The 72,089-nt window shown below is 36.4% G+C and overlaps 3 protein-coding genes and 2 long non-coding RNA genes across 8 annotated transcripts in view; 3 read left to right on the forward strand and 2 right to left on the reverse strand.

Moving 5' to 3' along the window:
* The first annotated feature begins 13,518 nt into the window (after positions 1–13,518).
* On the forward strand, positions 13,519–15,359 carry LOC110878806. The gene is made up of 2 exons (XR_002558230.2): positions 13,519–13,759; positions 14,686–15,359. It is a non-coding gene; the product is annotated as an uncharacterized LOC110878806 (long non-coding RNA).
* A 1,514-nt stretch (positions 15,360–16,873) lies between these two features.
* Positions 16,874–23,375, forward strand: LOC110878804 (nucleolin). Of its 4 annotated transcripts, none has more exons than XM_022127171.2 (11): positions 16,874–17,370; positions 18,531–19,672; positions 19,760–19,849; positions 19,931–20,389; positions 20,909–20,996; positions 21,098–21,256; positions 21,346–21,581; positions 21,667–21,760; positions 21,841–21,884; positions 21,972–22,213; positions 22,304–23,375. In XM_022127171.2, the coding sequence occupies exons 1-10, from the start codon at positions 17,157–17,159 to the stop codon at positions 22,197–22,199; spliced, it is 2,754 nt and encodes a 917-aa protein (XP_021982863.1). In that variant the 5' UTR covers positions 16,874–17,156; the 3' UTR covers positions 22,200–22,213; positions 22,304–23,375. The 4 variants fall into 4 exon arrangements, with proteins under 4 accessions (XP_021982863.1, XP_021982861.1, XP_035833504.1 ...); XM_022127169.2 differs by having other exon boundaries at positions 16,969–17,370; positions 20,909–21,023; XM_035977611.1 differs by having other exon boundaries at positions 16,969–17,370; positions 20,909–21,023; positions 22,314–23,375.
* Positions 23,376–27,857: 4,482 nt separating this feature from the next.
* LOC110874713 lies at positions 27,858–31,492 on the forward strand. Its single transcript, XR_002556157.2, has 2 exons — positions 27,858–29,746; positions 29,820–31,492. It is a non-coding gene; the product is annotated as an uncharacterized LOC110874713 (long non-coding RNA).
* A 13,529-nt stretch (positions 31,493–45,021) lies between these two features.
* LOC110878803 (probable LRR receptor-like serine/threonine-protein kinase At4g36180) lies at positions 45,022–48,928 on the reverse strand. Its single transcript, XM_022127168.2, has one exon. The coding sequence runs from the start codon at positions 48,749–48,751 to the stop codon at positions 45,329–45,331; it is 3,423 nt and encodes a 1,140-aa protein (XP_021982860.1). The 5' UTR covers positions 48,752–48,928; the 3' UTR covers positions 45,022–45,328.
* Positions 48,929–70,360: 21,432 nt separating this feature from the next.
* LOC110876421 overlaps positions 70,361–72,089 on the reverse strand; it is a 5,447-nt gene continuing 3,718 nt past the window's right edge. The window contains exon 4 of the mRNA XM_022124596.1: positions 70,361–70,437. Within this exon, the coding sequence (XP_021980288.1) occupies positions 70,361–70,437 (77 nt within the window). The remainder of the gene's footprint in view (positions 70,438–72,089) is intronic.

Genomic DNA, 72,089 nt, shown 5'->3' on the forward strand with positions numbered 1-72,089 from the left:
TGGATTTATCTTGTGTAGTCGGAAGCATCGTTTCTTTTTTTTTTCAAGATCTCTTTTCAACAATTCAAGATCCTCAAAAATCAAAGCCCCATATTTGAGTCCATCACTTCACAATACAAAAACCTGTCAAAAACCCATATTGATATTGATATTAAGAGAATGCCATCAAATTGAGTCCATCACTCTATTTATGTTTAAATGGTGGTACCACCATTTAAGCGTAAAAACAGCCCTCAGGGGGGTCATTATGAAAATCTTCCATATAAAATTCCAAAATTTTGGAGAAAGTAATTTTTAGTGTAACAACTCTCACTAAAATCAATACCTATTATGTCAATTATCCCATAAGGAAACCCTAATTGAGAAACCCAAGTAATTCTGCATAAACCCTAAAATTTTCAGAACAATCAGAATCAGGATCAGGGCCCCTAAAACTCAGGGGGGGAAACCCTAGTTACGATTATCTAAATAAAACGCTGGCAAATTCGAATTTTACGAAGTTTTCAACTCAGCTAGGCTAGTCCCAGACCTGGCTACCCTATAGTGGTCAGGTGTCTTTTACGGACCGTAAGGAAAACAAGTCTTACGGTCCGTAAGCATGTCCAAATTTGTGTATAAATAGCAGACATTGGGACTTGATTTTGGGCACTGAAACGACGTAAAAACTCCAAATACACGCTGAGATATCACAGAATTACTATAAAAAACACACACGGATCACTAATTGTTGCCGCAAACAGGGTATTAACTCGATCGCTATTACGATTCAACGTCCGATCGATTGTAACTATCCAACGATTGTTTGAGTGCTGCTCAAATTGAGTTTTTACTTTGTTATTCGTCGTGATTTCGACTTGAATGTTTAAGTATTACACTTTCTCAATCGTTGTGACGGTTTAATCTCGTGAATTGTCGTGACTGCTGTATTAGTTACTGAATCAGTAGGCTTATACACTGCTCGTTAAATCTGCAATGTGAGTTATTCTCTTTTTATCAACTGTTTTACAATACTCCAAATTATTTTCAAAGGTTATAATTACAGGGATTAAGTCGTGGTTATCTTGATCAATGGCTAGTGGGGTATTGTGCACATTACTAATTTTCTCACAGGGTTAGGCTAATAAGCCCTAACATAGGTTAGGCATATAAGCCCTAACAGTGATAATCATCACTAATTGGGTGACAGGACCCAATAGTGGTATGACCACCGTCACCAGGAGGTGACACGGTGCCATATAACAATAAGATAGAAACCATTGTAATCGCTCTTATGCTGTAATTTATAACTAAGTGTCATTTTATCAAAATGAATGATTCACTCAGTATTTCCCCGCTGACAAAACCTTTTTCAAACATGTTTCAGGTGATCTGTTGTGAGCAAAGAAAAGTGCCGTGAAGCACTACAAGCTTAGAGAAGTGGCTCAATATAAATAAATAAGAAAAACATGTTTTAAGAAATAAAGATTTCCCAGTGAAATCATGTTAATGTAAATTACGGGTTTTATCCCTAACTTATGTAACGGATATTTTTTAATATTAAAAGATCATGTATTAAATACTTCCGATGTCGCCTAAATTAAATACCGCGGGATTTCCTGCCCCGCGGCTCTAGACCGGGTCAAACCGGGGCCAAGGGCCGTGACAGGAAAAGGTGGTATCAGAGCCACTGTTTTAAGCTTATCACCGATTTAAGCCTATTAAGTATTTAGAAAATACTTAAATTTTTCTAACTGTCATTCTGTGATTATGTGTTTTATTATCTGACTAATTGTGTACAGTATGGGCAGATCTTTATATGCTAGCCAATGTAGCAATTAATGCAAATCCTTAAAAGTTTTGACCCAAGTTTTAGCACCTTTATTATCTACAGTCTAGAAACCTTATTCAGTAAATAAATAAATTTACAAATAAAACCTAGTGTGTTTTAATTTTCAGTTGTTTTGTAGTTACGCAGCCTGGAATAATATTTAAAGATTTTATATAAAAATTTTGTTATAATTAGTAATGGTGTGTATTTTGCATAACAGCATGAGTGACTTGTCTGACGCCCTTCAGAATTTAAATCTCTATCCGGTAAGAATAGAGGTTTCCAGAGATTTCAATAGGTATATACCAGACATAGAAGAACCTATAGAATTCAACGCTTTACCTCTCGAGAAACCCAAGCCTAAGAAAATGGAAATTGGGGAAAGCTCTAGGCAAATTGAAGGGTTACCATCTCAGGAAGAGTTAGATTTTATATTGGCAAGCTATAATACTATTAAGCCTGTTAATGAAAATGTTTTTATTCACTCTCTTGAAACACAACTACCAATGAACTTAGAACCAACTATTCCAAACCCTTCAATCCACTCGCAACCTTTAGGAATAGACGAATGGTTGACTAATGAAATACAGTTCCAAAACAATCCCTATAATCTTTTTCCTCAGTTCGATCCAGAACCTCCACCAAATCCACCAACGAGTAACGAGAATATGGCTGAACTCCGCCACTTTGGCGAAGAACTAATGGATGCTGGGAATAGGATCCAAAAGATTGGGGGACAGATCTCCTGGAAATACGATGAGAGGGAACGCCGTTACTAGAATATCATCTGACAAAGGATAGGGGATTTATGGAACTGTGGTTGTGTAATAGTAATAGTAAAAATCAGTATGTAAAATAACTACAAATAAAACTTTGTAAGATAATAGTGTGTATTGATGCATACTATAAAATATAAAAAATGGGAATCAAGAAATCAATAGTTTTGGCTATATATGTATTGTGAAATTTGTATGATGATTTTGTGTATAATTGTTATTTATCAGATACTAACAAAATATATATATAATAATTATCAGATGGAAAACACTAATAATGAACCAGTTAATGAAGTAAACCAATCTGAGCAAAACCAGGAAAATCAGTATATGACTAGGCAAGATATCGAGAACATTGTTGCTCAAGGGATAGCCAATGCTATTCCAGCAATCCTGGCTGCTGCTCAGAAACCTGCTGAACCCCAACAAATTAGGGATGGCAATGGGTCGGGTTCGGGTCGGGTATTGGTAATCCCATACCCGTACCCAGTTATAAAATCACGTCCCATACCCGACCCAATACCCGTCGGGTATTTGTTGGGTAATTACCCATCGGGTATATCCGCGGGTATCGGGTTTACCCATTAGTTTGTTAAAAGATATACGTTGGGATTTCTAAATACAATTTTTACTATTGTAATTATTATATTATTTTATTTATACAACAACTATTATAAATTAAAAATATACATTACATACATATAAGTTTTATCATAAATTAATAATAACTTTATAATACTTATACACTCACATGCATATACTTCACAAAATACAAATACTATTATCAAATGCATATACTAAAAGAAAATTTGTTTTTTCACATTATGAACATACTAAAATAAGTCACTAATAGACAAGGGTTAATGGAAAATAAAAGTATAACTTAAAAAACGGGTATATAGTTCGGGTAAACGGGCATGTGGTTTCGGGTAATCGGGTCGGGTATCACCTAATCCCAAACCCGACCCATACCCGCGAAAATTTTTAAAACTAATCCCATACCCGGCCCAATACCCGTCGGGTATCGGGTATACCCGTCCCATTTGTGTTGGGTTTCGGGTATACCCGTCGGGCTCGGGTATTTTTGCCATCCCTACAACAAATCATTCCTAGTAAACGTACTCCAGAAGATAACGACAACAACAGCATAAATGGAGGTGGCAATCATGACAATAATAATCCACGACAGGCCCCACTTCCTAAGAAAATGAAAGCTGCAACTCTTGGTTGCACTTACAAAGAATTCCTTGCCTGTAAACCAGCAGAATTTGCAGGCAATGAAGGGGCAACTGCAACACTGCGTTGGTTAGAGAAAACCGAAGAAGTAATTGCAATAAGTAAATGTGTCGAAGAAGATCAAGTTATGTATGCGTCAAATTTGTTCAAAGAAGGGGCGCTAGAATGGTGGAACACAGTATTACAAGCAAAAGGAAGAAGGATGGCCTATGCCATGAACTGGGAATGATTTAAGAGTCTTGTATAAAGAAAATTATGTCCCGAATATGAAAAAGATCAAATGTCAAATAAATTCCTAAACCATCGTATGACGGGTGTAGATTGTCGCGGTTATACCTCGACATTCTTTGAATATGCGAGAGTGGTACCAATCCTGGCTTCGCCAGAATCGGTACTCATTTCCCGTTATATTTGGGGTTTAATTGGCGAAATCCGTAACATCGTTAAGGCTGCAAGACCTCGTACGATTGACGATGCTGTGGAATTAGCTAATACTTTAACCGATGAACTGGTACGCACAAGAGAGGAAGATCGGAAGAAAGAAGTAGCTCAAAAGATTACCCAAGGATTCCGTGTGGGTAACCGTAACAACTTTAAAAGAAAGGGGACTGGACAATCCTCCACTGGACCATTTTGCAATTCTTGCAAAAAGAAGCATTTTGGAAAATGCAAGGGATATTGCAATTTTTGCAAAATTCCGGGACATCAGGAGGAAGACTGCATGAGAAAGAAATTCATAGTTTGCTTTAACTGTGGAGAAGCAGGGCATTTCAAAACAGAATGTCCTAAATTGATTAAACCAACAGACAACAAAGGCAAACCAGCCGACGGAGCTACCAAGAAGAATGCAAGAGCCTTTCAATTGACTACTCAGGAAGCCGAACTAATTCCTGACGTCATAGCTGGTACGTTCTTAGTTCACAACGTGTTTGCAAAAGTATTATTTGACTCTGGTGCAAACCAAAGTTTTATCAATACTTCATTCTGCCAAGCTCTTAAATTACCCTTAACCACCCTTAGGCAGATTTTTTACAGTCGAAACGGCAGATGGGAATTCTGTTAACATAGATAAGGTTTTGCAAGAAGGAAAGATAGAACTTTTAGGTCATAAGTTCTCTGCAAACCTGTTACCTATGAAATTAGCTGGATTCGATGTAGTGTTAGGAATGGATTGGTTAGTAGCCAACCATGCTCGAATCCTTTGTGATAAGAATTCAGTAGAAATTCGTACCCCTACAGGAGAAGTAATTTTAATTATAGGTGATAAACCTTGAAAGCCACTGAAATTTATTTCAGTAACGAAGTTGGTCAGTTATTCAAGAAAACAAGAAATGGTGTATATGTTTCTATAATCATTAACACTAAGAATAAGGAACTTCAGGACATCCCGGTAGTCTCAGAAGACCCAGATATCTTTCCGGAAGAATTACCTGATTACCACCCGATAGAGAAGTAGAGTTTAGAATTCATCTAATTCCGGGTACTACACCAATAGCCAAGGCACCTTATCGATTAGCACCCACTGAAATGTTAGAACTGAAAAAGCAATTAGATGAATTACTAAGAAAAGGATTTATACAACCTAGTTCATCCCCTTGGGGAGCACCAGTGTTGTTTGTTAAGAAGAAGGACGGATCCATGAGAATGTGTATCGATTATAGGGAATTAAACAAGATTACAATTAAGAATCGATACCCATTACCTAGGATTGATGATCTTTTTGATCAACTCCAAGGCGCTAGGTATTTTTCTAAGATAGACCTAAGATCCGGATATCATCAGCTGAAAGTACAAGAAGAAGACATACCTAAAACTGCTTTCAGAACTAGGTATGGCCATTATGAGTTTACAGTCATGCCCTTTGGACTAACAAATGCTCCAGCAGCATTTATGGACATGATGAATCGGATCTGTAAACCATACTTGGATAAATTTGTAATCGTTTTCATCGACGATATACTTATTTATTCCAAAAGTCAGGAAGAACATTGTGAGCACCTACATGCACTCTTAACTTTGTTAAGAAAGGAAAAGCTTTACGCCAAATTTTCGAAGTGTGAATTCTGGCTCCAAGAAGTACAACTTTTAGGAAACATGGTGAATCACGAAGGAATTCACGTAGATCCTGCTAAAATAGAAGCAATCACCAAATGGAAGGTCCCACAAACAGCTATGGAAATTAGAAGTTTTCTAGGCTTAGCTGGATATATAGACGATTTATTAACAGTGGCGAAGCTTGACCATGAAAACGGGGGGGTCGAAAACGTATATACCCAAAAATTTCTATAGAACCGGGGGGTCGAAAACGTATATACCCAAAAATTTCTATACGAAAAATACATATATAACACTACTGAGCGAAAAGTTCGGGGGGTCGGGCGCCCCTCCCGGCCCCTCTTAAGCTACGCCCTTGTTTATTAAGGATTTTTCTAAAATAGTTGTACCCTTAACTAAGCTAACCTGTAAAGTAGTTAAGTTTGAATGGGGACCTAGACAAGAAGAAGCTTTTAAAATCTTAAAGCAAAGATTGACAAATGCTCCAATTTTAGCCTTGCCAGAAGAAACAGAAGATTTTGAAGTATATTGTGATGCTTCAAAATTAGGATTCGGATGTGTACTGATGCAACGCAAGAAAGTAATTGCGTATGCCTCCAGGCAATTGAAGAAACACGAGGGAAAATTATACGACTCATGACTTGGAGTTAGGAGCTATAATTTTTGCTCTTAAAATTTGGAGACATTATCTGTATGGAAGTAAATTTATTGTTTATACAGATCATAAAAGTCTAAAGTACATATTTGGGCAAAAAGAGTTAAATATGAGGCAAAGAAGATGGATGGAAATCCTAAGCGATTACGACTGTGATATTCAATATCACGAGGGAAAGGCAAACGTAGTTGCAGACGCCTTAAGTCGTAAGTATCATGAGAAACAACGACGAGTTCGTATGCTTAGATTAAATCTACAATTAGATTTAATGGAACATTTGAAGAAAGTTCAGGAAACAGCAATCAAGGACGATGCTGAAGGAATGAAAGGTTATATAAAAGAACTAGAGCAAAGAAATGATGGAATTTGGAGATTCCACCATAAACGAATTTGGGTACCTAAGCAGGGAGAATTAAGAAATAAGATTTTAGAAGAAGCTCATAAATCTAGGTATACCGTACATCCAGGAAACAATAAGATGTACCAAGATTTAAGAAACAATTTCTGGTGGATAGGAATGAAAAATGATATAGCTGAATACGTATCTAAATGTCTTACTTGTTCACAAGTTAAGGCCGAACACCAGAAACCTTCAGGACTACTACAACAGTTGGAAATGCCTGTATGGAAATGGGAACTCATAACAATGGATTTTGTTACTAAGTTACCCAAAACCAGAAAAAGTAATGATGCAATTTGGGTAATTGTGGATCGATTAACCAAATCAACTCATTTTCTACCAATGAAAGAAACCTTTAGCATGGAAAGGCTAGCCAAGTTGTACGTAGATGAAGTAGTATCTTTACATGGAGTTCCACTCTCCATTGTATCGGATAGGGATAGTCGTTTCACTTCCCATTTCTGGACTAGTTTCCAAGAAGCAATGGGAACCCGACTAAATTTAAGTACTGCATATCATCCTCAAACAGACGGACAAAGTGAAAGGACGATACAAACCTTGGAAGACATGCTCCGAGCATGTGTAATTGATTTCGGTGGGATAACCACTTACCCTTAATTGAATTCTCCTATAACAATAGTTATCACTCAAGCATCGAAGTTGCCCCATTCGAAGCACTGTTTGGATGCAAGTGCAAGACTCCAGTTTGTTGGGCAGAAATAGGAGAAAGTCAATTATCAGGTCCAGAAATTGTGCAAGAAACTACTAGCAAAATAACTCAAATCAAGGAAAGACTGAAGACGGCTCGAGATCGCCAGAAAAGCTATGCAGACAATCGCCGCAAGCCACTAGAGTTTCAAGTGGGAGACAAAGTACTTTTGAAAGTCTATCCTTGGAAAGGAGTAGTACGATTCGATAAGAAAGGAAAGTTGAGTCCCAGATACGTAGGACCATTTCTAATAAAGCAACGAATCGGACCAGTTGCTTATCGTTTACAACTACCAGAAGAATTAGCTGGAGTACATGATGTATTTCATGTATCCAATCTCAAGAAATGTTTATCAGACGAATCCCTGGTAGTACCTCTTCAAGATGTAGAGATAAATGAAAAGCTGAAATTCGTAGAGAAACCACTACAAATAGAAGACAGGAAAGTTAAATTTCTCAAGCACAAACGTCTAGTACTAGTCAAAGTCAAATGGAATTCAAAAAGAGGACCAGAATACACTTGGGAGCTGGAATCAGAAATGAAGCGGAAATATCCTCATTTATTCCAGTAAATCTCGAGGACGAGATTTTTCTTAAGGTGGGGAGGATGTAACAACTCTCACTAAAATCAATACCTATTATGTTAATTATCCCATAAGGAAACCCTAATTGAGAAACCCAAGTAATTCTGCATAAACCCTAAAATTTTCAGAACAATCAGAATCAGGATCAGGGCCCCTAAAACTCAGGGGGGGGGGGGGAAACCCTAGTTACGATTATCTAAATAAAACGCTGGCAAATTCGAATTTTACGAAGTTGTCAACTCAGCTAGGCTAGTCCCAGACCTAGCTACCCTATAGTGGTCAGGTGTCCTTTACGGACCGTAAGGAAAAAAGTCTTACGGTCCGTAAGCATGTCCAAATTTGTGTATAAATAGCAGACATTGGGACTTGATTTTGGGCACTGAAACGACGTAAAAACTCCAAATACACGCTGAGATATCATAGAATTACTATCAAAAACACACACGGATCACTAATTGCTGCCGCAGACAGGGTATTAACTCGATCGCTATTACGATTCAACGTCCAATCGATTGTAACTATCCAACGATTGTTTGAATGCTGCTCATGAGTTTATACTTTGTCATTCGTCGTGATTTCGACTTGAATGTTTGAGTGCTGTCCAAATTCGGGCTATACTCTGTCATTCGTTGTGAATCCGCTGGATGTTTAAGTATTACACTTTGTCAATCGTTGTGAGGGTTTAATCTCGTGAATTGTCGTAACTGCTGTATTAGTTACTGAACCAGTTTGTGTGCATTGTTATTTAAATTAGGTTAAACAAGGCTAATCAGTAGGCTTATACACTGCTCGTTAAATCTGCAATGTGAGTTATTCTCTTTTTATCAACTGTTTTACAATACTCCAAATTATTTTCAAAGGTTATAATTACAGGGATTAAGTCGTGGTTATCTTAATCAATGGCTAGTGGGGTATTGTGCACATTACTAATTTTCTCACAGGGTTAGGCTAATAAGCCCTAACATAGGTTAGGCATATAAGCTCTAACAGTGATAATCATCACTAATTGGGTGACAGGACCCAATAGTGGTATGACCACCGTCACCAGGAGGTGACACGGTGCCATATAACAATAAGATAGAAACCATTGTAATCGCTCTTATGCTGTAATTTATAACTAAGTGTCATTTTATCAAAATGAATGATTCACTCATTATTTCTCCGCTGACAAAACCTTTTTCAAACATGTTTCAGGTGATCTGTTGTGAGCAAAGAAAAGTGTCGTGAAGCACTACAAGCTTAGAGAAGTGGCTCAATATAAATAAATAAGAAAAACATGTTTTAAGAAATAAAGATTTCCCAGTGAAATCATGTTAATGTAAATTACGGGTTTTATCCCTAACTTATGTAACGGGCATTTTTAATATTAAAAGATCCTGTATTAAATACTTCCGCTGTCGCCTAAATTAAATACCACGGGATTTCCTGCCTCGCGGCTCTAGACCGGGTCAAACCGGGGCTAAGGGCCGTGACATTTGGTCAACTCAATTCCACCATAGTCCAGACCCATTACCCAACCTTCCCATTTACCTACCCCTATGTCAATCAATAAGGTGAAAAAGCTTACCTTTTTGGCGGCCTTCAACAGAGTACTTACAATTGATAAATGGTGTAAAAATGAAAGGTAATCTACAAGAGGCGGGTTTTCCTTTACTCCACATCCACTAACACATGGGTATAAATTGCTACATTTTTCTCTGTTCACAATCTGCATTTATAATATTATCATGCCAATACACTTCTTGTGGGGATAAGAGTACACCAGATACAACCGCACTTGAATAAACAGACGACAATGTAACAAAAATACATGATCCACTGCTAAAGTTTGTCATGCTTTTCTGATCTGAAGAAACCAGTTCTTTTCATATGAATGACTAACCAAGTTGAACACATGTCTTCCAGGCCTAGGTGGGAAGTTCTTCTAAACTCCGAACCTCGTCCCTTGAGGATCCAATAAAATGATCAGCAACAAAGACTTCCTCGAGGTAACTGCAAATCATAATTTCAAAATCTCGAATTAGAACACGTAATTTTAGGCTAATAGTGGCAATTTAATCCAATTCTGACACATTTAAGTATCTAGCATGTCAGAGATGTACATACCCTAATAACTTGTTAAAAGAATAACCTAACGAAAGTTAAACAGATTAAGATTCAAGATTATAAGCCCACAACAAACGCACTACTCGTCGCATTCGATTAAGACCACGATTGTTCTTGTAAGCTCGTAAACATGAAACAGATTACAATTCAAGATTATCAAGTAATCAAACAATTATCTTTCATTCGAAAAAAATCATTAAAACTCCACAAAATCAATCTATTCTAGACATCTTTAACGAAATCATCACCAGTACTACAACTAATTCATTCAAAAATAACAAAAAAAATGGTTTTTAACATATTTAACAAAATTATCACCAATTCGACCATTGTATAGCTTTACCTCCTTTTGCATATAAACATACATCCTACAAAACGTTGAGGATCATAACGACATGTGAGGATTGTGAGTGGTCCGAAAGCTAAAGATGCATCCATTTCTTCATCTTTTTAAGTTGTGCTCCCATAATTGGGTTATAAACCGGTCTAACAATGGGTTCGGCTTCAACATATGTCTGGTCTTCTACCAACAAACCTAGGTGATATAAGAAAAGATGGCCACTTTAGAGATCAAGAACACATAGGCGAGAATCAAAGTCATGATAAAAAATTCTGATGGATTGTTCACCCACAAACAATCGGTCGCCAATAATTTTCTGACTGAAAAAGCCTCTATAAAAATCTCATCCAAAACTTATATTCAGACTTTATGACGACTCAATTGTCGCAAAGTAGAACTCATGGACAACGACTGAAACGCTTGGAACAAAACCTTATTAAGAATCTATACTCTAAATTCGTAGGTAACCACCAACGGATTACCGATTAGCATTGTGAAATCTGAGTTTTTTCTATTTAAACCATTTATGAAATTTTATTAACATACTTCCTCTTAGTTGATTTCTTCACCTTTATAAGAGATTTGCACCTTTTAACATCATAAAGTAGTTCACAAACAACTAATAGTTGTATATTTAAATTAAACCCTAGAAATAACAAAGGAGGTGAAACGAAAATAATGATAAATCAGATCGAAATACAGAGAGAATGATGAAAGTGAAAGAATTTACCACTGACCTAAATCCCGGAGCCGCATGTCACCAGAGAAGAATAAAACTTCGTCGCTAACCTGAGCTTCACTGGCCGAAGTGAAACAGGCTCGTGCGAAGGCAGATTTAGGTACTGAGTACGATCTTATGAATAGCCAATTTAGGGCTGTTAGAGTCCTAAACTCTAGGCGTCACCGGTGGGAATCATCGCGTGATTTAGGGTTCTTTAGCTGTCGTCGTTGTCCTCTTTCCTTCATCTCTCAATTTGTTTATAGTGGTGCTGGTGGACTGAGAAAGGTAAATAGCAGAGGTGGAGGATGCAAAGATTTTGAAAGATAGGAAAAACCAACGTGTGTCTTCTTTGATATGATGAGTCGGCCATTACTCAAAAGGTCCAATCTAAGTTGAACACCACAACACTATCGAAGGAAACTGAATCAGCTGGTAGACACTATTCATTCAGTTTCCATATTAACATATGTTAATAACTAGTAGATGCCCCCCGCCCGCGTTGCGGGGCGATAGCCGAATAATTCTCAACCAATTAAAAAAAAATACTAGTATAATTTTGCTAGGGAAAAAAAAACAAAAACGATGATAAGACCGTAATTTTGGGCACGGGGCAAAACTGTAATTTTTAAGGACTAATGAGCTAGTGTTAGGCAACTCCTCAAGACGAAAAAAAAATTAAATCGAGTAAACCAATTAAAACAAAAAACCCTTTATAGTTTTGGTAAAAAAACGAAATCGATGGGAAAACGTAACTTTTAACTGAGGGCCAAATCATAATTTTAATTTGGGGATAAATTGTAAACTAAATGGACCAACGGGGGAGTGCCAGGAAGTTGCCGGCACGACTGTAATTTTACAATGGGGGCAAAATTGTAATGTCACCAGGAAAACAAACAAAAACGATGGGGAAAATCTAAAGTTAAGTTGAGGGTAAAATTGTAACTTGGCTGGGAGAAAAAAAAACTAATGGCAAAAACTATAAATTTATACGGGGCAAAATCGTAATTTTGAACCGAGGGCAAAATTAGAATTTTTAGGCAGGAGCAAAAGCATAGGTTTATTTTTAAATGGAGGTAAAAACATACTTTTGAACTGATGGGAAAATTGTATTTTTAAGGGTTGGAACGGGGCAAAATCGTAATTTTTTACCGGGGGGCAAAATTGAAATATTTAGCTGGGAGCAAAAGCGTCAATTTATTTTTAAGCGGGGGCGAAAACATAAATTTAAAATCATGGCAAAATCGTAATTTTAAAGCAGGATAAAATCGTAATTTTGTTGGGCCAATAGGGGAGTGTCAGGCAGCTGCCTGACACTATTACCCTGCCGCCCTTTTTGCCCAATTGAAGGGCTCAACTATTGAATTCTGACGTCACAATCTTGTGATTGTAGTAGTTTAAATTAGTTATGGATAACTATAATTTCTGACTTTACCTAGTCAATTTCAAAAAATAAATTTGTATTATGGATAATTATTGTATGTCAAGTAATAATAAAAATAATGGTAATGCCAACTAAAGAATTGTATTTCACCACTCCTAACTTACAACTTATTTTCCTTCGTTACACCAAGCCAATGAATATTATACAAGCCCGGCCATCCGGGCAAACTCATTAGCGAAAGGTCACTCATGCTTTGCGAACACAAAAAACACTGGTGACCAGCCCCGCGTACCATTCCATAAGAAATCAACCACCTAGAGGCCCTATTGTGGTAAAATCACTGACCCACCTGTAACAAATTACACCAAGTGGGACTCCAACCCATGATCGCCACGTTAGGGCTTTTTCTCTCTCCACACTCTCTTCTTTTTTTCTCACCATTTTCCAAACGCTATGATGTAAGGTAAGTTGATACACCATCTCGATTATTGTCCATCATTGGAAAGAAGTAAGTTGAGCTGCATTTTGGTATATAGATTTTTTTTGAACTACAACAACGGAATCTTTATTCACCACAAAACCCGACACATAGCAAGGTGCTATAGAGCCATAAGTATATAGATATGAAGCTAAGAGTGGGTAATGTAGTCCTAGTAGCATCTTAGTAATATATTCTCCATTGTTTCTCTTTACTAATCCTTAGACATTATATATTTTGTAAATTCAAGAGAAATTATACCCTTATACATTTACCAACCAAAATTCCTACCATACTCGACCGTTGCGTCAACAAAAATGAACGTTGCGTCCTTTTATAACGCCGGTTCATTCATATTTATAACGCATCAAATGATGATCGTTGATTTAACCGTCAGGGGTGTTGTGGTGTTGATTAGTCAGACGGTTACGACGGGGGGAATCCGGTTCTTACTCATTTCATATTCCATTCGTAAACCAAAATCAACCCATCAATCATGTTCAACATCAAAGGTAACTCTTAAACTTCCTTCAAACGATGTTAGATTCTTAATTTTTCAATCAATTGATTCAAGCATGTGCAGTTTCTCTGTTTTCCGTTTTTCCCCTGTTGAATCTTGATTAGTGTAAGAATCGTTAATCTTGATTGCCATTACCGTGTTCATCTTTAATCTTCTTTTTGATTCGGCATATATAGAAATACGGTGTTAATATTCTGAAATTTTCGATCAGGGTATTTTCCGATTCAAGCATATCGTCAATAATTTTTTGTTGAATTAGGTTTAGTTGGTGTTCTATATTGAAACTATGGGGAAGGATGTGAATCACTAATAGACTTATCACGTAAATCCATCCATTAAGGAATGACAATATGATGCTTCCTTCTTATTTATTAAACGACGTTTTCGAAACCGTAACTCTATATTCCGGTTAGCAACGTTGGTGATAACGATTATTTTCTCACTTAAATGTCACCAGAATCGTTGTCAGATCACGATGCCGATGATTCTAATGCAGAGTTCGTTGTAATTGACCCTTCCGGTTAGAATTTGAATGTCACATACTCCAAGTTATATGTTTATGTGATTTGTTTTTTCATCTAATTTGACCGTTCATTATTATTTGGATTACTTTATTTGTATGATTCGCGGTACAAGGAAGTGTTAGGGCAGGGGACTTGCAAAAAAGGTGTATCCTTCTTTAATTTTCTCTTTGATTCAGAATATACAGAATGATATGGTTTATATTCCATTCTTTAGTGGTTCCAATTGAAAATTCACTTAGAAATTATGTTATAACAAAGGAACCATAGCAAAACCATTGTGTGGCTTCTTTATTAAATGTTGTAGGTCTGATAGTGTACGTTTATGATTTGTTATATAGAATGGCGATATCGATGAATTGAAATTCTGAAACATAACCTTTTCGAAAATTGGTAGATAATCGTTACAGCAATAGCGTGGTGGTGCTGTAGTGGATGTGGTTTGGTGGTGGTGGTGATGGTGATGGTGTCGTGGAGCAGCGGTTCAGTTGTCGTGTTGTGGTGGCGCCGTGGGCTCGATGGTAACGTTGTGAATGAATGATCAGTGAATTTGATGTGAGATTTCGAAAATTGAATGTTCAATCGTTTGCAACAAAATTCTCAGCCAACTGAAACGACAATCTTATTGTTCATATTCATCAACTCATGCTTGCGTTAAATCAAATCAATCAATCACGTTTCCGCAAAACTAAACCTACAGGTAAGAACAAACCATAACGAATTATCAGTCGAACACGTGTTGAGAAATCTAAGGGTTAGTAATCTGGCCGCCAGTGTTTCACATTCAGGTTTGAAGAATATGTTTGAGATTCACATATGTGTGAGCATCATCGTGTTATTTGTTGCGAAATTACGGGTTTGAGTACTTGAAGAATGCGGTGGATACAATGAGGGCGAAGAATAAACTGCATGGTGTCAGTGTTTAGATTTTAATAGAGATAATGTTGAAACATGAATTCAGTTTGACAAAAGTATATTGTAATTTTTTTGTTCATATCTTTGTGATCATTGGCTAAGAAGTATGCTCTACAAATGTATATACATGTTGCTGTGACGACCATTTTGTTGTAAGAGTAGGTTCGTGTGACGACCATTTTGTTGTAAGAGTAGGTTCGTGATGATGGTGCTTAAAAGCATAGATTTTTGTTGAAGTTGCTTCTTACTGAAGGCCATTTTCAAAAGCTAAAAGATTCAAACCTTGATATTGGTGGTTGGAATTTTTGTTTGATATATAAAGTTTAACCAATAAGAATAATCGGTTTAAGGTTAAAGTTTGTAATATTGTGTATTGTCTAATGTTATGTTTTTTATTTAATGAAAGAGGATCTGAGAGAGAGGAATAGACGATGGTAATGAGGATATGTATGTGATGTAAGAAATTTGTGGGAGTTGTGTGTTTATCGCTTTTGTAAAATATAATATGTGTTGGTACCGTAAGAAGGCGAACTAATGTCAATTGAATTCCTATCGCATCCCTACGGCAATGAGCAGGATGATTTGGGTTGAAATCCAACTTGGATTTAATCAACATCCCGCCGCAACGCGCGGGTTCACATTAACTTGTTGAAAGACAACCATTAACTTGGTATAGAGTGATTGTATATATATGATGTAACAAACCTGCATTATCCAACAAGGAAAAACTGCATATTTTAATGCTCATTTTTATGCAGTTTTTCCTTGCGGGACATTGCGGATTTGGTATGCCATACAGATACGGCTACCTCATACAAGTGGTCATACCGAAATGGTGGTTGCATTTCACCGCTCTTGGATTTACAAAACATTTGAAAGCCAAGTTATTCGTGAGGAGAAGCTATGACTAAGATACACCTAAGAGATTGTAACGACTGTTGTACCAACTCGAAACTAAATCAATTATAATGCAACTCAACTTATTTCTTTTCCAGGATGGAGATTGTTACATCATTAGGGTTGAAGGTGTGAACCTTAAGCATTATAAATGTCCACCGCATTACAACACCTTCTCCATCAAACATAAGAATCATAACTAGATAAAAGTAGAATTGAAAGATCTATAAGACCATGAGTGAACAAAGCTAAGTAAAAGTACACCCTAGACAAATTATTACAACGAAACCAATAAAATAAGAAAAGATATATAGCGAGAGGATGAAGATACAACACCAAGTGAAATGAGTTATATAAGTCGCATGTCTTGACCGTTACTATTTAAAAAAAGATAAAGATACAACCAAAAGTAAATGAATTATATACATTCGTTACTTGTCTTAACCATTACCCAACGACTACTTTTCAAATTTGAAGACCGTTACCATTTAAAAAAAGATGAAGATACAACCAAAAGTGAATGAATTATATACATACGTTACTTGTCTTAACCTTTACCCAACGACTAATTTTCAAATTTGAAGACAGTCACTATTTAAACAAGATGAAGATTCAATCTGAAGTAAATGAATTATATACATACACGACTTGTCGTGATCATTACCCTACGACTAATTTAAACTTGAAGACCGTTACAATTTAAAATGATGTTAAAAGAATGTGACCGTTATACAACAATAATACACATAATTACAACTTTTAAAACAAAATTTGTCCAAAAAAAGTTTGAGCCATTGCTACGAGCCGCACTCTCTTAAATTAAACGAGGCGAGCTCGAGCTTGAAATTGAATTACGTTTTGTTTGCAAAGTAGTGGTGGAGGATAAAAGAACCAAAGCATCACACGGAGTTAACCGCCTCATCAGCCGAAACCCCATCATGATCTTGTACGACAATATCTAGGGTTTAATTATACACTTTCCCACCTAAAATTCATCACAACCGAATCCCAATTGTACTTGCATAACATTCAAACTATTGGTTTAATTCGATTATTATGAGAACTCGAAACGCCGACAATCCCAAATCACCACCTCCGGCCAAAAGAACCCCTCCGGCCAGAAAATCCGCCACTAAAACCCCTCCGACACCGGCGGTTGCCTCTCAACAATCACCGTCGGAGTCTACGGTTACACCTAAGCGTACTCCTTCTACCAGAGGGAAAGCTGCCGCAACGAACGATCCAACTACCACAACTCCAGAAACCCCTGGTATAATTACTCAAACCCTATTGAATTATTAAGATTGTAGTCTTTATTTTGACTTACATGTAGTGTTTTCACCCTTTAATTATGTTATTTATCAGATGTTTATGATGTTATTCAGTCATTAGGGTTTGTGATTATATGTGTTGTTATGTTATTTATCATACAGGAACAACCTAGTTAAAAAACTTTAGCAATACCATACTTTAATTAACATGCTATGGTGTAGTTTTTTTTAAATATTATCGTATGAAAAGGTTATGGCCGTTAAAACATAGTGGAAAAATGGTTAAAAGTAGGGCTGTAAACGAACCGAACGAACACAAACAAGGGTTCGTTAAGGAAATAAATGTGTTCACGAACGGTTCATGAACACTTACCTCGTGTTCGTTCATTAAGGAAATGAGCGTGTTCGCGAACGGTTCACGAACACAAACGAACACAAATAAATTTGGCGAATGCGATGAAGGATAAAGATAGATGGCCCAGAGAGTAGCACTCGAACTTGAATCCCTTATTGTGGAACGGAGGTTGATCGTATTCGCCGATGTGAATAATGAGAAATGAAAGGGAAATGATGCATAAACATGGTGAAAGTAGGTTTCCTTGTTTAATTGTTAGGGTAATAAAATAAATAAAAGTTTAATAATATAAAAAGTACAAATAAAATATAAGAAAGTACAAAGAACTTCAATTAAAACACAAACATTCGAACATAAACAAACGCAAATCAATGAATGTTCACGAACAAATTCACGAACACTTTACCGAACGTTCACGAACACAATCGAACGAATGCGACCTCTGTTCATGTTCGTTCATTTAACTAATCGAACGAAATTTCTTGTTCATGTTCGTTCGTTTATTAAACGAACGAACATAAACGAACTTCTCGCCGAACGGTTCACGAACTGTTCGCTGAACGTTCGGTTCGTTTACAACCCTAGTTAAAAGTCAGCAAAACATCGTGGAAAAATGGTTAAAAGTCAACAATATGTTTTAAAGGATTGTACCGTATGTTTTAAAAGTTGTAATTGCTAAAACTCCTAAAATTATGTAAATTTACTTTTTTGTCTTTCTCATATGTATTTTAATAATAATGTAGTATAGAAAGTTTGTGGACTTTATGGTGTGAGTTATAAGTTATTGAGATGTGATTCATGCAGTAGCAGAAGTGAAGGTTGAGGATGACACGGTAAACGTGACTCCTGGAACAAAGTCTGGAAATAAAAAAACTGTTAAGAAAGTGGTTAAAAGGACTGTAATTAGGAAAAAACCTAAATCGGGTGGTGCCGGGGAGCCACCTGCTTTGGTTAGCGATGAACAAGGTGGTAGTGTAGTACCTGCAGAACAAGAACAAGAAAGATTAGAGGAGGTAAAAGATGTGGTATGTGTTAAGCAGGAAGAATCGAGCGTGGATGATGTTAATGATCTTGGTATGTCCGTTGAAGTTGTTAAGGATGATGTGAAAACTGAAGATATTATGGAGGATGTTGAAGATGGTAATGATGGTCAACCTTCTGTTGAAAATGTTGAGGGTAGTTTAAGGACCGAAAGTTCTGATGTCACCGACGTTGCTAAATCCATTGAGCATCGTGAACCAGAAGTGGGCGAGAAAGAAAATTTAGAAACCGGTAAGAATGTTTTGGAAAGTCAGCAACCGATTTTGGAGAATGAGGAAGTGCTTGACAAAGGAACCGAGGACTCAAACGACGAAGAACCCTTTGAGATTGACGATCCCGTCACAGAAGTTGAAAAAGAGGAACCTGATGTTGAGAAACTCATTGAGAATAAGGAAATCACTTTAGATAAAGGTACAAATGTTGAAAATGAGCAGGTGCCGACAGAAATCAATGAGGATAAAGTGGAGAACAATGAAACCGTTGATACAGGAAAAGGTATAATTGAGGAATTCAAGGGAGATGAAGATCCACAAGAGCGTTTATGTCTAAGCGACGAGGAAAGGGATAAGGACACGAGCAATGATGGTCATGAAGAAGACGATGACGATGAGTTGGCAGACGTAAAGATGAAAGAACACGATGAATTACGGTTTCAAGAACATGAAGATTTTACAGAAGCTGCAGAGGAGCGAAAGAGAAGGAAAGAGTTTGAGATATTCGTCGGTGGATTGGATCGAGATACTACAGAAGAAGAAGTAAAGAGAGTTTTTCAAAATGCCGGTGAGGTTGTTGAAGTCCGAATGCAGAAAGACCTTCCAGCTCATAAAAACAAAGGTTACGCATTTGTGAGATTTGCTAATAAGGAACAAGTAGCCCGTGCTTTAGCAGAAATGAAAAATCCCGTTGTATGTTTGATATTTCTCGTTTACTATGTTACTTCTTTGTATGGATCACATCTTATTGGTAAAATGATAATAAAAATTGGTTGGCAGATACACGGAAAACGATGTGGGACCGCACCAAGTGAAGATAACGCTACTTTGTTCTTGGGTAATATATGCAATACATGGACGAAAGAAGCTGTAAGGCAATCTATAATTCTATATTTTCTTTCTGATTTTTTTCTTCGTGTAGCACACTAATAACAGTGCTTATGGTGGCAGATAATACAAAAACTAAACGATTACAGCATTGAAGGTGTTGAAAGGATCACCCTTGTTGCTGATCCACAACACGAAGGGTTGAGTCGTGGTTTTGCATTCATCGAGTTTTCAGGTCGCCCTGATGCAAAGGCGGCCTATAAAAGGCTTCAAAAGCCCGACGCTATTTTCGGCCATCCTGATCGGTCTGCCAAAGTAGCTTTCGCTGAACCGTTGCGTGAGCCAGACCCAGAGGTTTTGGCTCAGGTTAAGTCAGTATTTGTTGATGGGCTGCCACCTCATTGGGATGAAGACATTGTTCGAAACCACTTGAAAACATATGGTACAATTGAGCGTGTCATGCTGGCTCGAAACATGTCAACTGCAAAGAGGAAAGATTTTGGATTTGTTGATTTTACTACTCATGAAGCTGCTCTTGCTTGCATTGATGGGATAAATAAAAAAGAACTCGGTGATGACAAGGCAAGGGCACATTTGCTGTGTAGCATGTTTTGTAAATAACTAAATATATGATTGAGTAAAATGCCATTTTCGTTCGACAGGTTTGACCAGTTTTGCGACTTTCGTCCAAAGGTTTGTTTTTCCAAATCTGGATCCAAAAAATATGAAATCTTGCCATTTTCATCCGACTCGTTAACTTCATCCATTTTTATCTGTTAGTTGAGGGGTATTTTTTGTCTTTTTGTTAACTTAAAAGGGCAATTTGGTCTTTTTACATAAATTGAAAAAGAACGAATTGCCCTTTAAGTTAGCAAAAAAGACGGAAATACCCTGAGTTAATAGAGAAAAATGGATGGAGTTAACGAGCCGGATGACAATGGCAAGATTTCAAACTTTTTGGATCCAGTTGCGGAAAAACAAACCTTTGGACGAAAGTCGCAAAACTGGCCAAACCTCAGGGACGAAAATGGCATTTTACTCTATATAATATCATTTTGTAACCTTCTTTCTAACGAGCTAGTGATTTATACTTGTGTGTAGATGATAGTGAGAGCAAGGCTTTCAAATCCTTTGCCTAAAATGCAGGCTGTGAAAGGTGGAATAGCAGGTGGATTTCGATTTGGTCATGGTAGTGACGCTTCCTTTTCAAGAGCTGGTATATATAGTGAAACATATATATAGTATTAAAGTTAGTTTCATTATATAATATTTTATTAATTTGGATTACAGAGAGGGGTTCTGGAAGAGGGGTGTTTCCTTCCAACCGAGCTCACGTTCCACGAGGCAGGGGTTTTTATCATGGACCTTGTCAAACCAGAGGAAGGGGTTTTGCAGAGGATTACCCACCTGTTGGCCCCTATCCTTATTTTAGAGGCAGACATAGTTTTGGTAACCGTCGTGAACATTTATTATTATAATTGTTTTTCTATTCTGTTGAACTGTATTGATAACCGATTACCTTGCTTTTACCATTTCAGGAGGGAGGTGGGATGATTTCAGGGGCCCACATCATCCATCTGGTCATGTGCCACCAAGATACGATGTCGACAGACCCAGGCATGGTGCTTATACGCACCGTGATCATTCTATTCCAATGAGAGGACAACCTTATTTGCCCGAAGAACCGTTTAGCAGACCTTATGGTGGGAGGCCCTATGAAGACCCATACGCGTATGGAGATACTTCACGTGGAATGAAACGTCCATATTTTGCAGTAAAGTCCTCTCTTTACTTCCAATTTAGCTATTTAATGGTTGATTGATTTTCTTGTCTGAAAACAGTAACTTTTTGATCTTTAGGAACAGGATTCTGGCTACACCGAGTCGAGCAGGGGTCGGCCTCGTTTGGATTACTCTGATCCGGAGGTTTCAGTTTCTGGAGCTCGTTATCGAGGTTTTGGGTTTAGTTTATAAACATTTGTCAACTTGTTATATATTATTTTACTATCTATTTATATCTTTCTGATATTTTAGGAGGTGGCAATGGTGGTCCTTCACGTGACTATTACAATTATGACGTGAGTAATATTTTTTCTATTCATATTTATACACGTGTCCAATATTCTGTAATATTAGCCATTTGACATCCAGCTTATAATTTGCAGTATTCATCTTACTACGGGGGTGACCAGCCTTACGGCAGTGACCGTCCTTATGGCGGTGGCCATCCTTATGGCACTGGACCTTATGGTGAACGGCCTTACAGCGGTGAACAGCTTTACGGCGGTGATCGGCCGTACAGCGGTGATCGGCCGTACAGCAGTGATCGGCCATATGGCGGTGGACGGCCTTATGGTGGTGAACCGCCTTATGGCGGTCGGTATCACTATTGAATAGTTAACTACTGGTAATGGTCTGCTCTGCGTCTTTCACCTGTTGATAAAATTTGAAATCTAATAATTGTGTTTGGTTCCAATATCTTTATTTCTGTGACCAGTTGTGTTCAGGGTTGACGCTTGGAGGCAGGATATGATGTGCTGTTTTGGAGCGTCTGCGGATGTTGCAGCCGGCAGCGCTCTGCAGGAAAGCCCTAAATCTTTTTAGTTCTCTTTGTTAGACTGCTCTTTCGTCTTTAGGTTCTTTGTTCTGCCCATGGCTTTTCTTCACGTATCTTTTGTTGGGTTTGCTTTGATTGAACAAAAGACATGTTGGGGTGATCTGTAGATTGTCCCTTCCATTAGGACATCGATTTGTCAGTATTTCTTATGGAAGGAGTTTAGTTTAAGATGGTAGGGACCACTTAAGCGTTAAACATTAGAATCGAAGTTATCTAAAGATGTAAGGTGTTTCCTTCTTATGAACACTGTCTTGGATTCTACATCTATTTCTATCTTTTATGTCTTGAAGTTTTTAAGGGAACAGATTAGATTCACGCTATGTTTAAGTGAAAAAGGTTTTAAATTAAAAGTTTTCCACATTATGATCGAAGAGAATTGAAGTGAATGTAGAATATAAGCCTTATAGACGTCTAGTTTGATGATTCTTGTGGAATTATGTTGTGGATATAATGTTTTGGAAGTAATTTTGAGGATGTACTTACGCGGATGTTGGATTATAGACATGAAAATTGTTTGGCTCGGGGTTAAATCACCCATGTCTAGTGTTCACGAGGCTTTGTCATTTTGATGTCTCATTTATGGATTTTATTTGAGTTGAAGTGTTGACCCTTATGTCAGGTTGCTAATGATATAAAAAGTTAAATTGTTTAAATCGAGGGCATCTTTTATGTTGAATATTGGCAAGACTGTTTTAAAAGTCTGATAAATGGCTTAGGGGTTGATCAAAAGTACCAGTGAGTAGATATAGATATAGTCATTCGTTATGTGTATACCGAATGTAATAGATAGATGAGAAATAAGTAGCTGAATCCGGGCTGGAAAGTTGCATCTAACTAGTCACTTGTGTGTAGGCTCATCTTCTTATTAGTACTCGTGTCTAGCCTGTGTAATTTTTAAGTTTCAGGTTACATTTGATGGGCATAAGATTGGGATTTAAATATTTAGTCTAGATATGGACTATGGTGTGTGCGTGTTTGTATGTATGTATATACATATAGAGGGGGGGGGGGGGGGGTGTTTCATTTCAGAACCAAGAATATGTTCGACCATTTGTAGTGGGCAATATTCACCCTTGGGCGTTTTGCGCCATGTGGCAGCCCAGTCAGCAATGGGGCATTATTGGGCGTTTTCTAAAATGGATGTAGTGGGGATGGGGCATTATTGGGCATTATGTTTTGTAGTAAAGAAATAAAAAAAATAAATAAAAAATCTCATTGGCCAAACTTCCCCCCACCCGGCGTTTTTTATAACACGCCCAAACCAAAAAAGAGCCAAACACGCCCACGGGTAGCGGAGGTGCCGGCGTGATCGGGTGAGATTCCGGGCAAATACCGCCCCATTACGTTTGGTCTGAGAACTAAAAGAACCACATAATTCAGTTGTACGTTTAAAAGAGCATGGGAACTAGAGGGTATAGTTGGAAACTTGGATTTGCAGAATCATACTTTTCATACACATTTAAGTTTCAGTTGTTTTATGCACTGCCTAATGTGTCTTGTGATTCTTCCATAATCATCAAATTATAGGCCTCTGCTTTAAACTGCCATCATGAGAGTTCTACAAATTTATGTTTTTCTAGGTCCAGTTTATACTCTTGTTATGTATGTGTGATATTTTAACTACCAAAATACCCTGAAAACGGACATGTCATGTGCCTAGTGCAACTAGATACTATGGGTGGTAGTGAGTAGGCAACCAAGCAGCCAAATTCATACCGACCGCTAGGTGAAGGCATTTCAGATGTCGTCGAAAGATTGAAGTTATGCATTTTTTGTACGTTCATGGGGTAATTTTTCTCTGAATGGGTTTCTGGTATGATTAACTGTTTGCTAACAATCATTTGTTAGAATCTGTTTCCAGGTTTAGTAGCCAGCTTTTATCTCAAGTCTTAAATGGTTGTAATGTCATATTCATATTTTATAGTGTATATGAAAAATGTAGAATAAATTTTGTAAAATCTCTTTGAAGCTTGATTGTTTAAAAGTTGGTCATCAACAAATGGCAACCTCATGGTCTTCCTCAATTTCGACCCCCAAGTTGTAGGATTTTGATCCTCAAGTGAATAAATTTTTTTGGCATGTTAGAGAAGAATTCGACTAGTGGCGGACCAAGAATTATTTTCTAAGGGTGTGAACAAGGGGGGTGATCGGAATTTTAGCCTAAGAAATACACTTATTTTTTTAGGATCCGCCCCTGAATTTGACTTCCTTATCCAAAATAATAGGGTGCTACTAAGTGAAAATCAATGTAATGAAGGCTGTTTTTTTTGCCATTGTTCATGACTTGCGTTTTTACCTCTGGTAATCTGGTTAATGAAAGGTGTGAAAGGATTGTGTACGTTAATGCGTTAATCCCTTGAGAAGTATCTAAATTCTTTTTTGTGTATCTCGTGTATTTGTTTTATTTTCAAGTTTTTGTTTTTTATGTTTTTTTTTCAGGTATATTTTAAAATGAATACGTGAAATCTGTATATTTTAAAATATTTTATGATAAATTTGTTCATTTACGATTTGATCTTAGACCGTCCGTAGTGGGCGGTATTTTTTCAAAAAAAAAGCAGCCAAACACGCCCCAACACGCCAAAACCCCACCCCCTGGGGCGTTTTTGGGCGTGATTTTCGAAAAAAATTCTTGTCCAGCGTGTTTTAAATCACGCCAAAATTGCACAATCTTTGAGAATTGACCGTTTTCAAAGGGTAAAATTCATTTAATATTTTTATTTTTTTTAAATTCCCATTTAAATCTATAAATACCCCACTTTTCATCCAACTTTTTATAAAAAAAATCCCACTTTCTATCAAACCCTCTACTTCTTCCAACTTTTATAAACTTATTTAACATGCATCTATTCCGACTCCCGTTTGGTATTCCGTCAAGACCCGGAAACCCAAATACTGCCCAACTGCAACAAAACTTTAACCTTCATGACATGGACCCGAATGTGTTTTCGTACGCGGCTTACTTGAGCGGCTCTACTCCTTTCATGCCACCCGCTTACGGCTTTGCCTAACCGGGCGCATCGCAACCATCCCAAGAACAAGCCGAACCCGAGGTGGATACCGTGCCGGAGATGCAACCCGAACCCGAACCCGATCACGAGACACCCAAACGCGGTAGAAGGATAAAAAAAGGACGCGAACCAACCTCGTCGTAAGCATACTTACGTTGTTTGGACGAAGGACGAGGAATAAACGTTGGTTCGGGCGTGGGTCAATGTTTCGGAGGACTCCGATGTGGGTAAGTGTTATTTTTTTTACTTATTTTTTTTCTACACGTCAAATTTTTTTTTTAACGTATCACTTGTTTTTTTTAGTTTTTGTAGCAAACTTTCAAACCGGTCCAGAATTTTGGAACATGATTCGTGAGCTTTTTTATAGTATCTGGGGAAAAGCTGAACATCGTGACAAAGATTCTATCTCTAGCAAATGGACCGATATCAACAAGTGTCACGCCTTCCAAGAAGTTTATCAACGAAACTACAATAATCGGCCGAGTGGAGAAGGTGACGTCGGTGTTTTAACGAGGGCTATGGATGAGTACGAGAAAACTAGAGGCGTTTTCACGTACTATAGGGGTCTGTTTGGTATGGGGTAATGGAATGGACGAAGGAATGGAATGGACGAGGTAATGGAATGGACGAGGGAATGCAATGTATCATTACCATTCCATATCTTGTTTGGTAACCATGTGAATGGAATGAATTATTATTGTGTATTGTTCGGTAGGCAAGAAAAACGGAGTAATAAAATTAGCGGTGAGTGGTGGTCGGTGGTAGTGATTGTGGGTGGTTATAGGTGGCGGTGGTGGGTGTCGGCGGCGATGATAGGTGGTGGTGGTGGTAGCGGCGAGTGGCGGTGCGGCGGTGACGACGAGTGGTTGTGGCGACAAGGTGGCCGTTGGTGGTGGATGGAAGCAAAGGTGGCGGTTGGTGGCGGCGGCGGCGGTTGGTGGTGGCGTCGACGATGGGGGTGGGTGGCGACGTCAAGTGGCGTTGGCGGTTGGTCGCAGCTGTGGGTGATAACGGTGGCGAGTGGGTGGCGGCGGTGGCTGTCGGGGTGAGGTGGTGGCGGGTGGCGGCGATGGCGTCGGTGGTGGGTGGTGGTGGTGGTGGTGGTGGTGGGTTGTGGCGAAGGTTGTGGGTTGTGGTGTTGTTGATGAATGGTGCAAGAGGGGATGGAATGGAAAAAAACATGGGGGGTGGAAGGAATGATTTTGAGGGAATGGAATGCCTATTGGAATGAGTGATTTCATTCCATTGACCAACCAAACACTCTTTTCTTCATTCCCTCGTAATCACTTATTCCATTCCACCTCTCATTCCTGCATACCAAACACTACCTAGATGTTGGGAGTTTCTAAGAAAAAGTCCAAAGTGGGCTAGCGTACCGACCATGACGTCTAGTAGTAGACGTAAAGCTAAACGGTCGAAAACGTCATCCTCGGTTGACCCGGAAACACCAACTTTCGATGCGCGCACCGTCGATTTAAATGTTGTTGTGGACGATGACGAGGAAGTTGAAGAGTTGGCCCGACCGCCCGGTAGAAGCAAAGATGAGCAAACCGGGAAAAACCGGTGGAGTCGTCTTCCGATAATCTCGAGTTGAAGGAAGATTTCGAGGAGATGAACCGTCGTCTCCAAGACATTCGAGACCTCGACCACAAGCGTTGGGAGACTATGAAAGAACGAGTCGCTGAAAACAAAAAGTTTAACGAGATGCAAGCGGCAAGGCAAACGGAAAAGGACATTGAGTTTTTGTCCAAACCGATCGATCACCTCCAAGGCGACGCGTTGATCCTTGCGCAAATGCACCGCCAAAAACTTCGGGAAAAATACGGCCTTTAGATTATCATTTTTTTAAGTTTATTTGTTTTTTTATTTTCGGTTTTTTTTTTTAAGTTTAGTGTTTTTATTTTTTTTTAATTTTTAGTATTGTAATTTTTTTATTTAACGAAGTATTTTAACTTTTTAATTTGAAAAAAAGTTAATAATTGTGTAATGATTGGATGGGGCGTTATTGGGTATTATTCCACTACGCCCTTTTTGTAAAAACACCCAATAATGCCCCTTTGCTGACTGGACTGTCGTGTGGTAGAAAACGTTCAAGGGTGGGGGCATTATTGATAAAACCACTACGCATCTTCTTATGAGATTTTTTTCATTAATGAGTGAGTGAGATCCATTGTTTTATTCTTGTTCATGACTTTTAAGATAAATTTCACTCCAACCTCTTCACTCCATTTTTTAAGATAAATTTCAGTTAACATATCTAAAATTTCAATTGAAGAATATATGATGTTAAATACAAGTATTCACTTAAACCTAAATTGATCTTAAGAGATTTCCTTCATTCGGATTTTTTTTTTTTTTTTTGAAAAATTCAATAGTTTTTCAATATTTTGGAATATTTTTTTGGTTGAGTGTCTAATAAAAAGTTTCATACGATTAAAACATTTAATGAAAGTTAATTGATTTTAGGACAGAAACTTTTACGTGATTTTGGTGGAAAATCTGGTTATAAGAAAATTTTCTTATAAATAAAGGGGATTAATATAGCCACACTCTAAGATCTTATTTTTACACCCTGCATACGGGTCCTATAACGTTATATGTTATATACAACCCCTGTATTCATGGGTGCTCGTATGATGTTATACGGGTCGTATACATGGGCTGATTTTTTTTTTAATTTGACATAATATTCCTTGATTCGCTTGCGACCAACGTAAGTTATTTGATTGGACTTAAGTTTCTTCGATTCACGTGCTAATTATTTGACTAGACGTAATATTCCTTGATTCGTGCGTCAATTATTTGATAAGATGTAATATTCTGTTAAAACTTACTATATAAACGACTATAATCTTCTTCATTTTTTATTTAACTTCAATTCGTTTCTTATATATTCTCATGTATTTAAGTTATATTACGCTATAACGTCGTTCTAGACAACAATTATTTGTTGGTGGTGACTCGACTAGCGAGTCGAATCACATGACGTATAATTTGAATCAAGATACCACTACGGGGTTATTTGATTAAATCTTCCGTTCGATTCAACTCTTGTGTCTGATGCTAGTCAGGATCTATGGGCTTTTGATAACTATCAGGGTAATCATGTTGGTGTAAATCCTAACAATTTTGGGTTAGGTGAGTATCACAGAAGTGACCCACGACCGTCCGGTAGTGAAAGACCGTTGTCCGGGGGTCAAGGTGACGACGAACCTAGTGAGTTTAAAACTGACCAGGTATAACAATATATCTTTAGAAATTCCATAGCATGGATGATTTGATGAACTGGTGTAGAATCGTCGGACGCGACGAGTACGCCATAGTTACCATATGAACGAAGTACGAGGATCCCCCTAGCCACCGGCCGCTAAAAATATGGCTGATATACGATTGTGGCGGCCACCACAAGCAAACAGACACGGTCAGACGTAGTGGAACCAGGAAAACCGGTTGTGAGTATTGAGACATTTAGAAAGAGAATAGGAATTTGGACTCTAAAGGTTGATAAAGCTAAGCACAACCATGAACCCTTTCTATGTCTTGAGGGGCATCCATCCCTAATGAAGCCGACTCCAGGTGAAGAGAGGACAGTGGAGCTGCTGACGCGTTAGAACATGCGACCATGAGACATTCTATAGACCATTAAAAACAGAACCTCGTAAATGTGTCAACAAGAAATACAATATACAATGCGCGAGTGAAATTGGGTCGAAGGGATCAAGTCGGCGAGACTCCAATCCCGGTTCTTCATAACCGATTGAACTAAATTGGGCTTGTTTTCTTCCACCGAACAGATGAAAAGGATGAAAGGTTACAAGATGTTTTCTTTATCCACCTGAAGTTTGAACATTTTGTGGTGTGCCTTCCCGCATGTGTTGCTTATAGACGCCACCTACAAGTCGAACTTATACAAAATGCCGATTGTCCAGATTATTAGTGTCCTACCTACTTACCTCTCGTATTGCATTGTCCATGCGTTCATAACCAACGAACGAGAGGAAAACTTAACGTCGGTGTTACAAAAGTTGAAAGGTTTACTGAACAGTGCTATGGAGCCCCGTGTAATAGTAACCAATAAAGACCTCGCCCTCATGAACGCATGTGCACGCCTGTTTTCGAACGTCAGTCATTCACTATGTAGGTGGCACATACAAGAGTATCGTTAGACATTGCAAGCCAAGCTTTAAAACAGAAATAGAATGTGATAAGTTTCTATACAAGTGGGGCAGGTTGATTAACTCCACCACGGTTGATGATTATAACTATTGGTACGATCGAATACGAGAACGACTGCCAAGAAAAAAACGTGATGGTAAGTTTCATACTAATTCTCTTATTAATCATATACTTATCTGAATAACAATTGTAATTATCTTTGTTTTCAGACATTATGGATTATCTGTTCTCTAACTAGCTAAAACCACATAGACAAAGGTTTGTGTCTCTTCGGACCGATCAACATCTTAACTTTAGTCAACGTACAACGAACATGGTGGAGAGTCTGCATGCGCTTTTGCAGATGTACCTCAATGAATCAAATAAGACGCTGAAAAAGTTGTACCTTTTATCTATCAGCTCCTGGATAATCAAGTAGCAGAGATAGGACGCAACATTAAGCAAAGCAGGAGTCGTACAATGGATCACCATGACAAACCAATCTTTGATTTCCTTTGAAAGAACGTTTCACATGCGTGTCTGAATCTATTAGTTAATAAAATCAATGCCATACATAGGTTGCAAGATGCTAATGGTACATGCGACTGTCGTTTGTTTACTAGCTGTGGGTTGCCATGCACATGTCGGTTGTTATGGTATCTACAGTCAGGTAATGTATCCTTTGACCCATCGCGTCGTATTTAGGTGATAGGATCCACTAGATTCGATAGTCCCCTTTTGGAGAAAGCTAGATATGATATCTTTAAACGAAAACGTCCAGGAAGAGGATATTAACGTCGACAACGAACTCGAGGAAGTTAAACATCATATAATGGGGAAGCGGGGAAGCCGAGAGCGGTGACGGAGAGCATGATTTCAAAGATAAAAGAGGTGGTCAATCCCCTCCCGACAAATGTAAGACGACCACTCGTGTAGAAAAGCCCACGTGGACGTCCAACTTTAAAGGCTCAACCCGAAAAAAACAGTTTGTTTGTGGAACCTCCCAGACACGGTTCCATTTTAACACAAGACGGTTATGGTGAATCAGGGCTCTTTACAATAAGAGAGTCATACCATGCACATGCAAGGCGTAGCTAGTTTATCGAAACGGACAGTCTTTGTATGCGGGCACCCACGTTTATCGACGAGCTTGCGAAGGGCTCTAGAGAAAGGAAAGAAAAAGGCAAAGGCTCAAAAACCTTATCAATACAAGTCGCACGCACTGGCTCTACCTTTCTTGCCTCTAGCCCAGCATAACCTCCTCAACCATTACAAAAAGTTTATTCCACCTTGCTTATCTCTATACTTTACGCATATACAGGACGTCTAGCCTGATGGAAATTGTGGTTTTCGAGCTATAGTTGTAGGTTTGTCGCGTCATGAAATGGAGTGGCCAATAATTCGACGGAGCTTATAGGAGAGTGCAACCGATACTACGACTTATGGAACACAATAAATGATATTGAGTTTCGAGACGCTCGACATTCCTTAGATTGGAAGGGCATAAGTGACCGATACTACGACTTATGGAACACGATAAATGATATTGAGTTTCACAGGACTCTTGATTGCTAACCGATGGAATATCATCTTTCACTTAATAAGCGACATTGGTTATGCTACATTTTTCCTCTTATTTACAACAACCGAAGACAATATCCCTCATCAAACCATTACAATCGTTCATCTTAACAAAGATCATGTTATCCACATCAAGTTAGAGGGAGATTATCTAATGTCTACCCCATCAGGTTATTAGTAACAACCAACAAGGAATACAATTGCTGAAACTTGAGAAAACATGTATAAGGAACGTATATTATGTACGTCGATAGTTATAAGACTGTAGAGTGTGGATTTAGGGGTTTTGTAATTGTAATATTTAATGAAAATCGATTACTTATTATCGTTTTACGGTCATTTGATTCTAATCGAGTTGTTTGTTATAATCTGTTCAACAAAACATTAATTATAATCGTATATAAACAAATGAAAAAATTAAGAAAATATTGATTTATGTACGAGTCGTATAGAGGTTAGACGACATGTATATAACCTAAAACAATTCTCATATAACCATCATATGACATATTAAAAAATAAAGAAACAGCTATACCATTTGTATAACCATATACGAGTCGTATACATGTAATTGTGGTCGTATATTATCATAACGACCACATATTCATTTATCACTTTTCAATTTTACCAAAATTCTCTCGGTTTTTTTCACAGCACGTCTACCGTTCTTAGATCGTTCTTGGGCCGTTCGCGACGTTTCTTCCGTTTTTCATTTCTTACGGTACGTTTCTAAGTCTTGTTTGTATAATAGAATTTGTAATTGCGTAACTTGCCCAGTTAGCGTATCGTATAGTGTAACGAATATTTGATCGTACGAGTGTTTGAAAAAAAAAACTGAAACTCATGTGTATACGACCGTATAAAGCTTATACGATCATATACCTCAAATGAATTTTCAAAAAAAAAAAAAAAACGGTTACGAATCGGATAATACTTGTATACGAGAAGTATTTTAGCGTATACTAAACGTATACTACCGTATATGAGGGGTATACTACTTATAATTGTCATTTTCTCAAAACCGTTCCCAAACATATATATCTTAATCTGACACTAAAAAAAGATTAGTTAATGTCGTTTGGCATCCATCTATTGATTAGGTGCATTTTAGCATGCACGCATTATCAAAACTTTGAGGATAATGATGTATTTGTGATGTTATTTGATATGTTATTGGCCACTAAAATCAACTTTAGGAACAGTCACACCTAATCATTATCGGATATGAATTATTTTAATTGTTTTTTTAATACATAACTTAATATATAAATAAACCTAATGGATTATATCCGTGCTCCGTGGCGGGAGACCCAATTTTTAACAAACTTTAAATGGAAACATAGACGTAATAGTAAATCTAACGTTAATAATGAGAATTTGTTTGATATTGATTCGGTTCATTACGGTATTGATACGATACCTGCACTCGATACAACAACTAAAAGAGAAAACTTAAAAAATTAAGTCATGATAGGGCCCAAAAGGATGCCGACATGTATTTTACAACAAATGAAATCATAAAAATGAATACCGATAACAGTCTGATAGTATCGACACCGATGTTTTGAATCGATACCATAAGTTCGGTTTGTCAGAATACCGGTACTGTATCAGCAATCAAAAATGCTTACAATAAAAATGTACTCTGTGGCAAATAAAATTTTGTTTTTAATGGTCTTTATTACGTGAGCACTTCAAATGCATATACATAATTATATAACACATTATATTATATTATTAGAATAATGAATACACTAAAGGCGTAAATTTATTAAAAAAAAAATAAACTAAATGTGAGGTCACTTTGGTTACAATATGTTTATGTTCCGATTACTTGTACATTACTACTTACAACACGGGAAAAATTAAAATCAAGATATAGATAAAAAATGCACGTCGCAGCAACATAAAGCATCTTATGCTAAAAGTTATAAGAGTTAAAAAAACAAAAACATACTCAAAATTAATAATTAATTATAACTAGTATTAAGCCCCCCGCGTTGCGACGGGAGCCTAAAACCGTGATAAATAACACCAAACAGCCAACGACCACCAACATTGAAGTTGCAGGGTCTTAATGTAGAGAAATTAGACCGACATATAAAACAGTGAAAATGATAACTAACTCGATTTAGGACTTGCATGGTGTGACGAACTTGTTAAACGGGAAAAAAATAGACGACGTAAATACACTGAACCACAAACGTACGTTGCGCTATGTTAACTCGCAAAATTTAGAACGAAGCGTATAACAAAACGTAAAATCGTTGAACCACACACACACGTTGTGCTGTTTAACTCGCAAAATTTAGAACTAAACGTAAACCGAAAAATTTTGCAAAATATGAAAAATATAGGGGATTAAAGTTGAAAGTAAAAAAGTTGTTCGGTTAAATTGAAAAAGCTAAAAACTTTTGGGTTAAAACTACAAAATCAAGTAGTTTTGGATTTAAAGTGAAATATCAAAAAAAAAAAAAAAAAAAAAATTGAAAACCCCCAGTAACATGGGGTATAACACCTCAAAGCATCAACCTGTTGCTAATTTATATTATGTAAATTATAATAACTAAAGCTTTATAAATTTGTAAATCTACGCGCGGGGAGTTCAGTCGTTATTAGTTCGGTTTGGTTTGTTATGATACCGGTACTCGTTATAACAACTGAAAAAGAAAAAAAATAAAGTCCTAATATGAGTTATGACCAAGGTATATTATATATATCATATATAGGATAGAGATCCTAAGAGAAGTCCATCATATTTGAGAAACTTGAGAAGCATTCTATACCACACATTTCCCTAAGCTTTTCGTAATATACACATATGTATAGTTTAAAATTAAACTATACATATGTGTATATTACGAAAAGCTTAGGGAAAATGTGTGGTTCAGAATGTTTCTCAAGTTTGTCAATTAGCATAGTACTTCTAACCAGGCCCGTATTCGAAAATGTGTGAAATAAAAAACCGGGCCCTACACGACGTATAATATAAACTCATCAATTACATATACAAAATGTAAAAACCCATATACGGCAATAATTGTTATAACACTCATAAAACTCAATAACTTCGAACCCTTTTTAATTGATCGTTGTTGGTTCATGTCGATGACAGTTCAGATTCGAGTTCATGCCTCCATTGGCGTTGCTGCCGTTTTTTTTATATAATTGGTTATGACTTATGAGTACTAATCAGTTATTTATTTTAAAGTAGATAAATCATTCATCTATTTATATAAACTGATTACTAGATTATAACCCCGTGTATTACACGGATTGAATAAATGAATTTTATATACCAGATAATAAAACACTATCTTTTTAAAAGTCTTCTTTATTGCACGGATTGAAGAAATGTAATTTTAGATATTAAATAATAAAATAAGTTATATCTATAAGAACCATATGTATTGTAGGGGTTGAATAAATGTAATATTATATACCAAATAATAAAACACTATCTTTTTAAAAGTCTTCTTTTTTGCACGGGTTGAATAAATGTAATATTATATATCAAATAATAAAAAAAATCTTTAAAACAATTGTATTACACGGGTTGAATAAATGTAATATTGTTTACCAAATAATAAAAAAAGTTATATTTTTAAAAACCCCCCGTGTATTACATGGGTTGAATAAATATGATTTTATATACCAAATAATAAAAAAAATATTTAAAAAAACTAACGGATTTTTTTTATATTTAAAGTAGGATAATATTAATCTTTATTTATTTAGTTAATATAAGATTGAAAAATCATATGATTGAATAAGTGGGAGGTTGTATGATGATAAATTGGTTAACCGTACTGAATGATAAAGATAATAGTGATTGTTGAACAAATTAATTAATCGAATTTAACAGAAACATTTGTGATGTTAGGTGGATTTTTTTTAATTATTTGAAAGTTAATATGAACTTTGGAATTCGTATGAATTCTTATTAGATTTGATTAAATATTATTGATAATAAAAATTTGTATTAGATTAGATTTTAGATTTGATTAAATATTATTAATAATAAAAATTTCTATTAATTTAGATTAAATATTATTATTATTAGTATTATTAATAATATTAATCAATTAAATGAGAGGATGACAAATGTCCAAAAACAGGTTTCTTTTATCATATACGATAGATTTGAATTTTATATACCAAATAATAAAACATTATCTTTTGAAAAGCCACCATTATTGCACGGGTTGAAGAAATGTAATTTTTTATATTAAATAATAAAATAAGTTATATATATAAGAACCATATGTATTGTATGGGTTGAATAAATGTAATATTATATACCAAATAATAAAAAAATTTATATCTTTAAAACAATTGTATTACACGGGTTGAATAAATGTAATACTGTTTACCAAATAATAAAAAAAGTTATATTTTTAAAAACCCCCGTGTATTACATGGGTTGAATAAATATGATTTTATATACCAAATAATAAAAAAATTTATTTAAAAAAACTAACGGATTATATAGTATAGATTTTAATTACACGTGTAGTGTAACTCACTTGAACTTCTTGGGTTCATCTTGATATTTCACAAGTGAAGGGTGAAAGATGTCAATTCATCATAGTTAAGGGTTGAATTAGGAAAGTTATGGGTAAAATAAACCAAAGTATAGCAAAACATGTTTCTTTTATTATATAGTATAGATTTTGTGAGAGAGTAAGGCTAAGAAACTTTATCCTATACAGTAGATGATTATTTAGGATCAAAAAACATGATCAGTTAAGAAAGTTATTGCTTCAGAAGAATTTATTAATTTAAAAATAATTTGGTATTTTAAAAAGTTTAGAATTTCGGTATTTAAAAAAGTTTTGAAACTATAGATCCTATGATCTCACTCAGGATCGAACCAAAGTATTGCAAAATACAAAAGTGACGCTCCACCAGTGAGCTATAAGGATGGATGTTTAATCTCCCATTATAAGTATTTATTCACAATTGTCATGTAATTAAACTATAATTGAAATTTCTAAAAACTTTTACAGGCCCTCTTAGGTTTTTGGCCCTGAGTCGTCGCCCACCCGGTACTTGCTCAGCCCTGCTTCTCACATTATCCTAACCCACTATATATAATACAATTATCGACTTTTGTGAATAGTGAATTGAGGTTTCTTTATGCTTTTTTTTTTTTTTGTCTTTTTGTATACTTTTACCCTTCAAATTTCAATATTGACACTTACAACATCTCAACTTTCTAAAGACTTTGTAATTGACTTTTACGTGTCTATTTTTATGTACGTGTGTGTATAAATTCAAGTTGATTTACTTTTCGATGCAAATTTAACCGGAAATGAATTGGGTCAAATGTAATACGTTTTCGTGTTTATTTTTATGTGCGTATTCAGTTGGTTTACGTTTTGACGTAAAATTTTATGAAACTCCGCGGCAATACACGGGGCAATCTACTAGTTGAGACATTTTACATCGATCAAAACAATAAAAACGAATACCAATACCGATAGCGACGTTGTTCAATTAACCGATATGAGTGTTAATTAGTTTTTTTTTCTTTTTTTTTTTTGAATAGCAAACGAAACCATTTTATTAATCCACCAAATTGGATTTCCAGCTAGGAGCTGGCAAACCAGTCACAGCCAAAAACAAATCAAAACAAACAGAACAGAAATCAAGTTTGCTACATTCATTACCAAATTACATTAAAATCTCACCACTCTTGTTGTGTAATGCTTTTATAATTAGATCTCATCCTCATTCCTTGAAGTGTTGCCTCCTTTATGGTCGCCACAGTCGTTTGCACCGTACCTTGTCTATTACCGAAGACCTTCTCGTTCCTGACTTTCCAAAGAGACCACATGGTTTGAATTGCTATTGCGTGTATTGCTTTCCTCATATTCTGATTGCGATTCATTTCGTTCAGCTCCGATAATAGTTCTTTTAGGTTTTCTTCGGTTTTAACCATAGGTATGTTAATCCACATTGTTATTTTTTCCCACACCTTTTTTGCGAAGTTGCATTGTAGTAAGACATATAGGTTAATGGATTAAATGAGTTGGTGGGCTTTAGGCTAATAGTTTAAAGAAATAAAAACGGGGTTCGGCCTCGATATATAAAATTTTCTATTTTTTTGGGTAAAAATTACACTTCTTGACAAAAAAATACTGAGGGCCACCCTGACCTATGAAAAGCTTCGCCCTTACTATTTCTAACTTTCTTTTCCATCGACGATATGTAAATTTAAGAAAAAAAAAGTTTTTTTTTTTTTTTTTTTTGTGTACTCAGATGGTGTTTTTTTGATAAAAGACATTATCTCTATTATAATTAATGATTTCAAAGAATGTCACATATCACTCTTAGAATCATTCCTCCATATTTATCTTTTACACTAATTTTAATTAAAATATTACATTTTATATCCTAGAACATATCAATATACATGTTAAATCTTTATATAATCTCTATCTCAATCTTTATTTTTATCCGTATATCTTCTCTATCATTATCTCTATATTATTTATTTATTATATTTTATACCTAAATCTAATACACAAAAATCTTAGGAGACACATGACACAATTTAAGCAACGTTAATTTTTGTGTTTCGTCTAAGGAGACACGTGACACAATTTAAGCAACCTTAATTTTTGTGTTTCGTCTAAACCGTATACCCATTTAATTTACACGTAGATCCTTACGCGTTTCAAATTTATCTGATTTCTTTTTTAATATGACATTTAACACATTCCTTATTTCATTTTCGTCAACCTCACATATTTTCTTTCATTATTTAAACTTTACGATTTTTATAATAAAGTTTAAATTCACCGTTATTTTGTTTCTATTTTTTTTATTTATTTTAAGAGTCGTTTCTATTTATTTTTATTTTAAGAGTTGTGATTCTTATTTTCCTATTTTGACTTTTATGATCCCACATATACAAAATTACAAAAATTAAATCAAATTTTACTAACTTACGCGGTATAATATATGCGGTTTCTCACCTACTAATAAATAAATAAAAACTAAAATTGGAAGTTGCCAACTACAAAATTGAATATAATTTTTTAATTAAATTGTTTTTAATGTCATTCAACTTTTTCGGCAGTTAATGAGTATTAATCACACTTTATGATGTATAAGTATTGAAAGAAGACTTTTCAAAAAAAAAAAAGTATTGAAAGAAGGCTATTGACCCAACTGAAATAACTTGGTTGGGTCTCCAAGATAATATATAATTATTTATTTCATTTTATTATATCAATTATCACCAACGACAAGATTATCATGTGTTTTCTATACATTTGTTGCGTAGCCGTTGTTCTGCTGCAACACTTTAATAATTCATTTGTCATGTTTTATAACTAGGTTATAACCCCGTGTATTACACGGGTTAAATAAATTAACTCTATATACTAAATAATAAAACAATATATCTTTAAAAACCTCCTTCATTTCACGGGTTAAATAAATGTAATTTTATATATTAAATAATAAAAAGTTATATCTATAAGAACCATATTGTATGGGTTTAATAAATATAATTTTATATACCAAATAATAAAAAAAAGGTTATATCTTTAAAACCACGTGTATTACACGGGTTAAATGTAATATTGTTTACCAAATAATAAAAAAAAGTATATATTTAAAAACCCCCGTGTGTTACATGGCTTGAATAAATATTATTTTATATACCAAATAATAAGAAAATTTTATTTAAAAAAACTAATGGATATAACTTGGTACGCGACAGATATGATGATTGCGGAGATGATTATTGAAAAGAAGATACAGTGGTCAAACATTTGAGTGATAAAATATAAATTAGATTTAAATAACTCGTAATAAATCTAATTTTATATATAAAGTAATATTGAAAGTTTATATACAATTTGTTTAAAAATTATGTAATAAAATCGATATAATAATTTTTTTGATAAGGAAAATAAAAATAAATATTATATTCTACTCGACATTTAAAGTAGGATAACACTTAATATTATTTTTTTTATTTATTTAGTAATATAAGATAGAAAAAATATCATTGAATATTTGGGAGGTTGTATAATAATAAATGGGTTAACTGTATTATAATGTCATATGTTTTTAGTTATATATTTTTTGAATTATTTAAAAAAATTAAGACTTTGTTATTATTAGTAAAATCAATGATTTTATATTTGTAATTTTGTTTGGTATTATTTTAGTAAAAAGTGGATATTATACATATAACTATATTATGTCTTAATTATTGATGTCATCCAAAATGTTTTTCAATTTTATGTCTAGCATTATATATACTATGGTAAAAGTTTAAAGTTTATTAGAGATAATTACGTCATCGAAAATAATAAGAGCAAATTTATACTATATAATAAAAGAAACAATTTAGAGGACACTTATATTACAAATAAAAAGTAAGTGTCTGTCATACGATATAGAATGTCCCCCTTGTTGGGTTAGGCTAAAGGAAAACTATTTCGGCTGGCAAGATTATGTTGAAGGCGGAATCAAAGAAAGTTGCTAAGTATGAAAAAGCTTGTGTTGAAGATCAACATTTCTTCATTCCCCTTACCTTTAATACTTTTGGTTCCCTTGCTCCGGAAGTTGTCAGATTCCCTTGATAAAGTGCAAAATGTCATGCAAAACAATTTTCAACGTCGAGGAATCAAAGTTTTGTTTTCGATAGAATTGGATTTGCTATTAAAAAAGAAGTTACGGCGCAGCTTGTTGCATGTCTACCTGCCATTCTTATGTTATTTTCTGTATCAATATAAAATTATTCCATATCGGTGAATCAAAGGGTTAATTTTAAAAGAAAGAAAAATAAATTATTAAACTATTATATTAATTTATGATGGTAATATGTATCTATATAAAATTATTCCGGTGAATCAAAGGGTTTATTTTAAAATAAAGAAAAATAAACTATTAAAACTATTATATTAATTTACTAAGGTAAAAATTAATAATATTGTGTTTTTAAATACATATTTAAAACTAATAATATTATACGTCTTATCTAAAATCTAAATTTATTATTAAGTTATAAAAGAAATATTACGTAATAGTTGATTAATATCAAAACTTAATAATATTTTGTTTTTAAATACATATTTAAAAAGAGATTAAATTAAAATAATAATTATCCGTAAGATATGGCCTAATATGATGACAAGTGTCCTCTAAATGGTTTCTTTTATTATATAGTATAGATTCCTCTAATAATTTAATTATATTTTGGTTAATTAAATTAGTTATTATTATTATTATTATTATTATTATTATTATTATTATCACTTTGAATTATCATCCTGACAAGTTGGTCTAGTGATTAGTAACTTCGTTTCTCTTCTTGAGGTCCTAAGTTCAACTCCCACTAGCATCACTTTGAAGGACATTGGTGGTGACAATGAAGTTTAGAACTAGGCCTCTCTGGAGGTCGCCAGTTCGACACCGAGCTGAATCGGGTTTTGCCGCAGTGGGCCTTCAGGCGGCAGGTTTTCCCCGGAACTGGTGGCTTGGTGGCGCATGTATGCATCCAACTTTGACCGTTATGGAGGAGGGGATTCATTTGCTTGATTGAGGGCATCCCAAGATGTTTATTCAGTGATTTAGTTGGCTGTTCAAAAAAAAGTTATTATTATTATCAACATAATTAAAAATGTTATTTTTATACATATTTATATAATTTAATTATTTGACAAGGATACAAAATGTGTATGAAGAGTTTTAGATCATGTATAGTAAGTAGTAATGGTTAGTGACTATTATGTTATGTCACTACCACGTATAGAGTGGGGCTTTTAGTGACTAACCTGTTGACTAGGAATGTGAAAAGTAGGTTCGGTTTGGTTATAAAGGCTTAACCATAACCGATCTTTGTTCTGGCGAATTGCGTAACCATAAACATAATTGATGATCTGTTAAGCAATCGATATTCGTTTTGGAGAATCACAGCATTATCACCAATGACAAGCAATCAAGAAATAACCAGCAAACACTAAGAAAAATAAACTAAAGCACAAAACACAGAACACACAACAGTGCCCAGATCTTAGGTTTTTAATGAATGTATCTCCCTCCTCACTCACGAAATCAGTTACATCCAGTGTTTTGACAACGAGTCAGATAAAATGGTCCGACCGATCCAACCATAATATCAGTCCACTTCATTGTAGATCTTAACCCCTAGGAAAAATAGTTGGTTCCTGATGGTTCCGACAGTCGGATGGGTAATGTGTTTTATAGAAATGGTTAATATTGGTATTTGCTATTGATGCATAGCAATGGAATTCAAATATACCATTCTTTTGACTGACCACTTATGAGGATGTTAACTTTGATCGGAAGAAACTCAACTAAGTTCGATAGTTTTTGTGAAATCATAATTAAAGAAACTCATCGGTGTAATTTTCAAAACTTGAATGGCTCTAAGGGGTTAAGGGCGCTCCACTAGAGATGGAATTCCATCACTTACAACATCTAATCAAGTTTCGTCACGTCATTGAGCTTTATTCGCTATTAACAACTATGGTTCCAACAGTCGGATGGGTAATGTGTTTTTTAGAAATGGTTAATATTGGTATTTATAGCAATGGAATTCAAATATACCATTCTTTTGACTAACAACTTATGAGGATGTTAACTTTGATCGGAAGAAACTCAACTAAGTTCGATAGTTTTTGTGAAATGATAATTAAAGAAACTCATCGGTGTGATTTTCAAAACTTGAATGGCTCTAACGATTTTCGTGTTTCCAGTTTGTTGGTGGCCGGTTTCTATATGACATATAGAAGTTGTTGCCATTTAAAAATAACTAGGATAATACCCCGCGGGCGTTGCGCCGCGGATAACACGTGCGGACATCACGTTAAAGCGTGCGCAGACGTCATACTAAATCGAGCCGAGTCGTTGCGTCTCTCAGCTTTTATTTAGCGCGGATTATAACAAATTCATTGTGTACACATATTAGTAATAATAACTATTCGTGGCATAGTATTCTACATATCATCTAGAAGCCGAAAAATGTGATGCCAGTGACAGCAAACATGCCAAACGACAAATATTTTGTCAAACCTGGTGCTAATGTGGTGCCGATTATAACAAATCCATTGTGTACACACGTTATTTTGTCAAACCTTTAAAATAACCTTCAAAGTTCAAACCAATTGTCAAATGATCATAAATCTCACCAGTTTAACCAAAACCCTTTGAATCTTTCAACTTCAATAATCGTAGATGAACTCATTAAATCGAATTTAAAAATAAACAAAAAAAATTAGCATACTTTTTGTACAATTATCATTAGAACCCCTCGCTCGGGCCACGATTGTCATACCGCAACCTAACTGTCTCCATTTTGCGAGTATTCGGCCCTTCACTACTTAACCCAGATGGGTGCAATATGTATTCACTCCTGGGCCGGCTGTACTCACAGTTGGCCTAGTCTTGTATGCCCAAAGCCATTTTTCTAGAATTTGACCATGTCTTCGTTATACTGAGCCATGTCATAGTGTGAGCTCCCATTGTAGAACGACGAGTGTCCTGTCTTGATCCCATTATCAAGATCAGACAATGATGCGGAGGCGAGTAGAGTGGCGGACACACACAGCTCACAGTTGCACATGACAATGTCCTACTCCTCTCATCTTGTATTTCTTCCGTGACACCGGGCGTTGTGGCCAAGGTGGACTACTCGGCTGCCACCAGCCCCTTAGCTCTCCCAAAATGCGCGGAAACCCGACCTCCACCCGCCCGAAGGCACGACAGTGGATTAATCGGTAAAATCTCGCCTCCCATCCAAGTTGAACCGACACCACCTATGTTTGCTCTTCACTGGGATGCCGCAGAAAATAATAGAAAATAATGAGAAGAGTGGGAATCGAACTTGTGTGACAAAGAACACCAATTCTTTCTCCAACCACTCCACTCATTGACAATATTTATTGGGTAATTAAAATTAAGTAGACATATTTTATTTAATTGTATTACATAAATATTTTCTAAAACATAAAGTTATATGTTGAATTTTATAATTCTTTGTTTTATTCTTTATTTATTATTAATTACATATCTGGATCTAATAAATATTAGAGAAATAATAGATTATATATATATATATATAGGGGATGGTTCAAATGAAAACCACTTTTATTGTGAAAACTCGAAAACTAACTAAAAAAGCCTAAAAACCTAAAAAACATACAAATTTTTTTTTTTTTAGAAAAATCGCTACTTTTTATATATGGAAAAAAATTTTGGTTGTACTGCACATGTGCACTAATACGGAAAGTCTAAACCACTTAACCCACCCCCCACCCCCCCCCCCAAAACCTAAATTCACCCTCCCACCAAAAGCGTAACCCCCCCACCCCCACCCTCCCAAAAACCTAAAACTAAACCCTAAACATAAACCCGAAAAAAACCTAACCCCCCCACCCCCACCCCCCAAAAACCTAAACCCCCCTCCCCCCCACACCCAAAAACCTAATCCTAATCCTAAACCTCCAAAAAAACTAACCCTAAAAGCTAAACTAGAATCAAAAAACTAATTTTAAGCATGTAATGCACATTGTAATACATGTTATATTGCACATGTGCACTACTATAATAATAGTATTGAAAACAAGACGACACCATAAATCTTTTTTTATGTCATAAAAAATATGCTCGAATATACTTGAATGAAAGATAAGAAAATTTGTGATCTTATGGTGCCATTTTTGTTTTAAAATAATAACGTATGGAGAAATGAGAAATGTTTGAAAAGTTATATATTTTTTGTTCCAATTTTACCCCTCCTTCATTAAAAGTCTTTCCTCCCTCCTTTTTAGTGGGTTTTAGTTAGTTTTCTAGTTTTCACAATAACTAGTGGTTTTCATTTGAACCTTCCCCTATATATATATTTAAGTATATTAATAATGCACTTCATTTTCTAATTTATAAACATTTAAAACCACATAATTTCATTTTTTTTTGAAAATCACCCAAAGCTAAGGGTACAACCAACTAAGCTAAAACTTGTTGTTTATTTATAATGTTTAAATATTAACTAGTATTAAGCACTCAGCGTTACGGCGGGGCGAACACTAATGCCACACTACTGTCAGCGATCACTAATACTGAAGTTGCGGCGTGTTAATGCGAAGAAATTAAACCGAAACGTAAAACATAGATAGAATAACTAAGTTGATCTAAGACTCGCGTATTATAATGAACTCACGTCTATTTTTTGTTTAACTAGTACATCGTAATCTATACATAATATATATCATTACCACTATAGTCTATACAATATCTCTATATTATTACCACTATACAAACCATAATGCATATATTACAACAACCATTGCTGATATCAATATGTTGCAAATTATACAACTATACAAACCATAATTCATGCATTACAACAACACAACACAACGCAAAATATGAGATGAGGAAATGTGGTTATAGCCTATGAGTACAGCTAATTATGCATAACATACAACAAAATATGAGATAAGAAAATATGGCTATGGATACAACCAATTATGCATAACATACCCTCAATTCACATATATATTGCAAATTTATAGTATATAATCAGTTATACTAAACTAGGCATTGTATAGGTTCTGAAATTCCGTTGTTTAATTAATTAATTTTCAAAATGCAATTCGTTACTAACTATGTTCCTCGCAAAGATCAAAAAGTCAAATACCACAGTGACAGTCTATGACATTAAACACCAAGAAATTGACTGTTACGATCGCAAAACGATGCCAAATACTTTTGTACACATCACACAGTGACAGCTATGATATCCCAATATTTAAATCAATATTAAAAAATGACTATTTATTTGTGGGGTTCAGCGAATATAAATAATATTAAAATGTAAGTGTGATGCATTAACGGCTCTATTGTCAGACCCCCACTGACCACCATGTTACCTCGCCGGACTCACTTGTCCAATTATCCTTCCACCCAACACCACCACCACCACCGGCGCCGTCGCCGGCACGGCCACCGTAAAGTACAAAACTGAAACATATCCGTAAAACAAAAACCTCCTAAATTGCCACATTTTAAATACCAAATTTCTAAACTACAATTACTACAATCAAATCTTTTGAAAAAACATCAATAGAAAATTAATGTTAAACAAAACAAACTTGGGTTATTTTTGGGTCTACACCGGGGAAGGTTGGGAGGTTGGGTCGGCCGATGATGGAATATCGGGACCAACCCGACAACCTTCGAGCATGAACACAATGTCGCCCATCATGGGCCGGTCTTGCGGGTCAGGTGCGGTGCAAAGTAGCCCGACTTTAACACCAAGCAAGAACTCTTCCCATTCAGATGACTCGGGGTCTAACTCGAGCAGCCCGGGTTCCAAAAGCTCGGAAACTTGACCTCTTTGCAACTGTCTTTTGACCCATTTGACAATATCTTCATCTTGTGTGAACATCACTGGCTTCTTACCTGTTAACAACTCCAGCAAAACAATCCCGAAACTGTAGACATCTGACTCCTTTGTCACTTCACCGGTTAGTATTGCTTCGGGTGACACGTAGCCCAGGGTCCCGACTGAACCGGAACTGGAGGTTGCAGCTTCTGGTGATCTGCTGGTGGCGAGTGGGGTTAGCCCGAATTCAGACACATGGGCTTCAAAATCTGCATCAAAGAGAACATTTTGTGGCTTGACATCGCCATGGACCATGGTAGTCGAATGAAGGAAAGCTAGCCCGCGGGCTATACCGAGGGCGATTAAGTGCCTCATGGGCCAGTTCAAAACATGCCCGTCTTGGTGAGATGCTTCTTGAAGCAAAGTTGCAAGGTTTCCATTTGGCATGTAGTCATACACAAGCAGCCTAAGATCAGGTGGACCCGCGTAATATCCACGAAGAACGGTCAAATTACGGTGTCGGACTTTCCCGAGCAATTCTGCTTCCTTCTTAAACATGTTCTCGTCAAGTAGCCCGCTTTGCAGCCTACGAATCGACAACACCATTCCATCATTGTAACACGCTTTAAAGATCAACCCGAATCGGGTTCTGCTCAAAACATTCTCCTCATCAAACTGCCGGGTTGCTTCTAGGGTTTCGGCCAGAGTAATCTTGTTATTAAACATAACAAGCTTCGGGCCTCCATTTTCGCCACTACTTCGTGTCCCCGAGCTTCGTTGTGGACTCGTTTTCTTCTTCTCACCCGCTTTTGACTTCTCTTGAATCCGTCTTCGCCATCTGAAGAGACTGTATGTGTAGAAGCAACAACATAGAGACATGAAAATAGCTCCAGCAGCAGCTACAACAATCAGCCAAATCATTCTTTTGTTACTACCGCTAGTTACCCCTTTGCACTTTCGATCCAACGGCTTCCCACATAAACCACCATTACCCGCATAAACGGATTCATTGTTGAATCTAGAAGCCAATGGCTCAGGAATTGGCCCTTCAAGATCATTGTTGGAGACATTAAAATACATCAAGCTTGAAATTGCGGTAAGATTTGCTGGAATCTCACCACTCAAGTCGTTTGAACTGAGATCTAGCGAATTGAGGTTAGACAGATGGGAAAACGACTCCGGAATGTTTCCGGAAAGATGGTTGGAGTTTAGTATAATGGAGTTCAAGGATGGGATGCTGGACAATTCCGGTGGTATCTCACCGGAAAGATTATTGTTACTCAAATCGAGTTGGGTCAAATGCAAGAGATGTGAAATATCAGGAGAGATTTTCCCACTCAATGTGTTTGAACCCAAATCAAGAACCTGAAGAGCAGAGCAATTGCCAAGCTCCGGTGGAATGTTACCAGAGACATTGTTATTCGACAAAGATAGAACAGCCAATGACTTGAGAAAGCTATAAGTTGAAGGAATGTGACCAGAAAACAAATTCGAAGACAGATTCAAGTAACGCAAACCTAACAAGCTGCTGAAACCTTCAGGGACATCCCCGGAAAACGAATTTTCTTGCAAAGCAACCAGTTGCAGGTTAGGCAAACCAAAAAGATCCAACGGCAACTCTCCGGTGAGATTCTGTCTGCTCAAATCAAGAGCAGTCAACTTATACAGACTCCCAATGCTTCCTGGAATCTTACCAGAAAACCCATTCCCACTCAAATTTAAAACCGATAGACCTTTCAAATTCCCAATACTAACCGGAATTTCACCCAAAAAACTGTTCCCTTCAAGGTCCAATGTTGTAAGGCTGCCCATTGACATCAAATCTTCCGGCAAGGTTCCACCGAGATTATTACCTCTCAAGCTCAACGTTTCGAGTTGGGTAAGATTGCTAAAACTCGAAGGAACACTACCGTTGAACCGATTCCCACCCAAATACAACATCTTAAGCCCTGTCAGCTCACTCAAAAACTTTGGAATTTTACCAGAAAACAAATTCCCTTCAAGATTTAAAACCCTCAGGTTAACCAGTTCCTTAATCTCACTAGGAAACAAACCGGATAACGAATTATTCGCCAACTTCAACTCCTCCAACTGCTTCAACCACCCAATCTCACCAGGAATTTCACCAGACAAACGATTACCAGAAACATCTAAAGCCGTTAATGTAGCTAAATCAGTCAACCACAACGGAAAATCACCATGAATCTGATTCTGTTGAAGATTTAAAACTTGCAAAACACTAAAACATTTACCAGACACAGGAGGAATAATATCCGTAAACGCATTAAACCCTAACTGAACATTCCGTATCGACGGTTTATCAACGGAAACATTACAAAATATAGACGCCGGAATTAAACCGGTGAGATTATTATTCGAGAGTGAAATAACTTGTAGCTTAGGAAGCGAAGCTATTCCGGCCGGAATAACACCTCCGATTGCGTTACCGTCGGCGCTAAAATGCAGCAGTGAAACACAGTTCGCTAACGCCGACGGTAAAGTACCTTGCAAGTTATTGTAATCAAGTAAAAGGTACTGAAGGTTTTTTAAGCCGCCATACCTCTCCGGAATCACTCCGGTGAGATGATTGTATGAAAAGTTTACGAGTTGCAGATCCGGTGAGTCGGAGAGGTTGTTCGGTAACTCGCCGGAGAGTGAGTTTGAGGACAGATCAAGGTACCGGAGACTTGACGGAAAAGTTTTCGGAACTTCGCCGGAGATATTGTTTCCGGCGACGTTAAATATTAAAATCTGTTTCAGATTTGAAATCTCCGGCGGTATCTCGCCGGAAAAAGAGTTATACTGAAGGAAAACATATTGTAAGAGTTCACATTTTGACAGAGATACCGGAATACTACCGTTGAAGCTGTTTGACCGGAGGCTTAGTCTGCGCAGCATGCGCAGGTTACCGAGTTTGGTAGACAATGCGCCGTTAAGCTGCAGACGTGGCAAACGGAGGTCAGTGACGCGGCCGGCGGAGCAACCGACGCCTCGCCAGTCGCATGGAGCGGAAGAGGTTGACCGGTCCCAGCTGGTGAGTGCACCGAGTGGATCATGAAGGTTAAGTTTGAAATCGAGAAGTGTGTCGATTTCTGTTAGGGTTTCAGGCGAAGGGTCGGCGTGTGTTAGCAAAGTGGCGGAGGAGATGAGGAGGATGAAGAGGAAGCGCATGTTAGCCATAAACGGCAGTGTGGGTTGTTGAAGCATTGGTTTTAATGAAGTGTAACGGAAGGGGACATGAAAGCGTAGGTTAGCCGGAGTGAAGGTGTAACGTTGGGAATGAGAGGAGAAGTGGAGACCGGAATAGTACGTTTGGCGTATTTTGCGCCACTGTGTGCATTGAGCCCTTCTCTCACACTCTTTTACAAAACACTAGAAACACACTGGATATAAAGACACTCTGAATTGTTTACTTTCTCTCTCCCACACACTACTCACCCGAAATTTTTTAATATTATTTTCCAGGCATTTTGTGACAAATCATTTGATACCAATACGTAATAAAATTTATTTTTCTTAATTTATACCGTTAATAACTATATTGTATTAAGTAGCACCAATGTTACTCTATCATAACCAACAAATAATCCTAGAAAAACTCGTAAAACAAAAGAAATAAAAAAAACAAAAAAATAATAAATCCGAACGGAAGTTAGATGTAAAAATGTTGAACCACGCGCGCCAAACGTAAAACATATAAAACAATAACCAAGTCGATCTAGGACCTGCGCATTACGACAGCGTCGTTAAATAGAAAAAATAGACCTAAAATGTTGAACCATACACGCACATTGTGACATGTTAACTCCCAAAATTTAGACTGAAACATAAAACTAAAAATTGTAAAAGATGAAAGTATAAGGGACCAATGTTGAAAGTGAAAAAGTGTTAACGATTATTATAAAAGTTGAAAAAGTACTGAGATTAAAAGTAAAAAATAAAGATAAAAAACTTTGCATTGCATCATGAGTGCAACCCGTGATGACAAATACGGATGAGCAATTGGTATAAAATACCGTCTCGATCCCGATCACGATCCCGAAATCCCGATCCCGAATTTTTTCAGTACTGGAAACGGTATCCACCTTTTGACATTTTCGGTATCGGTACGGTATCGGTAAAATACCGAATTTTACCCTCAAAATACCGATACCGTACCGTACCGTACCGACATATTTCGGTATCGGTATCGGTACCAAGTTTACACAAAATTCAGGATCGGTATTTTTCGGGAACGGGACGGTATCGGTATTTGCTCATCCCTAATGACAAATGTATAACCCTTGATGCATTGCAAAGTTGGTAATTAATATCTTCCTATACTAATAAACAAAAATCTTTTTGTACACATGTCAACTCTCTGGTGCATCCTCCCTTTTAATAATAGTATTACATATTAATTTTTATGCACAAAATATAATATAATATAATATTAATATAGTTAGAGATAAACGTATAAATTCAAATTTAATTAATAATTATCTATAACAAATATAAATGTATCAAATAATATAATAAGTATAATATTATTTAATATAGTTAGAGATCAAACGTATAATTTCAAATTTAATTAATAGAAATTACTTTTTGAGTCCCTATGTTTTAGGGGTTTTAACAACTTGAATCCAAAATCAAAAAGTTTAACACCCTGAGTCTCTAACCGCTAATTCACACCTCCTGTAAAAAAAAATCAAAAATCCTTTTGTAATGCCGAGTTCTCTAAGTTCTCACAATTTGTAGAAATTTTCATTTTACCTTAACCATATATATTTGTTAAGATCAAATATATTATTTGGATATAAACAATAATTACTAATAAAGTATCAAATCACATGTACAAGTACTTATTGTATATAACCTAGAAGACTAAAATTACAAGCAGATTATCTAAATAAAGTACCAAATTATCTTTAAAGCGAACACTAAATAGTTTTCAAAAGACATATTTTTTTTTTTGCTATTAAGTATATAACATTATATTTACTTAAGTCGTGTAATACACGTGTTCAGTATTTTCTTCCAATTTTAAATTTATGTTAATATCAATATGTTTTCATCTTAAAAAATGGTCCAACTTTCTAATTTCAATCATATTACGCAACTAAAAACATTATCATCATGCTAAATAAAGACATTATATAATATTATAAAAATTTTAATTTGAATATTTAAATATCGACTACTAATTAAAAAATTTGTTTTAGACGCTCAAATTTATAGTTTAAAAAACTTTAGTCATATTTTTTTAAACGTATACTTTATTTTTAGTATGATTTTTTAATATGTAATATTTTCTATACAATGATGATATTCGTATCTTGTCTCATAATCCATATATCTAAAAATAGTATTTATATCAAAGTATTTATTATATCATTAATATACATAGTAGAATTTAATTACAATTCATTTACCATAACCTCATAACTTATAATTATTTTTAAAAATACTTACATTTTTATGATAATTATTTTTTTTAATTTTTTAGTGTTACTTCTTTTTAAGACATATAATAAAATGGATTGTAGTATCTCAAAAGAAAACTGAAAACTTAGAAAATTATTTTGAATAGAGAAAATATAACTGTTCTTTTGTTTTACTATTTTATCTAAATAAGTCATTTCATTAATAAGGATTATATACAAGTTTATAATTTACATTTTTTCGTCATTTAACCCGTGTAATACACGGGGTTATAAGCTAGTTAATATTAATATATATATATATATATATAATTATACAAATAATTATTATATTTGTATAACTATGAGTTCGTTTAGACTTGCGATCTAAATCAAACTCGAAGTATGAAACTTGGCCTGAGCTCATTTATTATTCGAGTTGAAATGCAACCTTAAGCTCAACTCTGATTTATTTAAGTTCGACTTGATTGAAGCTTTTAGCGAGCTAATAGCAAATAGTTCATGAACCTCAAACCCTTAGTTAAGATGGGATTGGTGTTGACTAGTGAACTGGTTAAGTGATGGTGATTCGAAGACAGTTAGAGGGTGTTTGTTTTTTGTTAAAAACCTTTCTTGACCTCTTATGTCTGCCCCACGCAGACCATGCGCAGACGTTTGAGTCTGCAGTGTGTTTGTTTTCTCGAAGTGATTTCATTAAAAAATGTCTGCGAGTCCTCTTCTTGGGGCAGATGTGAACCCTCCTCTTCTAACCTCTTCTCCTCCTCCCTGTTTTCAAAACATAGATCCTCCCACTACTGGTTGCAATGGATTCTTCTACGTCTCACTTCAAGATTTCCCAAAACCCTAACTTTTGTTCGATTCACCACCATAATCACTCTTGGGTTCATCTTCTCACATGAATAATCTCTTCACATGTCACACCCCGGTTTCCACGTGTCTCACTGGTGGGCCCGGTGGGGGATTATCGTGACGTAGTTGGCAACAATATAGTCAAACCACACAATATATGAATGCACAGCGGAAGCATAAAGATAAATATATATTTCAACATTAATTGTAATATCAGAGTATCACCATTGTTGAAATAATATCCACAGGGGATCAAATAAAATATAAGTATTGTTCAACAGACGAAGACATCTTAAGCTTGCGAGACTCTTTAAGATGCTAAGGAGCTATAGCCAGCCAATTACGTTTAGTACCTGCATCTAATCTTTTTGGGAAAATACGTCAGTTTACACTGGTAAATACATTCAACCGACACTTTTGAAAAATGTTTATTAAAATTGATTTGAATGCACAAGGCACAAACTCTTTTATAACTTGAGAGAATTATTTAAATATATAATCTTGTGAACGAATTACATATTCCTTATGCGTTCAGTAGCCCGGATCAAGTCCGGGTTAAAGATCAATGGACACACCACAACGATCTATTTGTGCACTGACGAGTGTACGCCTACACTCCGTGCTTAGGTCGTGGCCATTTCGTAAAATGATGCCAGGGATATCCGGGACATGGTCATTAACCCCCCAAAGGCTTTTAAGTAACAAGCCTGTTTAAACGGGCCAATCAAATTTATTCGATTACCCACTCAAGCGGTGGAGAATTTGATGCCCGATCAAGCGGTATATTATATACCGTAACCCAAGCCCGTATAACGGAAAATAAGTTAAAAGTATTTACCTTTGCAAGTATAATTCCTTAATTGAATAAATTGCAGATAGCTTTTACTGGTCTCCTATTCTGGAACGAAGGTTTTAAAATAACCTATTAGAATCCTAATGGGTCTTTAATTTAGCCGTAGCTTGGACCGGTCAGTTTCAACGGATAGTTACGGTTTAATCGCGTGAAAGGCGAAAACCGGGAATGGAATGTGATTTTGACCCAACAAGTTTGAAGACTTGTTTTATATGGGTATAATAACCACACTCTAGATTTTGGGGTCAAAACAATATGGTTTGACCCGTTTCGGCCAGTTTATGTAAACTAGTTACATAAGCCGAACCGTGCGCGCAAAAGGCGCAACGGGTAACCGTAAGAGTCCTACACTGTTTTCCTAAGTCAATATGCTTTAAAGAGGTTGTGGTATCAGTAGGATACCTTCCATAATGCCCGGAACGAGTTTAAGTTCATATTATGCCCCGTAGGGGTATTTCGGTCTTTTTAAAGATTATAAAAGAGGTTTCTGAGTTCTACAGGAAATATGAGTTTCCCGAACAGTTTATAAAGTCTAAAATACTTTATTTATTATTTAAAATCAGTAGCAACTGGAATCGGGTCAAAAAACTTTGTAGAACTCAAGTTATGGCCGAAAAGGGTATATTCGGTATTTACCGAACCGTTGCCATAACCGCAGGTTATGAGCAGGTTAAAAATAATTAAAAATCTTTAAAAATCCCAAAATATTATTTTACATCAGTGAGTAAAAGTTTGGTGTCGAAATCCGGGTTTAGATAGGCGTTATGCTAATTGCGCTTATTAATCACTAAAGTTTCCGTAATTTGCGCTATTTGGCATAACTCCTATTCTGGACCTCGGATTGACGTGAAATTTTAGGGACACGTTTAGAAATCAGTAAATGAGGTTATGGTTCTTTTACATGTCCGAAATTCTCGTTTTAAATTAAAAAGGGCGTTACGGTCAACTTTTAAGCTTTTAACGGAAATGTGTAAAAGACTCGGACGAACAACGAACCGGTCACAGAGGGTTATACCATCATGTAACCTGGTCATAAGAGAGTCCTAAGGCATATCTAAAACAAACTTTAACGGGTCAGAACTGAAGTCAAAGCAAAACTCAAAGCTTTTGCGACTTTCGGCTCCGAACCGGGTCAAAACAGTAAATGGTCGGATCAAACAAGATTAGACTAGTTAATATACTTATTATCATGTTTTATAAGTGTTTAAACAGGTTACATATCATCTACATTACCGATTATGCAAGAAATCGCAAAATAGCATTTCTGTTGACTTTTTCTAAGCACGTTTGACTCGACATTTGGACTAGTTAGAGTGGGAATCAGAGGGTGCCCTTTTAGGGGTTTAAAGCCCACATGATTATCATCATATAACTATCTTTGATTCGACAAACCACTGGACCATTTGTCATTTATCGCAAAGTCAATCGTTAATTACGACGGATTGACTTTTAAGCTAAACTAAGCAAAAACTAAGCCACAAAGGGTTGAACAACTTACTGAAGTCCTATGCAAGATAAGAGAAGAGTTGAGAGTGTTCTTGAGCTCCAGATGTGATCAAGAAGGTGTGAGGAACTTGTTGCAATAATGTGGCCTTTTATAGGCAATGTAGATCCTTAAGATCATTACAACAAGGCCTACCAATGCTCCTTGATGATCAACAACTGTCCCTTGGTGCTAGAAGATGATTAGGGGTCGCCCATATCTCTAGAAAATCTTTGCATTAATGTTTTACCGCTTAAAACAGCCAACAGCCAACTTTCTGTCGCTGGGCGTTGCTTACGGACCGTATGGCATGGCCCTTGCGGTTCGTAAGCCTATGGCGGAAACATTTTTACCCTTTCACCCCCTTACGGTCCGTAAGGCTGGATCCTTACGGTCCGTAAGCGCTTAACAGAGGCAAAAAAAATTAACCTTTCAAGGTTTGAATGGTCAACTTGCAAATACTTGATTTTTGGGTATGGGAAATGTCAGTATGAGGCCCTTTTTAACCCATGCTTGGTCAGTTAACATTATGCATTATGGGTTTGCACAAGGATGGGTTTATAAATAATCATTTGAATTGTATTATATTTTTTTTTGGATTTAGATTAGTAACTTGGATCCTTTTGATTATTAGTAATTACCGGATTAAGATATATTAGACACTTATAAATTTTGCTTAGGGTCTCGGGATTTATAATGACGAAGTCGCTCAGAGGTATAAAATTAACATGTCGGCATATTCGAAAATCCTACCGCATATCTTAATTAAATCCGGGTTTATATTATTTTTGTCGTATGCGACACGTGTCATTTATTTATTGGACACAAAATTTTGAGGTGTTACATCCTCACCCCCTTAAAATAAATCTCGACCCGAGATTTACTGAAACAAATAAGGGTATTTTTCTTTTATCGTGGATTCAAGCTCCCACGTGAATTCAGGACCTCTACGGGCATCCCACTTGACCTTTACTATAGGTACATGCTTCCTTCGAAGCTTCTTTACCTGTCGATCTTCAATCGACAAAGGTTTTTCTACAAATTTTAAGCTCTCATCTATATGCACATCTGTATGTTGTATTACCAGTGATTCATCGGCGAAGCACTTCTTTAGATTGCAGATGTGGAATACATTGTGAATTCCATTGAGCTTTTCAGGTAAGTTTAACTTATAGGCAACTGACCCGACACGTTCGATAACCTCGAAGGGTCCTATGTATCTCGGGCTTAGTTTGCCTTTCTTACCGAAACGCATCACCCCTTTCCAGGGTGATACTTTAAGTAACACTTTTTCACCTACTTCGAAGTGAAAATCTTTACGCTTTGGATCTGCGTAACTCTTCTGCCTATCTCGGGCAGCTTTGAGACAGTCTCGAATCTGGACAATCTTGTCCGTCGTCTCGAAGACTATCTCTGGTCCTGATAATTGGACATCTCCAACTTCCGCACAACAAACAGGCGATCTACACTTTCTACCGTATAATGCCTCGAAAGGCGCAGCCTTAATGCTGGTATGGTAGCTATTGTTGTAGGAGAATTCGATTAACGGTAGGTTCTTATCCCAACTACCACCCAAATCGATAGCACATCCACGCAACATGTCTTCCAATGTCTGAATAGTACGCTCACTCTGACCGTCTGTCTGAGGATGGTAAGCCGTACTAAAATTCAAACGTGTGCCCAGAGATTGCTGGAAACTTTTCCAGAAATGCGACGTGTATCTAGTATCCTGGTCAGAGATAATAGACACAGGTATGCCATGCAAGGCTACAATCTTATCAACGTATAACTGGGCCAACATGTCGGAGCTATAAGTCTCCTTGATGGGTAAGAAATGCGCTGACTTAGTCAGTCTGTCAACGATATCCCATATTGTATCATTTCCTTTCCTCGTCTTGGGTAACTTGGTAATAAAATCCATAGTTACACATTCCCACTTCCATTCGGGAAGTTCAGGCTGTTGTAGCAAGCCTGACGGCTTTTGATGCTCAGCTTTGACTTGCGCACAAGTCAAGCATTTGGCTACATAAGCGGCTACAGACTTTTTCAAGCCTATCCACCAATAATTTGCCTTTAAATCCTGATACATCTTATCAGCTCCCGGGTGAACAGAATATTTGGAACTATGGGCTTCCTGGAGGATAACATCTCGTAGTCCTCCATAAATTGGAACCCATATTCGTCCATTTAATCGTAAAATTCCGTCCTTGCTAAGAGTTAACTGCTCCTCAGTTACTCCTAACTTTTCTTTAGGATAGTTAGCTTCCAACACAGCTTCTCGCTGTGCAGCTAACAACCTTTCAATCAAATTATTCTTCACTTCAATGCTCTTGGCATTGATTCGGATGGGTTTCACCCTTTCCTTTCTACTCAGGGCATCAGCGACTACATTCGCCTTGCCGGGATGATATCTGATTTCACAATCGTAATCATTTAAAGTCTCCATCCAACGGCGTTGCCTCATGTTTAATTCCTTCTGATTAAACAGATGTTGAAGGCTCTTATGATCAGAATAGATCACAAACTTGATTCCATACATATAATGCCTCCACAGTTTTAGTGCGAACACCACGACACCCAGCTCCAAGTCATGGGTGGTGTAATTCTTCTTGTGCACCTTTAACTGTCTCGAAGCATAGGCAATAACCTTCCCTTTCTGCATGAGCACACATCCCATGCCAGTGTGTGACACGTCGCAGTAAACTACGAACTCTTCAGTACCTTCAGGTAATGTCAGTACAGGAGCGTTGCTCAACTTTTGCTTCAGGATATCAAAGGACTCTTGCTGCTTAGGGCCCCAAACGAACTTTACTTTCTTCTTGGTCAAGGAAGTTAAGGGCGCAGCAATCCTTGAAAAATTCTCAATGAAACGCATGTAATATCCTGCTAACCCCAGGAAACTACGAATCTCTGTAGGCGTCTTTGGCTCTTGCCAATTCATGACAGCTTCTACTTTAGCAGGATCCACTTGGATACCACGCTCGCTGACAACATGTCCTAAGAATTGGACTTCTCGAAGCCAGAATTCGCACTTAGAGAATTTGGCATAGAGTTTCTCGTGATGTAGGAGTTTGAGAATACAACGAAGGTGTTTCTCATGGTCAGCTCGGTTCTTAGAGTAGATAAGAATGACGTCGATGAAAACGATGACGAATTTGTCTAAGTACGGCTTGCAGACGCGATTCATGAGATCCATGAACGCAGCCGGTGCATTAGTGAGCCCAAAAGGCATCACTAGGAACTCATAGTGACCATAACGAGTCCTAAATGCGGTTTTATGTACGTCTTCATCTCTGACTTTCAGTTGATGGTAGCATGACCTCAAGTCAATCTTCGAAAAATAACTTGCCCCTTGTAACTGATCGAACAAATCGTCGATCCTCGGCAAGGGATATCTATTCTTTATCGTGACCTTATTAAGCTCGCGATAATCGATGCACAGACGCATCGATCCGTCCTTCTTCTTGACAAACAGAACAGGTGCTCCCCAGGGAGACGAACTAGGTTTGATGAAACCTTTAGCTAGCAGTTCATCCAGTTGGGTCCTCAATTCCTTCATTTCGGTTGGTGCTAGCCTGTAAGGTGCTCTAGCAATAGGTGCTGCTCCAGGGATGATATCAATCCTGAATTCCACTTGCCTATCCGGTGGTAGACCAGGTAGATCTTCAGGGAAAACTTCTGGATATTCCAAAATGACGGGAATGTCTTCTATCTTCGGTTTAAGCTCATCAAAAATCACCTGTGCCATGTAAATGACACAACCCTTCTTTAGACATTTTGAAGCCTTGAGCATAGTCACTTGCTCAGGCAATCCGTACTGGGTATCTCCCCGAATGGTAAGCGATTCACCAGTCGGAGTCTTTATCACGACTTGCTTTCTGTTGCAGACGATTTGGGCCTGGTTGTGAGATAACCAGTCCATACCCAATACTAGGTCAAAACCGGCCAATTTAAAGGGAAGTAGAGATAGAGGAAAAGAGTGGTTCTTAATGGATATCACACATCCATCTAATACAGTGGAGACGGTTTCTATGGTGCCATCTGCTAGCTCTACCTCATAATTCACATTTAAGGTTTTGACAGGCATATTCAGCAATTTGCAAAATTTATGATCTACGAAAGACTTATCAGCGCCCGAATCAAAAAGTACTCTTGCGAAGATATCATTTACGAGGAAAGTACCTGCGATCACGTTATCGTCTAGCACTGCTTCTTTCGCCTCCATCCTGAAGACTCTCGCGTTGGTCTTCTTGGCCTCTTTAGGCTTCTTGGCATATTTAGGGCAATTGTTTTTAATGTGCCCCTTCTCGTTGCAGCCGTAACAGGTTGCATCCTTTATCTTTTTGCAATCCACGGTCTTGTGGTCCTTGGACTTGCATAACCCGCAAGCAAATGACTTTGACTGAGTCTGCGAGTTCGATTCGAGTCTACACTTTCCAAAGTGATGTCTCTTGCAATTCTTGCACTTGGGCTTCTCACCAGACTGTTGCCCATCCTTCCTTGACTCAGACCCTCTCTTGTTGTCACCGTTTCCACGGTGCTTCTTGCCCGACCTTCGTGAAGTATCATCTTCACGCTTTCTCTTCTCAGCCTCTTTGTTCCTCAGCGATCTTTGTCGGACCGCATCCAGAGTAAGGGACAAAGATATGTCAGCTACAGATCTAAAGGTCGCTGGCCGAGAGGCCTTTACGCTTGCCTTTATTTCGGGGGCTAAACCACCGATAAAACGAGCTATCCTCTTTGGCTCCGGGGTTACCAGATACGGAACCAACCGAGACATCGTGTTGAAGCTCGTGAGGTAAGCTTGACAGTCAAGGTTCGTCATAACTAATGATAGAAAATCGGATTCTATCTTTTCAACCTCATGTTGAGGGCAGTAATTCTCCTTGATGAGAGAAATGAATTCCTCCCATGTCATGCTGTATAGAACAGCCTTTCCCGAGGCCTGAACCAAGGACCTCCACCAAGCCAGGGCCTCGCCCTTGAATGATTGTGAAACAAACTTTACCACATCTTTCTCTGCGCAGCCACTGATGTCCACCACGGTGTCCATCTCGTCTAGCCACGTCATACAATCAACCGTGCCTTTCTCCCCAGTGAAGTCTCGGGGTTTGCATGATACAAAATACTTGTAGGTGCAGCCCCTGGCGCGAGATGCATCAGTATACACTTTCTCTGGACGGACACTGTTTTCATTGGATGAGTGATTATCATCATCCTTTTTAGGCTTGGACGGTGGTTTGCTGTGAGATTTTGAGTGTGTTTTCGGCTTTGAGTGTGTTTTAGATATGGTTCTGCTCCGGGATTCAGTATACTCCTCGTATTGTCGATCCAGGGCTGCCTTAACAGCATTGTCGACAAGAGCTTTTAATTCAGCGCCCGTCAAATGAACCTGGGCGTTATCGTATTCATCTTCTTTCGAATGACTATTCTCCCCACTTGGATCAGCCATGGTAACTTGAATCTGCTACAGAAGATAACGAAAAAATTTTATTTAGGAGTTTATTATGGAATTGTCTTTTATGGCAATTCATTAACCATGGTAAACAGAGACCATATCTGGTTAATTTGTTACTCACTTTTATTTAGGATTTGAATATAACTTATCCTAATTATAAATAATATTGCTAGTGGCATAAAAGCCTAGTCATGAGGACGTTTTTATAATATTAGCCGGGATTACAGAGAATCAAGGCATGAAGGTTTGAACCATAGTCCTTTTACCTTTTCTGACAGGGAGTCATAGACTACCACCGCCTTTTGTCTTATATGACAATAATTATGGCCCGTAGGCACTACATCACTAACGGATGTTTAATAAATTTGGCCCGTAGGCACTACATCGCTAATGGATGTTTTAGTAAGTTATCGTCTTCATTGACGATTTAACCCATGATTTATAAATCATCAATTTGGGCTTTGGAATCCTTAAAAGGATTCTGATATAAGAATGACGCGTGCGATTTTAACGAATCACATCTGCCATGAACGTTAACATGATTACAGAGGTTAACTGAGAATCTGAATCTTTTAACCAGGTCTTACCATCTTGGCCGGGTCTTATAAAGACACCTGGCTAGGTTTCACTCTTAAGATTCTTTATTTAGGCAGGTTTTTAAATTTTAAAGGAATGATTTTTGATTTATTTCATATATAATAACAAAATTGAAATTCATAACATAACATTCCATAAATTTTAAATATGATTACACGCTGCCCTAAACGGGACTTTTTAAATAATAAATACCTACGCAGAGGTTTGTAGAAAAGAAAACAAGTCCACGCAGGGACCAATACAAGATAGATGTCCACGCAGGGACTAAAGGATAAGTCCACGTAGGGACTGAAATACGACAATTGTCCACGCAGGGACTAAATTGTAAATACAACAATACATAAGGAGACTAATGATCTCGTTTCTTCCTCCCTTTTAGCAGGTTTGCTAGGCCCTTGAGAAATCCGCGATTACTCTTACGTTCTTGTTCGAAGTCTCGTTCCACACGGTTTAAACGGTGGAGTATTTCTTCTTGCTCCGGTGGAGAAAAACATGGCTGCTGCGACGGTTGCTGAACCGGAGGTCTAGGAGGTATTGGATACCCATGAGCTGAGTAATCTGGTCTCCAAGAGGTTCCATGGAGAGCATTGTAATTAGCCGCTACTACGTATGGATCGGCATCATAGTTATAGTTGTAGTGCGTGTGAGTCGGCTGCTCAAACGGATTGTACGCGGTGGAACCGCCGTACACTGGTATCGGATTGTCATATCCGAAAGGTGGCGGAGGTGGTGCAACTGGTGCAGAATCCACCTCTGCAGGGTGACCAGAAGGTTCCCCTAACTGTGGTTCTTCTTCAGGCACTGACGGAAAGTGACTCGCACTCGAGTGGCGAGGGGTGCTGAAATGGAATTCCCCTCCTCGGGTGGACATCCGTGCGCCTGATCTTCTACGCCTTGGCGGATCTGGAATTACTGGTTGAACCGGTGGCGGTGGCGGTGGCGTAACTGCCACGAACCGCGAATCCTCAGAAGGATCCTGTTGCTGCTGTTGGTCATGAGGCGAGAAATGATGTGAAGGTGTAAAGTACCAATTACATTGGTCAAACCTCGCCTGGTAGCTGTCGGGACCTTGATAGGGTGTTCCATGGAAGGATGACCCATCAGAGATCTCGATTGGATGATTGGGAGTACCCCTTGCAGGCTCGACGGGGTCTGTATCCGCGTCCATATCCACTGCATTGTCTTCAGAAAAGTGATCCTCTGGTCCTAATGGGTTATACCCTATTGGCTCTTGGACATAGTCCGCCGGGTTAAACTGTCCTACGAAGAAAGGCGAAGGATCACCATAAGAACGGTGCGAAGCAGATCGCTGGAGAGGTATAAAGGATGGTTGAGGGTTATTGGGATTGTTTTCCGAATCTGGTCCAAATGAATGACGGTATGAGGGTGTTGAGCTATGCGAGGTAGAATGTCTCTGTGGTTCCTCACTTCTTGTACTTGAAGGAGCTCGCATGTTCGAAGGTCCAGCCTCGTGATCATTGTGAGTAATGATCGTCCCTTTGCCTCTTCCTCCTCTTCCTCGTCTGATTGCTGGTGGCATATCTCCTGCTTTCAAAACTTTAAATAACAATAAACAACAAAAAGGCAAACTGGAATAACAATTCGAATTTGTCCTATGTTCTTGTCTAGACTCAAGTATGTGCAATTGTGTAACTGAGATTAAACACAAGGCTAGTGTTTAATTCACTCAGTGTTGGCTCTGATACCAACCTGTCACACCCCGGTTTCCACGTGTCTCACCGGTGGGCCCAGTGGGGGATTATCGTGACGTAGTTGGCAACAATATAGTCAAACCACACAATATATGAATGCACAGCGGAAGCATAAAGATAAATATATATTTCAACATTAATTGTAATATCAGAGTATCACCATTGTTGAAATAATATCCACATGGGATCAAATAAAATATAAGTATTGTTCAAGAGACGAAGACATCTTAAGCTTGCGAGACTCTTTAAGATGCTAAGGAGCTATAGCCAGCCAATTACGTTTAGTACCTACATCTAATCTTTTTGGGAAAATACGTCAGTTTACACTGGTAAATACATTCAACCGACACTTTTGAAAAATGTTTATTAAAATTGATTTGAATGCACAAGGCACAAACTCTTTTATAACTTGGGAGAATTATTTAAATATATAATCTTGTGAACGAATTACATGTTCCTTATGCGTTCAGTAGCCCGGATCAAGTCCGGGTTAAAGATCAATAGACACACCACAACGATCTATTTGTGCACTGACGAGTGTACGCCTACACTCCGTGCTTAGGTCATGGCCATTTCGTAAAATGATGCCAGGGATATCCGGGACATGGTCATTAACCCCCAAAGGCTTTTAAGTAACAAGACTGTTTAAACGGGCCGATCAAATTTATTCGATTACCCACTCAAGCGGTGGAGAATTTGATGCCCGATCAAGCGGTATATTATATACCGTAACCCAAGCCCGTATAACGGAAAATAAGTTAAAAGTATTTACCTTTGCAAGTATAATTCCTTAATTGAATAAATTGCAGATAGCTTTTACTGGTCTCCTATTCTGGAATGAAGGTTTTAAAATAACCTATTAAAATCCTAACGGGTCTTTAATTTAGCCGTAGCTTGGACCGGTCAGTTTCAACGGATAGTTACGGTTTAATCGCGTGAAAGGCGAAAACCGGGAATGGAATGTGATTTTGACCCAACAAGTTTGAACACTTGTTTTATATGGGTATAATAACCACACTCTAGATTTTGGGGTCAAAACAATATGGTTTGACCCGTTTCGGCCAGTTTATGTAAACTAGTTACATAAGCCGAACCGTGCGCGCAAAAGGCGAAACGGGTAACCGTAAGAGTCCTACACTGTTTTCCTAAGTCAATATGCTTTAAAGAGGTTGTGGTATCAGTAGGATACCTTCCATAATGCCCGGAATGAGTTTAAGTTCATATTATGCCCCGTAGCGGTATTTCGGTCTTTTTAAAGATTATAAAAGATGTTTCTGAGTTCTACAGGAAATCTGAGTTTCCCGAACAGTTTATAAAGTCTAAAATACTTTATTTATTATTTAAAAACAGTAGCAACTGGAATCGGGTCAAAAGACTTTGTAGAACTCAAGTTATGGCCGAAAAGGGTATATTCGGTATTTACCGAACCGTTGCCATAACCGCAGGTTATGAGCAGGTTAAAAATAATTAAAAATCTTTAAAAATCCTAAAATATTATTTTACATCAGTGAGTAAAAGTTTGGTTTCGAAATCCGGGTTTAGATAGGCGTTATGCTAATTGCGCTTATTAATCACTAAAGTTTCCGTAATTTGCGCTATTTGGCATAACTCCTATTCTGGACCTCGGATTGACGTGAAATTTTAGGGACACGTTTAGAAATCAGTAACTAAGGTTATGGTTCTTTCACATGTCCGAAATTCTCGTTTTAAATTAAAAAGGGCGTTACGGTCAACTTTTAAGCTTTTAACGGAAATGTGTAAAAGACTCGGACGAACAACGAACCGGTCATAGAGGGTTATACCATCATGTAACCTGGTCCTAAGAGAGTCCTAAGGCATATCTAAAACAAACTTTAACGGGTCAGAACTGAAGTCAAAGCAAAAGTCAAAGCTTTTGCGACTTTCGGCTCCGAACCGGGTCAAAACAGTAAATGGTCGGATCAAACAAGCTTGGACTAGTTAATATACTTATTATCATGTTTTATAAGTGTTTATACAGGTTACATATCATCTACATTACCGATTATGCAAGAAATCGCAAAATAGCATTTCTGTTGACTTTTTCTAAGCACGTTTGACTCGACATTTGGACTAGTTAGATTGGGAATCAGAGGGTGCCCTTTTAGGGGTTTAAAGTCCACATGATTACTATCATATAACTATCTTTGATTCGACAAACCACTAGACCATTTGTGATTTATCGCAAAGTCAATCGTTAATTACGACGGATTGACTTTTAAGCTAAACTAAGCAAAAACTAAGCCACAAAGGGTTGAACAACTTACTGAAGTCCTATGCAAGATAAGAGAAGAGTTGAGAGTGTTCTTGAGCTCCAGATGTGATCAAGAAGGTGTGAGGAACTTGTTGCAACAATGTGGCCTTTTATATGCAATGTAGATCCTTAAGATCATACAACAAGGCCTACCAATGCTCCTTGATGATCAACAACTGTCCCTTGGTGCTAGAAGATGATTAGGGGTCGCCCATATCTCTGGAAAATCTTTGCATTAATGTTTTACCGCTTAAAACAACCAACAGCCAACTTTCTGTCGCTGGGCATCGCTTACGGACCGTATGGCATGGCCCTTGCGGTCCGTAAGCCTATGGCGGAAACATTTTTACCCTTTCACCCCCTTACGGTCCGTAAGCGCTTAACAGAGGCAAAAAAAAAATTAACCATTCAAGGTTTGAATGGTCAACTTGCAAATACTTGATTTTTGGGTATGGGAAATGTCAGTATGAGGCCCTTTTTAACCCATGCTTGGTCAGTTAACATTATGCATTATGGGTTTGCACAAGGATGGGTTTATAAATAATCATTTGAATTGTATTATATTTTTTTTTGGATTTAGATTAGTAACTTGGATCCTTTTGATTATTAGTAATTACCGGATTAAGATATATTAGACGCTTATAAATTTTGCTTAGGGTCTCGGGATTTATAATGACGAAGTCGCTCAGAGGTATAAAATTAACATGTCGGCATATTCGAAAATCCTACCGCATATCTTAATTAAATCCGGGTTTATATTATTTTTGTCGTATGCGACACGTGTCATTTATTTATTGGACACAAAATTTTGAGGTGTTACATCACATCTTCACTACTCTCTCCATTCTTGGTTATTCAGATTTTCAGCTCCCAATCACAAGTTTATGGTCTAATTATGGAATCGGTTGTCTCGATAAAGCAAACCCATGAAGGGTTTTGCTCATTTCAAACGAAAACCTTGAAAAATCACAGAGCTAGGGCTCGTAATTCCATTGCCGTAGGTGCTGCTAAACTGAACCAAAACAACAAGGGGTTTTCAAATTGAAAGATTAAAAGGGTATCAGTGGTGACAAAAGTTAATTGGAGGATGGTTTTAAGTATTTGGGGGGTTTTGTCGAACCGGGAAGACGCTCAAGGCTACGCAGGTTATGGAGATTCTTGAACAGTCTGGTGTTGTGCCTGATGTTATAACTTACAATGTTTTGATCAGCGGGTATTGTAGAGCTGGTGAGATTGATGAAGCACTCAACGTGTTTGATAAAATGTCTTCTGTGGCTCTGGATGTTGTTACCTACAATACCATCCTGCGGTCCTTGTGTGATAAGGGGGAAGCTAGAAGAAGCAATGCTTAGGGGTATGAAGAATTGCAATAGGATTTTGAAGATGCTTAGGGGTATGAAGCTTGTTCGACGAAGGAATCAGGTGTATAGTATGATGAATGAGTACGGTATTAAACCAAACATCATAACGTACAATACTTTGTTGGATTCGTATTGCAAAGAGGGGGATATTGATCAGGCTTTACATCTTTTAGAAGAGATGCAAGTGCGAGGTTGTGCGCCCAACGATGTTATGTATAATGCGTTAATCAATGGTTTGTTAATTTCAGCAACTTGCAGAAGTTAAAAAACAAACAGTCTTCTTCTTGCAGACTGCAGAGATTTGGTCCACCTCTTCAGCTACAGATGTCTGCAAATATGGTCCGCAGACTGCAGACGTTTTACCTCTGAAAAAACAAACAACACCTTAGAGCTATTGATAGATGTTAGTGAACCGTATACAATTAATTAAAACCGTATTTTAAGTATCCTAAAAAGCTAAACCTGAAATATTTAACTTTGCTTCTAATAATTATATAATTTTAAGGTTAAGATTACATTATATTAACATGTTCTATTTTAATGCAGCTAGTTCATATCCGTTCCAAACCCGTACACATACCTTGTCCAGCATCTATATATATTAGATCTGGAATGTTTTATATTTTGGACTAGCTAGTTAAAGAATTAGGTATGGAAAACTCATTCCCTGCCTACTCTCATTTCATCTTAGTATCAAACACATACATACATTGTCATATTTTGATTGCAAACAATATGATACCGAAATATTTTTCTAATTATGGTGTGTGTAACTTCAGTGTTTAAGTAGCTTCCACTAAAAGTCAATATAACAACATTATTAAGAAAATAATTAAGAGTTTAAAGGACTAACTTATGGCTAACTAATATCAAAGAATTTCAACTTATTTTCACAAAACTTCCCATATGGTAATCATCGATTTCTTTTAAGTATGTCATTAAAGTTTTAACTTACGTCTCATTATGGTGACACTTCTGAGGTGGTGCCTTAAAAGTTAAATGCTTGATGTAATGTTTGTTTTTGGTTTATTTGCCATTTTTAATGATTACTATATTTTTTTATGTCGCGTTCCGGCGAAACGGAGCAAATGATAATGCAAAACAAACGTTATTTGAAAATGTAGCATGTTGTTAAGAAAACCAAACCGTTAGTATTGGTTCAGTTTATCATCGTATCATTTTAAGATACCAAATAAATACTTTTTAATACAAATTCGTTTATAATAAAACTTATACTGATCGAGGTTATAAATTAAGCACAACTACATAATTAAGTTTTTAGAAAAAAAATTAACGAACATAAGTTATTAAAGAAATATCAAATTAATTGATAAAAAAGATAATTAAAAAAAGAAAAAAGAATTACAAAAAACAAAAATAAATGATAAAGGAAATATGGTTTTAGAAAAGAAAAAAAATGAAAATAAGTTAAATGCTAAAAGTAAATAGGAAAAAAATGAAAATACGCTAAAAGTTAAAAGTAAATATTAAAAATAATATATTGATATAATAAATGATTAAAAAGCTATATATTATTTTACATTTAAATTTTTTTCATTCATTGGTCCTTCGAAAAGTAAATGCTAAAAGTTAAAAGTAAATATTAAAAATAATATATTAATTGAGGGCAGGGATAATGTACAAAGTATATAAAGTGTGAGAATTATAAAAAGTGTTTTAAACATTAGAAGATCTAATGGTTGAGATCGATATAGACCAAATTATAAATTGTGTTTTATTTATTTGGACTGACTTGAAAATTGTAGGGGTAATAGTGTCTTTGTATATGTTTCAAATTAGATAACCTCTCCTAAATTCTAGCGATTCAATTTTAAACTTATTCTAAAATCCGGACGTTCTAAAAAATCCAGAAATATGTAACTGCTACAAGAAATATATAACACTATACATCCATCATATAACACTATATAACACCATATAACACCGTATAACACTATGTAACACCATATAACACCATATAACACTATATAACAATATATAACACTATATACATCTATCATGGACATGCTATCAGAAAAATATAACACTATATAACTCTAAATAACACTATATAACACCATATAACACTATATAACGCTATACATCCATCATATAACACTATATAATGTTGGAAAATTATAATAATGTGAATGGAAATTAATTTAGTGATAATTAATGGACTCTTCGTGGTGATAAACTCTTGAATAGAGTTTTATGTCACTTGATTAGCTTTTATTAGAGTTTTTATGTCTCTAATTAAATCACTAATTAAGTGAAACTTTTATTAGAGTTTTATGTCTCTAATAAATCACCAATTAAGAGTAACTCTTCACTACTCACATCTCTTGTAAAAATGGTAGGCTATGTGCCTCATTGGAATGATGAGAAAACTACAAGAAAAAAAATATGCATGAAGAATTCTTGGAGAAGTGGTGAAGACTTGAAGACCCATGTGCTGGGTACTTAGAGATATACGTTTTCTCTATTCAATTTCATCACCTTCATATCATTATTTTCCACAAGTTCTAACACTATAATTTTATCTGGTGTAACCTCGGGCGCGTGGCCATTTCTGGCAGTACATACTGCTTCGGTTGTTGTACCCTGGGAAACAGACGTGTCATCTTTAGTAGAGACGCGAAATCTGTTTTAAGGGAAGCGTGTTGAACACGTGCCTCAGCCACAATCGGCAACATCAGTTTGTTCATTTTTGCAGCCAAGAAGGATCGCACAAGGAGACGCGGTTCAAGTTCTCGTAGCAGAAATTGTACAAGAAGACGATTCTCAAGCTCTTGTCAAAGACAACGATTTGAATCGATTTATTTAAATATGTTGTATTTCATATTTAATTTTGTATGGATTTGTACACGGTACGGGTAATACAATTTCCCAAAAATTATGTAAAGAGAGTATCTTTACAATTTTATATTTATTTATATAATTTTTATTATAATTGTGACCCATTTCCTACAAACTTAAAACAGATTTCGTGAGATTGTTGCTACAATCTTAAAACCTTATTTATAAGGATTTTGGGTTCACGAAAAGATTTATAATAAAAAAAATATTTTTTTAGAGATTATGATCTTATAAATATTATTTTTTGGGAAATATGTATGTAGTACAACTTGTTGTGTTTGGATTTATTAAAATTGAGATACAATCTTAAATCCTATACCGTGGTACAAAACAAATAGTTTTGGTTCAAATGTTTGGTTTTGAAACGATTTTGGGAATCGTTAATTTTTCTAACTTTTGTGTTAGATCGGGTTTAATAGTGTAAATCATACGTTTTTTGTAAACGTTCAATTCTCTAACATGTGTGTTAGACCGAAGTTATTGGTGTAAACCATACGTTTTTTGTAAACGTTAAATTCTCTTAAGTAAAGTTTTTTATGTCTTTAAATAAGAGTTTTATATTACTTGATTAGAGTTTTACGTCTCTAATTAAGTCTCTATTTAAAATAGACTTTTCATCCACCCATGGATTGATATGAACAAATAAGTCTTATAATGATTTCTGTAATCATTTGTCTTTTAACATGTGTGTTAGAAACGTTAATGAAACGTGTTAGTTTGGAAGCAATTTTTTAATTGTTTAGTTTCTAACATATGTATTCGAAATGACTTATTTATTTGAACCTATATGTGTTTTAGCAAGTCGAATTAACATTTTGTGGAAATGTTAATATTTCTAACGCGCGCGTCAGAATTTCTTTAATTTTAACATGATTGTTAAAAAATAGTTAAAATACAAATGCTTTGAAATGTTTTATGTAAACATTTTATATAAGTAATTTGTTGTACCAATGATTTTAATGCTTTGTATGATTTAGAAATAAAAGGTCATACATTGAAGTTGATGTTTGATTGGCTTCAAGATTCAAATCACCATAAAGTGATGGTATAGTTGTGTGGGATTTATCACCAACATTAATTTGTGATTTCTAAATCCATTTGAGTGAAATTTTAATTACTAATTAAACTCTTCATATGATGAAACTCTTGATTAGAGTTTTAATGATGACATTTGATGAGTTTTATTACAGTTCAAGTCTATAATTATTGAGACTTTTAACTCTTCATATGGTGAAACTCTTGAGTAGAGTTTTAATGATGACATTTGATGAGTTTTATTAGAGTTTAAGTCTATAATTATTGAGACTTTTAACTCTTCATATGGTGAAACTCTTGAGTAGAGTTTTAATGATGACATTTGATGAGTTTTATTAGAGTTTAAGTCTATAATTATTGAGACTCTTAACTCTTCATATGGTGAAACTCTTGAGTAGAGTTTTGTTGATGACATTTGATGAGTTTTAATGATGACATGTAATGCCTTAATTTGGTCATGTTTTGTATATATAAAATGACTTAAATTTTCTAACACTCGTGTTAGAAAATGTGTATCACGAATACGAGGTTAGAGATTGTTCATAATGAACAGAAATGTTTTATGCAAACATTTAATTGCCTATGTATGCAGTAAAAATGATGAGAAATGGTTTATTTTATAAACTATATATTTGGAAAACGTTTTATGTAAACGTTCGATTCTATAATGTGCTTGTTATAACATTTTTTTTCTAACATGCGTGTTAGAAAATGTTATGTAACACCCGTTTAAATTACTTGAATATAATAATAATTACAAAACGTTTTAAATAAAAGATGTTTAGTTAACATAGATTTCATACATCAAGTTCATAAGTAGCGAAAAGCTTAGTTAACTTAAGACTAAGTTAAAACATTCAAAAGTTGATTGTTAATTGTTTACATTCCATAAACATAGTCTATTAAGAGTTAAACTATTGCGGAAGCTTGTAGATAGTGTTCGGTTCTTCAAAAGCTAGCTCGATCATCTTCCGGTTAGTTCCAACATCACCTAAGATCAAAACCACAACAAATGTTAGTTTTAATGAAGCTACAATGGGTATAACCAAGTTTTATGGGTCAAACAATCAAGAAAATAAAATTTTCTCAGATCAGGAGGCGTCGCGTGACGCCAAGGGCCTTGGCGTCACGCCAAGCCCTGTTTTTCACAGACTGTTCGTTTTGCTGGTGCTGTACATTCCCAGCTCCAAGTATTTTCAATCCTAACTTAAAATCGCCATAACTTATGATCCGTAAGTCCGTTTTTAGTGATTCTTTTTCCTACACGACCGTATTTAAATTACCGATGTGTCTACCATAATTATTTTCCCGAAAATTTGGTTTACGGACTTAGTCACTAAAAGCTCTGTTTGGATATTCGACCCACTATATTACACAACTTTGCTACCGTACAGTAGCAACTTTGAGGCGTTTTTCACCCAACATCCGGGGCTTAACACCACTCGCATTTCCTTACCAATTCCATGGCTTAATACTCTTGTGCTTGATGTCGCTTTTGCTAAGTAATTAGACATCAACGCTACAATTTACACCATTATTCGACCCGTTTGACTATCTAGTGAAACCATCACTTTATTAACAAGTCAAACCCCTTCCCAAATCTTTATTTTTACCCGTTTGATGTTCAAATGAACTACGCCACTTTAGAATGCATCAAACGCATCCTTCACGCTTCAATTTTATCTATACATTAAACTCAAACAAATATGCACAATTTAACGAGACTAAAGTCACGTACCTTTAGAGCACTCCTTTTCCACGTGTATCCCCTCCGGCGTGTCCGCTCGACGTTCCGGATTCCTTGCCTAAAGAGTTCAATTCATAACAAGTTTAGAACTCTTTCTAAAGTTTTAACGCATCATTTTCTGAACATATTCAAATCTGCGTTTTACCAAACCTTAACATTTTGACCCTAATTTAGGCGTTTCATCAAACACCTAGCGGGTCAAATTTCTACATGATCTAAACCAATTTCATGACTTGAAATTACCATCCAAGTTAACTTTAATTTGACAACATACACATATTTTTAACATCAATAATTCTAGAGATTATCTCAAAATTTCAATTTACACTAGACTAGAACCTTAATCCTAGTGTTTATCAAGTTCTACTAACATATTAATCACCCACTATGGTGATTTCGATCCATATAACCATCATGCAAAGATTTGACAAGAATTCATCTAGGGTTTGTCTTCAAACCCCATATCACTCCCAATTTCATGTTTACAATCACCTAATTAAGCTCAACATTCAAATTTCAATCATATGCAAGAATTTGGGTTGAATCAAAATGACCTAATTTGACATACCTTATGATCCCTTTGACGAGGTGATCACGATTCTATGCTCGGATTTCGATTTCTAGTTGATTTAGGCCTTCAATTTGTGGTTTTTCTTGTGAACTAGGGTTTGAAAGTGTGGGTGTCGCCCCTGGGGTTGTTCTGATCGACCAGGGATCTCAATTGGGGGTGTTTGGTTTTGTTTATTACTAACTTAGTAATATAAGTTCAAGTTTTGACAATATTAGCCCCTCACTTTTGTTTAACATAAGGTTTTGTTGTTTTAACCCTATTTAAGTTATTTTTAGACTTGTAGTTAACTAGATTATAAATTTCTAGTTAATTGATTCTTATTTAT

Source organism: Helianthus annuus, chromosome 9, assembly GCF_002127325.2.
Source record: "Helianthus annuus cultivar XRQ/B chromosome 9, HanXRQr2.0-SUNRISE, whole genome shotgun sequence".
NCBI lineage: Eukaryota > Viridiplantae > Streptophyta > Magnoliopsida > Asterales > Asteraceae > Helianthus > Helianthus annuus.

What these genes read in the sequence shown, in the direction of transcription:
- LOC110878804 (XM_022127169.2), top strand. Translation starts at nt 17,157, where the DNA reads ATGAGAACTCGAAACGCCGACAATCCCAAATCACCACCTCCGGCCAAA. An exon ending in CACAACTCCAGAAACCCCTG is followed by an intron (nt 17,371 to 18,530) that starts GTATAATTACTC and finishes TGATTCATGCAG; the next exon opens with TAGCAGAAGTGAAGGTTGAG. An exon ending in TGAAACGTCCATATTTTGCA is followed by an intron (nt 21,582 to 21,666) that starts GTAAAGTCCTCT and finishes TTTGATCTTTAG; the next exon opens with GAACAGGATTCTGGCTACAC.
- LOC110878803 (XM_022127168.2), bottom strand. Translation starts at nt 48,751, where the DNA reads ATGCTTCAACAACCCACACTGCCGTTTATGGCTAACATGCGCTTCCTC.